The sequence below is a fragment of the Vigna unguiculata genome, chromosome 3 (assembly GCF_037176805.1).
Source record: "Vigna unguiculata cultivar grain cowpea cultivar isolate G323 ecotype 2 chromosome 3, ASM3717680v1, whole genome shotgun sequence".
In the NCBI taxonomy this organism is placed as follows: Eukaryota; Viridiplantae; Streptophyta; class Magnoliopsida; order Fabales; family Fabaceae; genus Vigna; species Vigna unguiculata.
The window spans coordinates 68259017-68321178 of record NC_140794.1 but is presented as its reverse complement, the minus strand read 5'-3'; the positions used below and the strand labels follow the sequence as shown (position 1 = coordinate 68321178).

General features: G+C 29.5%; 8 protein-coding genes and 1 pseudogene across 9 annotated transcripts; 5 read left to right on the top strand and 4 right to left on the bottom strand.

The window, feature by feature from the left end:
* Nucleotides 1-5969: 5969 nt before the first annotated feature.
* On the top strand, nucleotides 5970-8151 carry LOC114177161 (CASP-like protein 1E2). The gene is made up of 2 exons (XM_028062416.2): nucleotides 5970-6265; nucleotides 7630-8151. The coding sequence occupies exons 1-2, from the start codon at nucleotides 6012-6014 to the stop codon at nucleotides 7964-7966; spliced, it is 591 nt and encodes a 196-aa protein (XP_027918217.1). The 5' UTR covers nucleotides 5970-6011; the 3' UTR covers nucleotides 7967-8151.
* A 53-nt stretch (nucleotides 8152-8204) lies between these two features.
* Nucleotides 8205-9909, top strand: LOC114175048 (uncharacterized). Its single transcript, XM_028059801.2, has 2 exons — nucleotides 8205-8861; nucleotides 9055-9909. The coding sequence occupies exons 1-2, from the start codon at nucleotides 8205-8207 to the stop codon at nucleotides 9436-9438; spliced, it is 1041 nt and encodes a 346-aa protein (XP_027915602.2). The 3' UTR covers nucleotides 9439-9909.
* Nucleotides 9910-12154: 2245 nt separating this feature from the next.
* LOC114176213 (adenylyl cyclase) lies at nucleotides 12155-16346 on the bottom strand. The gene is made up of 11 exons (XM_028061170.2): nucleotides 16078-16346; nucleotides 15893-16000; nucleotides 15657-15811; nucleotides 15472-15565; nucleotides 15303-15373; nucleotides 15114-15220; nucleotides 14462-14583; nucleotides 13312-13400; nucleotides 13035-13094; nucleotides 12523-12627; nucleotides 12155-12428 (listed from the first exon to the last, which is right to left on the bottom strand). The coding sequence occupies exons 1-11, from the start codon at nucleotides 16178-16180 to the stop codon at nucleotides 12309-12311; spliced, it is 1134 nt and encodes a 377-aa protein (XP_027916971.1). The 5' UTR covers nucleotides 16181-16346; the 3' UTR covers nucleotides 12155-12308.
* Nucleotides 16347-17533: 1187 nt separating this feature from the next.
* LOC114179248 (E3 ubiquitin-protein ligase MIEL1-like) lies at nucleotides 17534-21410 on the bottom strand. Of its 2 annotated transcripts, none has more exons than XM_028065515.2 (13): nucleotides 21170-21410; nucleotides 20547-20611; nucleotides 20369-20456; nucleotides 20223-20279; nucleotides 20050-20082; nucleotides 19863-19940; nucleotides 19662-19705; nucleotides 19528-19568; nucleotides 18899-18981; nucleotides 18679-18770; nucleotides 18523-18592; nucleotides 18336-18377; nucleotides 17534-17985 (listed from the first exon to the last, which is right to left on the bottom strand). In XM_028065515.2, the coding sequence occupies exons 2-13, from the start codon at nucleotides 20594-20596 to the stop codon at nucleotides 17860-17862; spliced, it is 804 nt and encodes a 267-aa protein (XP_027921316.1). In that variant the 5' UTR covers nucleotides 20597-20611; nucleotides 21170-21410; the 3' UTR covers nucleotides 17534-17859. The 2 variants fall into 2 exon arrangements, with proteins under 2 accessions (XP_027921316.1, XP_027921314.1); XM_028065513.2 differs by having other exon boundaries at nucleotides 20547-21072; nucleotides 21170-21402.
* A 1997-nt stretch (nucleotides 21411-23407) lies between these two features.
* LOC114179247 (uncharacterized) lies at nucleotides 23408-24739 on the top strand. Its single transcript, XM_028065512.2, has 3 exons — nucleotides 23408-24019; nucleotides 24187-24381; nucleotides 24456-24739. Exons 1-2 carry the CDS (start codon nucleotides 23518-23520, stop codon nucleotides 24348-24350), a joined length of 666 nt encoding a protein of 221 aa, XP_027921313.1. The 5' UTR covers nucleotides 23408-23517; the 3' UTR covers nucleotides 24351-24381; nucleotides 24456-24739.
* A 1927-nt stretch (nucleotides 24740-26666) lies between these two features.
* On the top strand, nucleotides 26667-35739 carry LOC114179246 (putative chromatin-remodeling complex ATPase chain). The gene is made up of 25 exons (XM_028065511.2): nucleotides 26667-26942; nucleotides 27210-27338; nucleotides 27456-27559; nucleotides 27793-27896; nucleotides 28395-28492; nucleotides 28619-28798; nucleotides 28892-29113; nucleotides 30386-30520; nucleotides 30604-30886; nucleotides 30983-31056; nucleotides 31165-31385; nucleotides 31486-31573; nucleotides 31996-32089; nucleotides 32172-32360; nucleotides 32711-32742; nucleotides 32859-32935; nucleotides 33029-33118; nucleotides 33204-33273; nucleotides 33366-33420; nucleotides 34078-34136; nucleotides 34230-34395; nucleotides 34593-34771; nucleotides 34886-35104; nucleotides 35187-35282; nucleotides 35361-35739. The coding sequence occupies exons 1-25, from the start codon at nucleotides 26748-26750 to the stop codon at nucleotides 35376-35378; spliced, it is 3177 nt and encodes a 1058-aa protein (XP_027921312.1). The 5' UTR covers nucleotides 26667-26747; the 3' UTR covers nucleotides 35379-35739.
* A 1184-nt stretch (nucleotides 35740-36923) lies between these two features.
* Nucleotides 36924-38719, bottom strand: LOC114175570 (serine/threonine-protein kinase PBL27-like). The gene is made up of 5 exons (XM_028060323.2): nucleotides 38695-38719; nucleotides 38147-38310; nucleotides 37864-38053; nucleotides 37402-37784; nucleotides 36924-37304 (listed from the first exon to the last, which is right to left on the bottom strand). The coding sequence occupies exons 1-5, from the start codon at nucleotides 38717-38719 to the stop codon at nucleotides 36924-36926; spliced, it is 1143 nt and encodes a 380-aa protein (XP_027916124.2).
* Nucleotides 38720-45028: 6309 nt separating this feature from the next.
* LOC114179740 (monothiol glutaredoxin-S10 pseudogene) lies at nucleotides 45029-45596 on the bottom strand (annotated as a pseudogene).
* Nucleotides 45597-59953: 14357 nt separating this feature from the next.
* Nucleotides 59954-60671, top strand: LOC114177453 (monothiol glutaredoxin-S2-like). Its single transcript, XM_028062793.2, has one exon. It carries the CDS (start codon nucleotides 60049-60051, stop codon nucleotides 60355-60357), a length of 309 nt encoding a protein of 102 aa, XP_027918594.1. The 5' UTR covers nucleotides 59954-60048; the 3' UTR covers nucleotides 60358-60671.
* The last annotated feature ends 1491 nt before the right edge of the window (nucleotides 60672-62162 follow it).

Below are 62162 nucleotides of genomic sequence, written 5' to 3'. Positions count from 1 at the left end.
GATGAGTAACATGTTTTTTTGAAAGTGATACAAGATGATGGAAGGAGATGATTAGAGAACTCACTGAAAATTCAATCTCATTACCCATAGTGAGATTAGAGAGTGATACTTTCGGATTTACCAAATTACTCCTTCATTGATATTCATTTTCCTTATTATGAAAAAACAACATAATAAAAATTAATAACGCAAATAATAAAAATTGTATTACTTGTTCACAAAATTATGATTTATTTTTTTACCATTTTCTGTCTAATAATTTTTGTCATTTTTACCATGTTCGAAGAACTTTTGAAACTATCAAATGTACGTGTGTGTGTGTTTTTTTCTGTTGGCTTAATTAATTTATCTTTTAAGATGTTGCCTACAAAATATCTATTTAAAAGTGAAAAAAAAAAGAAAGAAAAGAGAGTGAAACCCAGAGGGATAATTGATATGCATGTTCTCATTAAACTTTAGATCAATCAAATAAAAAATTGAATGATGAAAAACATACAATTGAGGTTGGGAATGATAAATAATTTAATGATACAAATTTTGGCATTGATAAATGAAAAACGTTTCCCATTTAGATTGTTATTATTGTATTTGGGAATTATATATAGATAATAAAGCAAGAGAAACGTTTAGTTGAAAAGTGGTCTATAAGGGAAATAAAACTTGTTTTTCTTAAGAATAATGTTTATAGATTTTTTTTTTTTTTCATTTGCTTGTTATTATAGTATAAAGTTGAACAATGGTCAGAAAGATGATACACAATTGTCGGTTTATAGCAATTTTCAGTTAAATTAATCAGTTTTACCATTGACATAATTTAACATCTTTTTCATCTCATTCTGACAATAAATATATTATTATAAAAAATCACAACAATCAACTCAATCCACTTTTTCTTTTACTTAAAAAATCATTTCCGAGTCTTAATCTTTAATATATCCTTAAATTATTGTCATTATACTAATATGTAATTGTTAATTAAGCTCACCAAAACATTTAATTGTGTCTTTAAAATATAAAGGAAAAATAATAACAACATTAACAATAAGAAGATCAATACAAAAATATAGTTAGAAAACTTTTTGTTGACAAAGAAACTTTTGTTTTATGTGAAAATGTTAATACTATAAATGCAATAGAAAAGTAGTATGAAGAAAAGGTGTAGGAATAGGACGTTGTGGTTTTCCTTAAAACAAGAAAACCAAAGGCACATGTGAGAGATAAATCAAATACATCATTTAAATGAAGTGGTTGACAACTATATATATGTCCCAAAACTTAGGTAATACAATTATGATTTTTGTTATTCATTTTTTTTATACCAAGTTATATAAATCTTAAATTGAGTTTGAATTTTCAAAGATTTAAAAATCTATTAAATTTGTAAGTTTTTCTAAACCATACATTATTCTCTTTTTTATTTACTTTAGAAGATATATTTAGAACATGAAATCTACTATTCACAAATAGGTAGAGATGATTAACGAGGGAGTAACATATGTTCGTTTAAAAGGAGTAGAAGGTGATGGGAGAGATGATTAGTGAGATTAGAGGGGAACATAAATTACGAAATTACTCATATATTATTTAATGGTTAAATAATTCCAGATAGTTTCTATTTTTGTAACAAAATTTCAAGTACGTCACTATTAAAAAAATTCATATTTCCTTCCAATTTTGTTTTGAATTTTTTTTTGTAGGAAATACTTATGAATTTTGTTACGAAAAAAAATTGCAGAAAATTGCTGTTAATTTTTTTGCAAAATATTTTGTATAAAACACTTTTCGCAACAAATTTTTTAGGAAATACTTGCGAATTTTATAATTTTGTAGGAAATAATTACCCACGAAGGAATTACCTACCAATTAAAATTCTTAAAAAAAATAGCAGAAAAAGTCTTTTCTTACAAATTTGTTTAACAAATTTACAAGAAAATTCTCATGTAATATGAGAATTTTTCATAGTGAGTACCCTTGTAATTTTGAAAAATTCGTTGCAATTAGATCCTTTCAGTCCCCTTGTCAACACATGGCTTTTTTTTATTTTTAAATTTTTTTTATAATTTAAAAAAAAATAAAAAAAATTGTCACATGTCAATCTGACATTGTGCCACGTGACAAAGACATTGTGATGTGATAGTGGTAGTGTCACGTGTCACGATTGGATGTAAAAAGTCTCACTGCAGTCCCTGTATTTATTATTGTGTTTCAATTTGGTCACTTTTTTTTTTAAAGTGAATCAATTTCATCCTTATATAAAATTTAATTTTTGTATAAATTTTACAATGATATTTTTATTATAAGTGATATTTTTAACAGAATTAAGTTTATTTAAATGTATATTTTGCATTGACTTTTATTTAAATTTTGTTTCAAATATTTGTATATTTATAATTTATAGATAAATGTTAGAGTTGCTTTAAAAATAAAAACTTTATAAATTCAAATATAAAATTTTAAAACAATTTACTAACAATTTAAAATAAATATATTTAAATTGGATTGGAAATATAGAATAAGGAAAATAAATCTTCCTTATTCTATATTTTCCAAATGAATTGGAACTCGCAAGCTAACCCGTCCCACTACGGGTTCGGATCAGGTTGAAATTTTTTTACAAATTTTAATACGGGTATATTTTTGATCCGACTCACCTAGAACTTGGCTCACCCAGGTTAAACCTGTGATGAGCCGGTTAGCTCACCAACCTGCAAATAAAGAATCACATAAGTATGTTTTGTTAAGTTAGATTTTGCATTTGGGTCAGATTAGAATTATTATTTAGTTTTGACTGAAAGAAAAATAAAAAATTGTATTTTTTTTACTCGCTAATAGGTAAGTCAGGTTTGGTTAACTCACTAAATGATCAACCCGTGATGGGTCGAACTGGGCTGGACCGAGTTACCGATTTTGAGAGCTCTACTTTTTGATAGAGGATCATTACGCATATACAATACCAATGAAACATGAGCAATCCACACATAAGAAATTCATACTACTCTTAACCCAAAATCTTAAAATGATGAGTTTATAAATCTTTCCTGGTTAATTTTATTATTTTACTTAATGTATGACCTCACACTTATATTTCCAACATTATCGCATATGAAAATTGATTCTCATGCACCTCTCAAAAATTTATTCTCTGATACATTCAAATCATCCTCTCCATTCAATCAAATACAATAGTACAATATGAACACAACCACATAAATGAAGCCTATGAACGAATAAAAATACATCAAAAAATTTATATTATGTTGGATGTCTACAATTTTTGTTTCCTTGAGAAGTTTCGACAAGTGTCCTACTTAAGTGGTGTTGCATATTACACATAAAATATGTATAACTTTAAATTTTTACAATTAATGGAAAAAATTCAACTAAAATTATTTTGGAATGAACATTACGTATAGATTAAGGTAGAATTAAATATATATAAAAAATTGTATGTCTTATTTTTCTTTCTTGATTATCATATTATTTTTATTTAATAATATTAATATTATTTAAATGTTGTTGTTTAATTCAAAGAAAAGTCAAATTTGAAAAAAAATGCATATTAATTCTCTTATTTTAATAGGATACAACTACTACCTATACATCTATATCCATATATCGGTTTATATATATATATATATATATATATATATATATATATATATATATATATATATATATTTCTTTTTAAATAGCTTGAGTTAAATAAAGCACGAAAAATAATAAAATTTATATAATATAAATTAAAGTTCTACATTTTTCATATTTAAAATGTATTTTAGTTAATTGTTCTTAATATTTTTCTAAACTATGTAACATATACTTTTTGTAACTTCCATTTAAGATGTGTTAACATATTATTAACCAATATGAATACAAAATCTCATAAGAACAAATAGTCTTTTTTATTGCACCTTTACAGAACATTTATTGGTCGGTATTGGTAGAGAATATTTCAATTAATGTTGAATGAATGTGAAGGCTACCTAAACACAATTTTAATTATTGAAATAACTAAATCAAGCATTAGAATTTGATTATTGAAACACTAATTTTTCATAACAACATATTTTATTGTTTGATTGAACACGGAATTTAGGTGGAAGCATAACCAACTCATTGAAGTGAAGCTGTGATACACTATGTTGGGACCCCCAAAAGTTCCATGAATATAATATTGGAAGAAAAATAGTTCAAATTTTGTAAATTAATATCTCTCTAAATACCAACTCAGGTTAGGCTATAGTTTTAGGATTTTATTTATACATAAATTAATTAAAGTTTATATTGCATTATAAGATTTATAAATTAAAATAAAATAAAGAAATATTAGGACGTTAGGTGTAGATATTTTGGTGTGTTGTAGTTGGGAAATTGGAAATGTTTTGTAAAATTTTGGGTAGCTAGTATTTGTCGACAACGCAAGTTGTATCCTTTCTTTTCATATCTGTTTCTTCTTAAATGCTTTTCTTCATTAGGTCAAAATCTTCTCTTCTTGCATCTCCCATTCCATTTTTCTTGTCGGTTAAAATATAACTATCCAAAATTTTAATACAATTTAAAGACATCACATATAATTTATTTACAATATAAGCAAAAATTAATATGTGAACTCCATTTTTCAATTAAGAGATAATTCAACAATGAATCTAACAAGCAAATTACATACAAACCCTTCAAATATCAAAATTGTAGCTAAGAATATTGAAATGATTCACTTTATGTATAAAGGTATACCTACTAAATTAATTACAACATTTTTTTACACATCTAAACAATTTATTGATAATAAGATGATATCGTTAACTAACTTGTCATAAGGTAACATAATTACTAGAAAAAAAACATTTATTTTGTATTTTTAAAAATTCAAGAGAACTCTAAGCAATTCTTCAAATATCATATCGAATATTATAATAATTGTTTATAAGTGATATATTATTGGATATGGTAGAAACATAGGAACATAAGTCCTCAATCAAGGTCTAAGAAGAATAATTATTAGGTATTCTTTTCCGTCACGGTTTTTTTTTTAAAAGATGCCTCAACAAATGGTAGGAGGAATGAGTATTTAAACGGTCTTAAACATTAACTTCTAAACAATGTGAAACTATTAAATGTATTAAAAAAAATAACTTTGATCACCTAATTGGATTATCAACTTATTACCTCCTCAATTATATAATCTGAGAACACAACGAAATCTACACACTTAAAGAATAAACAAAACAAAAAAAAAATGTTTTGAGGAGATAATTATTTTTGTGATATAGAAAATTTTACGCTTATAAGTTTTTTACTGTTTATTCGTTTAAAAATTTATATCTGAATTAAATTAAGTTCTCACAACCATAATCTTTTTTATTGATTGAAGTATAAGAAGAATCGATAATTTTTGTATCTTACAAATCTTATTAAAGAACTTATTTTACATTTTTTAATAAAAAGAAATTAATAATAAAAATGAGTAAAGTCAAAACCCTATCCGACCCAAAATTAATGAGCTCACAAATATCCAAACTGTGAGCAGCCTAACTGTGAAAATAAAACATATTACTCTTTAGTACCTGAAATTGACTACTAAGTTTTATTTCCACACTTGCTTAGAGTTTAGTCACTTGAAAAATTGAAGTGTCTTTTTGTGTCAGGTACCTGTACTCACATCAGTATTTAATATGTTTAATTAGTCGGATTATACCCACTTTTTATTTTGACGTGTCAATTGAATCTCAACTTTTGAAAAGATGATTACTTATATTCATATTTAAAATGACTAACAAAATATTATTGATATTTATATCAAAATTTAGTAGTTAAAATCATGAATTAAGTTAACGACTTTGGAAATTGTTGTCTGAAAGGGACCTGATTAAGACACTTTTTCAAAAGTTAAGACTAAATTGACACTTTTAAAAACAGATACCAAACTGAGACATCTAATTAAACCTCCTATTTAATAATGCTTTTGTGAACACCAATTTGCTCTCTCAAATCAGAGAAACTAATAATAATAGATGGAGGGTAGTGATTATTATAAGAGAAGCAGTTATGAGGTGGAAGGTGCAGAGAGCAAAGAAATGGGAAAAGCAGTTTCTATGAGTGCTTATGATTTGGTTATGAGGGTTTTGGCCTTCGTTCTCACTCTTTCTGCAGCCATTGTTATTGCAGCAGATAAACAGACTAAGGTTATTCCCATTCAACTTTCAGATTCCTTACCACCTTTGTATGTTCCTCTCACTGCTAAGTGGAATCAAATGTCTGCTATTCTGTAAGCTCTCTGCTTCTCTTTATAAACCTTCTTTCTCTTCAACACTCTCTGCATCTTCAAAATAATTCTAAACCTATCATTTCATGTTCATGCTCTTCATATTTTTCTTCACTCCACTCATCACCTTCTCATCCATCAAACACTTAATAATGCTTCAATTGCTCAATCTATCTGATCAAAAGTGATTCTGCTGTTCAGAATACTCTTGCTGCTGAATTCTTGTCTAATCCAATATGAAGTCACTTTGTATCACTGTTATATTACCATTCAAGCACCAGTAATATATATAAATATTTCATTTTTAACTTCTTTATTTTACGGTTCACATATAACTACAACTTTTATTAGTAACCACCCAAAAATAATATTTCAAACGAATTCATAATTCATAAATAAGAGCAGAAATGAAAATGAAAGTATATATTCTAACCAGAGTTGCAACTACAATTTTTCTTGACAAAATTTTAACATACTTATATAAGCACCTCAATTTTTTAATAATTAAGTCAACTTTCTTTTCTATTTTAAGATGGTATTTTTAAATGACTTTTTTTTTTATTTTTTATATTTTAAAACCATCTTAAATTGTGAAATATTTTCAAAATTTAGTTATCAAAATATTATTTTTTTAAAATAAAAAACGTACTAAAGTGGGATAACAATTTTAACAGCAGTTTTTTACTATTATTTTTTCTTCGTATTATTCTATACGAAACATTTTCTTATTAGTCTATATGAAACTTTTGTGAATAGTTACGTAAATAATCAACGGTTTTGTGATCTTCACGGTCATTAGCAATATGGGAGCTTGAAGATAAGTTGGAAATGAAAGATTGGTAAAGTAAAAATACTATTTGTAAATAATAATATACATAGTCTGTTAAACTCATTAAATAATTATTATGCTTTTAAAAGTCTTGGCTAATAATATTTGCTTTAATTTATTGAATGATATACTTGGCAGATTTCCCATCTGCCACTTTAATGCTGCCATTTATGGTTGTAGTTGTAGTACTAACAGCGGTTGATATCAATGACTTTGTTTTTGACCTTTAACAACATCCAAATTGGTATCATATTATTCAGAAGATTGTATTTTGAAAAATGAATCATAGTGGGGCTACTTTTTCTTTAATGCCACCCATTGCAGGTGAAACCCCATTCAATTTAGTTCAACAAAATTATATTATTAAATTTTTTGACAACTTTTTTTATGATTTTAAGTGATAATTTTTAAGTAATTTCTTATTTTTTTTAATATTCTAAAATCATTTAAAAAATCACATCTTATAAAAAAAGGTTGTAAAAATTTGCACAAGGACTATATAAAACATGTCTACAACAATTTTTTTCATGTGTGGTAGGTATTTTCTGGTGACCAATGCAATAGCATGCACGTACGGAGCTTTGTCTCTAGTTGTTGCCCTAGTGAACAGAGGTAAAAGTAAAGGGTTGTGGACATTGATGACTGTTCTGGACGCAATCATGGTGGCTTTGCTCTTTTCCGGCAATGGCGCCGCCGCGGCGGTGGGTGTTCTTGGCTACAAAGGAAACTCTCATGTGAATTGGAAAAAAGTGTGCAATGTGTTTGATAAGTTCTGTGGTCAAATGGCTGTTTCAATTGGCGTGTCGTTGATTGGATCATTGGCATTCCTCTTGCTTGTGGTTATTCCTGTGGTCAGACTTCATCGAAGAGCTTGATCAATGAATAATTAAACCTTATTATTATCCTAATTCATGTTTATCAGAGCATATTAAGTTATTATTGTAATTTGTGTTTGAATAATAATAGAAGACACTAGAGTGTATCGAACAACAAATGTTTTGATTTGCTGCAAATTCAGGAGGAGGAATCAAATGAGTAATAAATCATGACTGTTTGTGAAGTTCATAATCTTATGGTACGAAAGTGGTAACACTGAAGAAGTAACAATGGCTGATGAAATATAACAAATCACCATTGTTTTTGTACTTATCTTCTCTGTTTTCTTGTTCATCACTTTGTGGGGTCCAATTTCTGCAGACGAATAAGTCTGTTATTTTAGTCTCTCTCTGCTACTTTTTCCCACTCATACGGTTACTCTGCATGATCATGATACAGAAGGTGTCACAATCACACATGCATGCCCACGGGAATCTAATCAATTACCACTACGTATTTTCCTACCAAATGTTTCAAATCAAACCAATCATTAATCTTAACCACCCCATTTTTTTTCTTTTTGTCAATTTCACTCGAGGAGTACAATACAATACAAAACAGAACAAAACTGGTTGGTATATAAACACCAGAGGAATGAGTGAGCGAGAAGGGAGAAAATTATTGACCAAGATGCAAGGTCGAATTACGAAAAAGGAAACTGAAACTCACTCTACCATGCCACCACTCTCTCAAATCCCACCTTCTTCTTCTTCTTCTTTTCCTCACCCTTCAAGCATTGCTGAAGCAACTGCTAACACCACCACCACCAGAAAGCGTGTTAAGAGAATGGTTCACTCCCATTGTGGGAGCATTAACATGGAACGTGAAAGAAGGTCCAAGATGACTCAAATGTTCACTCAGCTTCAAACCTCGGTCCCTGGTCTCTTACCTCAGGTTCATTCATCAATCATCGATCATCATCCAACATTTCATTTCTTGCCAATTTCATGGTTTTTGGGGGTTTTAGTAAAATGGGTTTTGTTTTGTACATTATGTGTCCACATTTGATTTTTTTTATTCCACCTGTTTATTTTAATGTCACCAAGTTCTGTGATTGACCCTTTTCTCTGTTATGGGGGAATCATAGGCTACGAGAGAAGTGATAGTAAACGAGACAATTGGGTACATAAAAGAGCTTGAGAAGAAGAAGCAGAGGTTGGAGGAGTTGAAGAAGTTGAAGGAGACTGTGAAAGGAGTGGAAGGATCCACGGTTGAATGTGGTAACAATAATAGAGATTGTTCAATCGTGGTTACTGTTTCTGCTAATGTTGCATTCTTTGGTATTCAATGGGTGCCTCGACCAGGTTTGGTGGCACAGATTTTCAAGGTGTTTTGCAATCACCAAGCAGAGATTTTGGCTGCAAATGTGACTGTTAATAATGGGAAATTGATATTGGCCATCACAGCTTCGGTGCAAAATAATGGAAACTGTGTGGTTGAAAAGATTAAGAGAGAAATTATGGGTTTGTAGGATCAAAACAAATGAGTTAGATTACATGGTGTTTGATTTTGGTACATGTCACAGAAGGAGATAACCTGATATAGATCATGATTAGTGTGATTGTGATGAACATCACCAGCAAGAAACAATTACTATGGTTCACTGTGCTCAAGTGGTTTTTTATTTTTGATTTTCTGATTCTTGGTGAAGAAATTGGAGAACAATTTAAGTTACTTTTGGCCTAAGAAGGAAGGTATATAAGGGTGTTAGATAAAGAAGAAAAGTGATTCATTGTCTCAAAGCATTGCAAACAATGTCATGGACTCACAGACATATAATATGCTTTGCTTTGTGTTGTCTTTCTTCCTTCTAAGGTGGAGCATTAGAAATTTGTAGCACAAAATGAGGCACTTACTGTTGAAGATTTTGTTTTGGGAAGTGAAACAGAAGCATGATTCTATACTATAGCAAGTTTTTCTATTTCAGGACAAGTTATAAGGTTTTTACATGGGAAATGACAAAATTGCTGTTAAATAAATCCATTTGAAAATGTTAAAATATGAATATTTTGTTATTATTTGAAAATATTTTTTTAAAAAGTCACTTTATTTGAGTAAAAAAAAGTTAAGTGGTTATTATTATTTTTAAATAATGTTTAAATCTATGCAGATATTTACAATGCTTATTTATTCAAAGGCTACAAAGTAATTTTGTTGATTTTCTTTTTATATTTTATAATATTCTTTTAAAGCTTCTATGCATAGTTCTTTGACACACGTGGACAAAAAAAATTACAACAGATTTTAAGCAAATATTCATGTGTCACAAGGATTATTAAGTTTTTTCTGAAGTATTAACAATTTTGTAACATAAATCGTATTCTCTGCAATTAGCCAGATCTTTTAATAGGTCAAGTATACACATATATATATAAAAATAATTAAAGAAGCATATGTTTATATCTTTTAAAAAGTCCAATAAAACTGACAGTAATATATAACACTATTCTTATAAGAATTAATAATGATGATGAGTTTTTGTGCGTAGTTTTTCTGCATATTTCTTTTATCTCTTTTACCATTTGTAAGTCTATCTTCATTAACTAAATTTTTAGTTTTCTTGATTTAGAAGAAATTATCTAATTGTAATGAAAAATTAAAAATATTTGTTATAGAAAATGTGTCTTCACTAATTATGTATAGTATAATTAATGAATAGTGAGGATTAGTTTGTTGACTGTTATTTGGTTTTTTTCATATACACGTAATGAAGTGAAAGATGAAAAGTTTGCATAGCTATAACATTTGTTACCTTCATAGGTATTTTGTGTGTGTATTTATATTTCATTAGTAGTTTATTTCTTATATTTCAGTGATTTTTTTGATTGCAATAATAGTTGTATTCATTATTCTTTAGTATTATAAAAAAAATGTGTAAATATACATGTGTTCCTAGGTTATGATAAAAAATAACGAACTTTCTAAGTTTTAAAAGTGTTGTACCTATCAATTCAATACTAAAATAAAGTGAAATAAAATACAAATTGAATATATATATACAATTTTACGTTATTATTTAATTATAAAATACTATAAAAATGATATAATCCATGTAAGCATTTTCTTTATAATTTATAAGAAAATCAATATTAGTTCATTGCTATTTTTTTTTTGTTTGTTGTTTCGTAAAATGTCTAGTAACTGTATTTTCTACCCATTGAATCTGGATTATGTTACAATCATGATCTAAGAAAAATATTTAAAAACTCGATGGGCCTAATTTAGGCCGCCTAAAAGTATTATCATGCAAAAAGTCAAATTAGAAAAAGGAGAATAAAAGACTAATAATAATAATTAGAAAACAGTAACTTAGAACAATAGAAAAAAAATTAAATAAATACAAAAAACATTAAAAGAGAACTTTATTATCACCGTTGTTATTAAGAAAAAGTAGAAATGAAAACAGCAGAGTTTCACATATTTAGATAAAATCATTTCATAAGAATATTTATATCATATATAAAATCCACATGAATTCAACCACCAAAATAATCCATAAAAGGTGGGGAGTTTGAAATAAAAATTAAATTTGTAGAGCTTTAAAATATGAATTAAATATTACCAGATTTCACTGTCTTCTAAAAAATTCTAAAAAGTTGGATTGAATATCATAAAATTTAGGAAAATGAGGTTTTGACAAAGTTGACAAACTTTATATAAATAGAATTAAAGTAGATTAATTTTTTATTTTTAATAAAAAATAATAATAAAAATAGTACTTTTTACTTTATTTAGTAGTTTGTCAAATTATGTCAAAAAAAACTTTGTTAATGAATCATTTTTCTAAAATTTAATGGAAGATCACAACTTTATTTACAAAAAATGTCTCCTAATTTCTTTTGAAGTTGCACACACCTATATAATTTTCTTTTCTTTCTCTTCAGGAATTATCAACCAAATGAAATGTGAATACAAACAAGTTCGTGGTCAACTCTATTGCCTACTCGATGGCATCAGTAAATTGTTTGATCACTTCATGTTCATACAGTATATTTTATTTAAAATGGGAGACTATCACTCAAAGTAAAAACAAAGTTCATGGAGTAGAGGACACATGCCACATTATTTTTGTTTCAACATAATCTTCTGATATCCAAATTTCTGTTATCAAACACTACCTAAGTCACACTAATAATATGCTACCAAAAATTTAAGTATTGGGGACGTAAAATAAAAAATGGTATCAATGGAAGCAAAGTAATAATTTTAATTTAGTAATCAACATTTGCTATGATTGCAGACTCCTTATCTATATCCCGGGATAGGAAGCATCCTCGGAAGAAGATACTCCGGAAATAAGCACATTCTGAAATACAATGTCATCAAATTCTGAACTAAATGTTATTGTGGAATACCTTCCTTCCTGTCTAGGTCTTCCAAACTTACATTTGCCTCAAGACCCATGCTCAGCAACTCACTAACCATGATAGGGATATCAGACTTCAAAGAAGCTGCTAATGCCTGTCAGAAAAGCCAACAAGAGCACAAAACAAATATAAGAATTAAAGCACCACAAATGAACCAAAATGTCAACAATAGCTTTTTGCTATAATACCTTTCTGTCCTCGTCTTTTTGGTGCTTAATAACTTCTAAAGGCCACTCGGATACAAGCTTCTGAAGTTCATCCTTGATGCCTGACTTTTTTTTATCAGACAAGGTCTAGCAATAGATGAGTCAAAAGAAGGGTGAGTTATTTATTTTAATGCAGAACAAAGCCAAAACAAATATGAAAGTCCACTCAGCATGCCAACAGTCATTCTAATCAATACATCCGTCATCAAAACAAACACAACGTAGGTGAACTGTGAAGAATTAACATCATAAAAAGTTATCTAATGCCTCACATCCAGGTCATACCGACTCAATTCAATCATGAAGTTCATCGTCAACAATATTGAAGTGTTATGAATGTCACACAAAAATCAAGCAACAAAAAACATTTAACCAAATATAATTGGATATAGTTTCTTCACTGCCGTGTTATTGGAACTAATTTGATTCTGAAGTCCCGTTCTGAAAAGCTATAATTTTAGCAACAATTTATGTTAATAACATACAGTCCATACCTGATTTAGAACTTGAATGACAGCAACTGCATCACTGGGTTTACGTTCCAACAGAAGACCCTGTAGAAGTATAAATAAACAGACTTACACTAATAAATCAAAAACACACCAAAAATATAAAATAGCCTTTGAGCAATATGGTATGGCTTTTGAAGAGCACAATATCTAGCGATCAAAATCATTGTGTGATAACTCGTGCATAGCAAATAAACTCGGTAACAGTGATACAATCAAAATTAATTGTCAAATAAGACAATGGTGTAGATAGGTTGGCTACCTTGGCACAAGAAAACCCAGTCGCCAAAGTGTGCTGCTTCATTGTTTCAGATCTCAACTTTTCTATTGTCCACAATGACTTGGTGTCCCCTTCAATGTAAATGAAATAAATAAATGACTGAATTGGTACGAGCAGAAATGATTTTAGAAAGCTCAATATATATTGAAATATCATAATACTACTGTACATACATGAAGAGTTTATTAATACAAATGAACCTAGGAGTTTTGAAAAAGATATAGACACAGTCGGGACAAAATAATTTTCCCTCGCATAACTTTATTTTGGACTAGTTTTCCTTAGCATGATTGCTAAATCGGTCAAGATGATACCCTATTTGAACCATTCTAAAAGTCCTAGTGTCTCCAAGAATACCCAAGCATATAAACACAATCAGTTGATTATATCGGTCAAAGCTCAAATATAGAAGAGTTTATCAAGTGGACCAAATCTGATATGGATATTCTATATGGTGCTTATGCATTGGTCTTATTATATTGGTACTGTAAACAATCACAATAACAGAACATCATTATACTGAAATACTACCTTGGTTATTACTAAACTATCTAGCACATTTACATATCTAAAACTAACTTTCAACTACAGAAAACAATATTATTAGATCAAAATGCAAGCTATCAAATAAATAAAGTGGAAGAATTAAAATTCATTTGTCTAAAACTATGGTGTATCCCAGGCCTTTAAACAAATCACCTGCCTTCTATTTCACCAAATAAAAGCAAACAAACAGTTTTTATTTTCTAATACCACAATCCCATTTGGCCACCAGTGCTAACCACAGAAGGCGCCTTATGCGCAATACCAGTTCAAGTGCAACAACCTCCCGTAAATAAAAAAGTGCCAATGGTAGAGCCAGCTTGTAATATTGATTTTCTCATTTGATGAAATTACATTCACAACCCAGTCTATGCAGTCTATATCTTTTGGGCTTCTTTCAATTTTTTTGAGACTGAGAAACAACAGTTTTTTCACCGTAAGAGAATATGAAAGCTAAGAAAGAAAATTTTCAAAACAGTAGAAACTAGCCAATTTATAAATCTATAAAGAAATCCACATTGACAAACTGCTATTGAATTAAAGCTAACAAAAATGTGAAAAAAAAAAAGAAAATTCAAAATATTCATACCTCTTTTGGCAGCAAATTGCATCCATGTCTCAAATGAGGTTTGTCTTAGTTTTACACCAGCCTTGACAAACCTTTGTGCATACTTACTAATCAACACCCAGTCATCTGTATTGTAACAAATGCTGCAAATGATCAACCAAGGTAACTGGTTAGAGGCATATGTGCAAGAGAATGAAAGCATCATATCAAGAGGGCTTAACTCAAATGAGGGTAATACAAGTTTTTTTAATTATATGCTTTAATCTCATATCAAAATACTAAAGACAACGTTTATAGTTGTGAAAAGAGGCTATGTTCTCCCTTCTTGTCCTAATTTGCTTCACTTTTGGCTTCAAAGAAAAGTTTGGGGTACCCAATACTAGTTATAATGCACCCTTCATTTGTTTTCTCAGAAATTTATACAAAACTGTATTTTCAGACTTGTTGTCTCACACATAAACAGGGATTAGTTGACTTCATACAACCAATATACTGGTTTGCCGGACTAACAACAAGATTGGATTTGAAAGAAGTATGCCAGCAACTAAGAGAATAATTATATTCTTATTAAATGTGTAGTTACTAGTTTTGGAGGTAAAGTCCAAATTCAAATTTAAAAGACTACTCCACACAAAAACGAAAGTGAGAATTTTTTTTAAGAATTTCAATATACCTGAAAACTATATCTGCTGTCCCTGGTTGCAATGGTAAATCGTTCTTCTTCACAAGTTTCATTACTTCCACCAACAGTTTAGTATCATTGTGGTCCTTGGCATACAGCTGAAGCAAATTGAAACTGACTTATCAACTGCGACCCGAAAACATAATCGAAGAAATTCGAACATTAACATGCCAACAATACCAGTAAAGAGTGAGCAGATGCAATATTCGGGGTCAATCCATAGACATTATGCTTCCACAGAGCCTTCTTTCCTGTACATACATTTTAGCCATGTTGCCTCAATATCTCATAACTTCAAAGTTCCATAAACGATAAAACACAAGTTGAGGCACCAGTAAATTGCACATACCAAAATCAAGAGCTCCTGCAAGAACACACGCCTTGGTAACTTCACGACAGAGGTTGCAATTAAAATTGTCATGAATTCGAAGATTCGACAACCTCTGTTTACAAGTTAGATTAAGAATCATCACCATAAATAATAATTATAATTATAATAACTTGCGACAGAAAAGAAAATTAATAGAAGCTCACAAATATGCGGAGGTTCTGCAGAATGTCGAACAGAAGTCTAATATCGTGCTGGTGTTTGCAATTTGCAATCATTGACCACAACCAAGCATTTGGAGGCATTGATCGTTTAACTTTTACAGAGTCAAGCATTTTATCGTATAATTCCTTCACATCCCCTGCATTCAAGATTCAATAATGTAAACAATACAACAGAAAAAGAAATCTGAAGAGCAACCTATTCGAAACAAACGAAGAACCTGATGGAGCTCCTTCAACGGTATCCACTCCTGAAGAGAAAAATGCCTTCGACAAGAAGCAGTGTATCGGATCAGTTGTCACTCGCCGGTAATCGTGTTGCACGAGCCCTGTCTAATTCAACAACTACGTATCGTTAAATCGTTCGATTCAAACACCGATTTGAAGAAACATTTCCGTTAATGACCTGAGAAAGGAGAAAGCGCGGAGGAGTGAGGAGCTTCAGAGGTTCGAAGATGAGGCGAAAGGAAGAACCGAGAGACTCGGCGGGCGCTGGAGACGACTTGCATAGCTCAATGTGAAACAACTGAGTCACGACCTAGTTGCCGGTTCCGTGTGGCGAACTCAGTAGGTTTAGGGAGGAAGATGCTGCAACGAACCCTTTGGGTTCAGGGTTTACGAGACAAGGAGAGAGAGCGATTTGGTGGAACGGTCTACACCTTTGTTAACATGGACTCGCAGATCAATTACATGTTCCGTTCATTTGTTCCTTTTAACCAGCTTACTTGCACCTCATCCAAAAATAAATAAAATAAAACTTATTTCTTCCTTTTACTTTCAACTTCTTTTTGTGCTGAGACACCAAAAGCATTTATAACAACTAATATGAATATATATTTTTTTACATTGTATCTTTTGTATTTTGTATTTTTATTATTATTTTTAGTTTGTTATGCTCTAAAAGGCACGTAATGAATAGTTAATAAGGAACTTTTTATTATAACTATTGAAAAAGAGAAAAATGTAAGTTTTAAACCAAACACATTCTGATAAAAAAATAATCTGTATACAACTCTCTCCATATATGCATGGTAAGTACATCACCTAAAATATTATTTACAGTTTCAATTGTATTGTGTATAGAAACAAGATGTTAATAAAACAAATTAAATATTTAAGATATCACCTAAAATGTAGTAAATTTTAGTTTTTTTTTCTTCAAAACGAACTGTTATTGTAAATTTTGAAAATTGCTTTAATTATTCTTTTCCTTTATGCATCATACATCCTTCTTTTATAAATATATAAACTGATTTTTCACATAAATTAACTATCTTGAAATAATTTGTTTCAAATTTACCTGACCAAAACTAATTCCGACAACAATCGATGATATCAATCGATCATTAAAATTATCTAACTTTTCGAAGTGTTTCTAACACTCTTGACGTGATAATTCTAAATGAAAATATAAAATCAAATAAACCAATCGAATCTAGATAAAAAAAATGGGATCAAAATTGATTTAAAATTTATCCAATTAAACTGCATTTTACTTTCATTCAATCATAAAATCAGCTCAATTTTAACCAATTAATCTAAGCCGCACTTTGAACGTGTTAAGGCAATAAATTGCTTGTCTGCAAACTTCATATAATCTTAATAGTAAAATGTTAAACATAATGTTTTCTTCTATGAAATTGATGTACAAATTAGCAACAATCAAAATAAGAGGAATGCATCTGAAAAAAATTGTAATACCATTTCACAATGTAGAAATGGGACGGTGGATTCAACCGCAAAAAGACGACTATTTCTGCCTTTATGAAATCATAGCTGGGAATAGAGTAATCAAAACTAACAATCACTGTCTATACCAATCTGCGAGACAGACCTAAAATGATCAAATAACATCAACCAAATTATAAAAACCACTATGGCAGACAATGCAATCAATCATCAAGAATCAATACATCATCACTACTATTACCTGCAATTTAGAGGGAGAAAAAAGTTCCCCCCCTATTACAGTATAGCATAAAGATGTTTATATCTGTCCAAAAACCAAGAGACAACCAATACCACTCCACATGTTGGAGGTCGAAAAATAACCTGAAGAAACTATCTAGGACACAATACAACAATTATTGTTGATGCTGAATTTAATCCAATCCTCTGTAATAAACCAATGTGCTAACTTTAATTTGTTCCCCTTGTAGTGTTCTCTTTTTGAATCGCAAGAATCCGATCATTGAGGAAGAACTGGAGGCGCAATTGCGCGAGTATTATATGAATTGCAATGGCCGCATTTATGGCCAAGAATGTGGAAATTCACTTCTGTTGTGTCATTGCAGTCGTTACATAGTATCCAGACCTGCAGGGGAGCCTTCTTAGCCTTTTGGAAGGTAGATGCTTAGTTATTTCGAGATATACACGTATAATTGATTTGCATATGAGGATTTTGTATTATCATTTCAACACACGACATAATTACGAGTTAAAATGTCATATCATGAATATCATACGGGTAAGTTTTCTCATAAACATCAACTTCATTCTTTTTTTTCAATAGTTTTGCTAAGAGATTTCGCTTCATAGGCATAAAGGACAAAAAATGCACATTCATACTCAAAAACACCCTCACGGCCAATCAGTACATTAAGGGAAAGGTTAAATCAAGTAGACCTATTATTAATAGAAGCAATTCAGAGGATGAAACCATACCTTCCTGTATCGATAATCTTCAGGCATGATAGATGCTTCAATCTAATATCACATGACGATGAAAGCATCAGAAAGATATCTTAAATGAACGGAAGCATAATAAGTTTCTTGACTAGACAAGTGCACGATCTAAAATCTATAAATCATTTAAAGAGAAACATCCATGTGCTTTGATTTAATTAGCTACCTCTTCATCAATTCTCCTCCACGTCCTAGACATGTCCACCACCGACTTGGAGCATATGGGACAGCAATACCTAAGCCATGTATCAAAGCAAGTTGTTTGTTAAGCATATGTCATGCTCATAGACTAAAGAATTTTTCAAAGATTTAATGAACTCACCTATCACGTTTTACCATCTCGTGGTAACATTCTTGGTGCATTGTGTGACCACATTTCATAACTACGGTGTCTTTCAATGAATCAAATAGGTACTACACAAACATAATAAAGTCCCATCACTAACAAAGTAATCTAAGGTTTCCAATGGCAAAAAAGAAATCATCCTCTGTTTGGCAGATACACCAAATCCAGGTAAAAAGGAGGGAAATAAAGCAAGCACCTCATAACAAATGGGGCAGTGATGCCTCATTGAGTTCTCCACACATAAATGATTATCACGCAGACCAATTGAATAACAAGACCCTGTACAGCATATAGTTCATTACTACAGAAGTCATTACACAACAAAAAGAGCATTGAGCAATTTATTTCCTTTAGCTAAAAAAGAAGAAGAAAAAGATAATTCCATTCAATAACTAATGGAACATGTTATAGGATCAGCTGCCAAATTGATACATTTAGAATAATCCACGGTTGAAGAATGCAGGACAAGTCTTTATAAGAGAGGGCGCTCTGTTCAAACTCTACTCTAGTATGAACCAACAAGATGTAAGAACAAGCACACCATACCAAGACAAAATTTAGTTCTACAGAACGTTTAAAACTGACTAATCACATTTTTAAAATACTTTGATATTGATACACTTTACTAATTACTATTACTTAGATGAGTTAAATCTGATCCAGTATCATCAACTTATACACATTACATAAAAGAGTGACAGGCTCAGAAATGAAATGAGACTGGTATTAATATATCCACTTTAAAAATCACCAAACTCGGGTGGGGGAGGAATGCAAAAGCAAAGTAAATGAGGTACAAGGGCAGACTTGGTGACAGATGCATACCACACTTCTTGCAGTGGAAAAAATTTTCCTGACCACCAACCCTGTTTCAAATTTTCACCACTTAGTTCATAAGGCACAATTTTGGAAAACTTAATTGTGAATATGACTTGACAGAAGGATATACTCAAACACACCTGCAGATCCCGCAATCATCACAATGAAACTGCTGTTTCTCTGTCTGCAAATGCAAATTGATTAAACACTTATTATCATCATCAGAATCCAAATCCAGGACCGTACAGCAAGATCAGTCCAATACAGAAGTACATCAATCACATTCAAAAAGTAAAAAACAATCCAATACTGCCATTTTATTGAGTTCGGAAAAGCATTACATCATCATCGAAGAATTTACATATGTTGCAGAAATATTCTCCCATTTTGATGCCACAGTTAGTGCAAACTTGAGCAACCTTCAGAAGAGGTTAAAAAAGTGTGAAAAGGGGGAAAATAAAGTCAGGAGCTTATCACAAGAAAATAAGCAATTAAAGTTTTAAACCGAATTTTAATTTAAATACGTACAGATTGCTCAGTGTCACAAACTGAACAAACAACCTGAAACAACAACAAAAGGTGTAAAAAGCGCATTAGTTTCATCGTCCCGTATTCATCCCTCAGAAATAAATAAATATAAATCTATTAGTAAAAAGAAAAGACGAAAATACAGTGCAAAATGAAATGTAGTATCATCGTACTTGTTTAACATCTTGGCGAACGAGTTCGTGGCGATCAAATGAATTCTTCGACAAACTCTGATTGGGAAAAAAAGCAAACCCAGATGAAATAAGAGCATAAAGGAAAAACCTTAGAGCTTAAGTACGAGAAAACGAAGGCAAAATACCGCTTCCTCGTTGTGACAGTGACGGCATGAATAGATCTCGTTGCAGCAGGGGGCACGAATCCTGCATCTTCTCCTGTAATGCTTGCACCTGTTATCACCACGGTTGAAACAAAAAAAGTTATGAATATGTTCAAAATATGGAAAATAAAAGAGACTCGATAGGCATTAGGAATAATACCCGTATTCCATCTTCCCAAAATCAAAACGTTCGTTGACAGGGCCTTCCATGAGTTGATGTTTCCTCTGCGCGAGACAGAGAAAGGGAAGATGAGAGTTTCTTGATTGGGAACTTATGAGATTATCCCGTGCCGTGATCCCCAAAAGAGAAAGGGTTAAAAATGAAGCAGTCTCTTTCACAAACACGGCCCTTTTCTGATTTTTTAAATGCAATATAATAATATGAAACAAATATTTTCTCTGCTTCGGTTTGGAGCAGGAATAGGGTGTGGCCACCTGGGATGAGAGAGAGGGAGAGGGATAATAAGGTGGATGAATGGCAATGGCAGACAACAAGGGTTGCTTCAACAAGAGAGCATTCCAGAAAACCAATCAATCGTCACAGATTCTAGGGTTTAGATTTATTCTTTCCTAGTCAAAGATCAAGGCTTTTTTTCTTATTCCCTATTTACCCTCTACCCCTCATCTTCGTTTCTCACCACAATCATCACATGACGTGCTAGGGTTAATCATGTTCTTCGTGTTATCTTGCCCAGCATTCCCAGCCAACACCGAAATTCCATTAGAATTAGAATGAATTAAATTGATTTCAACTACGAATGGTTGTTTGATTTTGAAAAATACCTAGGCGGTGGTTTTCGTTTCTGATGAACTTTTTCTGATTCCGGAAGTGGCTTGTGGTGGTTACAGCGGAGGCATCACAGTGTTGTGGTGGTTACAGATCTGGTCGGGCTGTCTTAGGCAGCGACGCTGTCGACGTGGCGGCGATAGCGTAAAATACGCACATCGAGGAGAGAGAAAATTCGGAAAGATAAAAGAGAAACAAATCTGGACCGTCTATTTAAAATTCTACATATTAAACGGTGAAAACCTTATCTTCCCAATTAATCTAACTATAACTTAATGCAAAGTATTCCCACTTATGAGTTCTGGGGGAATTCCAAATCATTGAAATTCATATTCATAAAATAGGTTATTATTCCCTCCCTTTTTTTCAGTGTACAATTTTTTTATGACTTTTTATTTGTTATTAGAATTCAAAATTATTACTTATTCTTCTAAATAATTTATATATTTTTATTAGTTATTCCTTTAAATAATATATGTAGTGTATATGGTTAGATAACGAGAAAATTAGATGAAGTTGCACAACAATTTTATTACAATACAAAATTATTTTTTATAGCATTTGAAAAATAGATAAAAAAGCAACCTTGGAAATACATGGTTAGAGATTCAGTAATGAGCCTTTCATTTCATTCATGGATATTTTTAAGTAAACTTTCTATAAATTATACTTTCTCATAAAACAATCAAAGTCCTTAAGAAAAAATAAAGTAAAAAATAAGAGTTTGATGCTATACTAATAAATTCAAAAGTAGTTGTTTTTCACTTTGATTTGTTGGCAAGTTCGTGAGATATTGTTTATGCGAAATTAGGTAAAAGAAGGAGAAAAAAATATATAATTGTTAAATCAATTAATTGAGTAAATGTGTTAACAAGATTGTTGATAACAAATGTATGTCCTTTTGGTAAGCATTTTTAAATAAGCATAAGATGAATTTTGTTCAAATACATATGTTTAATTCATCACATTTCTATAATAAGTGTTTCCTTTATATTGTCATAAAAAATATACAAATGTCAAAATAATTATACATTACATTAAATTCGGAAGAAAAATGAAAGAAAGTTAATGACTAAAATGAAATAAAAATTAGTTGAAGAGGACAATTTACAATACTTAGTTTCTTTAGACTAACTGAAGCCTAACCTGATAAATAATAATAATAATAATAAATATTTAAAAAATTCTGAAATAGAACAGTCACAAATAATGAAAAAAATAAAGAAAATTTAAAACTGGAGAATTTGGGAAGAGACTAAAGAATATATATATATATATATATATATATATATATATATATATATATATATATATATGCCCTTTCAAATATAATATTATTGTAATTTTTTAAATTCAGCTAATTATTCATAAAACATAAATAAATGATAAAAATCTTTTAAAAATTAAATAATTAATACAATTATTTGAAAAAAAAAATCTATATTTTTTGAGTTACAAAATAAAGATCATAAAAATAAATAATATGAATTAAAGTTTAAAATTAGAAAAAATAACTAAATTATAAAATATATAAAATATAAATAGTTTTAACCAACAAATTTAATCTAAATTTAAAAGTATAACAAACTAATACCAAATAAAATATAAATAATTTTTAATAACATTTGTAATTAAATATATTTTATATAAAATATTCGTTAATACGAGTATCTTTTATATATATATATATATATATATATATATATATATATATATATATATTAACTTGTTTGTGGTCATTACTGAACACACAAATTTAACTTTAAATTTAAAAAGAAGTTGAATATTGGATGTGTTGGTAAATTAAAATAAAATAAACTTATCACTTAACAAAATTGTTAGGTAGTCATGATTTTTTGTTCATGAATGAAGATAATATGTTATTGGGCCTAAATAAATATTTTGATTGAATTTAAGAAATAATTACTATTAGTTGTGAAATATTGAAATCCATGCATGCATCCATTTAGGGAAGTGGAATGGAATGAAGAAACAAAGAACATTGGAAATGTTGTAGGGTTGCATGTTCCCTAGTTATTATCATTATATTAATAATTAAAAGCATCAATGGCATTGGTCCAAAACAATTGTCATTCTCAGCTTTCTTCGATGATAACAACTAAAGTTGTCTATAGATGACAGCGAGAAAAACGGTTTATCTCCTATTTTCATCTATTCATCCATGCAGGCCATTCCTCCACCGCTAAATCATAACCAACACAAACACCTTCTCCCTATAATAATCGCTCCCAACACAGATTCATCTCCACATCAATCTTCTCTATTTTCCTCTCTCTCTGTTCTTGTTCTTTTTTCCACAACCAAATTAATCGCCAAAAAAAAAATGGGTTGTGGAAAATCTAAGCTCAATGTTGTTGCCACCTCCACCCTCCTCAGCAAGAAATCAAGCGTTAGTTCCAAGGAAGCCGATGCAAAATCAGTGGACAAAAACAACGATGTGAAAGTTGAAAATGTAAATTTGGAAGTCGAAGAAAAGAACGACGAAAATGTCAAAGATAAGGATGTTGGTGAGTCCAACAAAGATTCTGAGGTAGCGAAGGTAGAAGAAGATAAGGCATTGGAGAAGAGCCATGAAGCTGAAGAGAACAAGACAGAGGAAACTGTCGTTGCCGTTGCCGTTGCCGTTGTCGAAGAACCAAAAGAGCCTTTGAAGGAGGAGGAAGAACACAAAGTGAAGGATGTTGCTGTTGCTGCTGCTGCAGAAGAACAACCAAAGGAACAAAAACCAGAGGAACAACCAAAGGATCCAGAACACCAACAACCAGAAGAACAACAACCAGAGGAACAACAACCAAAGGAACAGAAGGGAGATGAAAATGAGAAAGGTTAAAGGATGAATCTCACGAAATATTTGTTTTTTATCTGGATTAATTTTTTAATTAATTTATCTGTTCTGTTTATTCATAAGTTTGTTGGTTGTGACGATGCATGACCCCTTGGATGATTCTGATCATTCTGAAATTTATTTTGTTGACAATATTGTACCTGACAGAGGATGTCAAGGGAGAGGATTTGGTGAAGGAAGAGCAAAGCAAAGACACAAAAGAAGAAACCTTGGTTAAGGAAGAGGAAGTTAAAGAAACAAAAGACGAGGAGAAGAATCTGGTGAAGGAGAAAGAGCCTGAAGTTGCAAATGTTGCAACCACAACCTCTTAAAGTGAACAGAAAGATCTGAATTTTTGAGCAGGTAGTTAACTAGAGTTCGAATGTTAATTAGTGAAGTGACAACGTGAATTTGATCGAAACATGTTTGTGTTGCAGGCACGAATGAACAAGCAGAAAAGGATGAAATGGGATGAGAGTTACATCACCTGAATTAATTATTGTGGTTGCATTGCAAGTGCAGGGTGTTTCCTGTTCATATTAGTCATTTTCTAACGATGATTAAGTTGGAAATAGCTTGAACACAGTGCCCATTGTTCATGTCTATGGTGATTAGCTTTTGTTCATTTTGTGTTCGTCTTGCATATGATTTTCCTTTCCTCTGTCCTCTCCCAACATTATACTATTATTATATTATACACTCCACAACAATTACTATTTGCCACATTCTTCTATTCATCTTCCATTCACTTTATACCTTCAAAAATAGTTATTTCATAAAATAATTTGCTTACAACTATTGTCGATTCATAAGAAAACAAATGCTTTGTATAATGTGATTCCCAGAAATTAAACTCAATAGAAAACCTATAGTTAGTTGTTGGTTTAATCAATGTTTTCAAAACTCAACCAACAGTTGAATTGCTCAAAGCGTTAATCACTTATTTTAATTAAATACTAATACTGACATAGCATATAATTTTAACCAAATATAATATAGTAATTTTATGGCACCAAAAGTTAAATTAAAGTCTTAACGATCAAAATAAATATAAATATATAGTTATAATTATATTAAATTAGTAAAATATATTAGTGACCATTACGATACATATACAAAATAAATCAATATAGTATAACATTACACGATTACACGAAAATAAGATAAAAAAAATATTGTTTAATATAAATAACTGAGTTACATGCTTTATTACAAAGTAATAGTTGATGTCAACTTATAAATTCCATTAAGCATAGTTTTCACTTTAAAACTATTTTAGATTAAATTGAAAAATAAAAAGCTAAAATTTTGGTATCACCAGGTTAAACCGATTTTGTGCATGATTTTTAATCGGTTCGTTAGTCAATTTATTCTCATAAATTTTGAAGCTATCCAGATTTCATTACCAAACAAAAAATTGTATATACTCTTGTAAAAGCAGTGTTTTTCTTTTATTTGTCCCAATAATAAATAAAAGTTTAGCAAAAATAAATGACTTCTTAAGTAAACAAACCTAAGAATATTGAGAGTGTGAGCAACATTTGGAAGTAAAATATTCAAGTAATATAGAAGTAAAGTAAGGAAGTAAAATATTATAAGATGATTTGTTTTCATCAGTTCAGAGTGAATTCACTTCGTGTATTACTTATTGATTACCATTGCCCATTTTTACGAGAAACAAAATCTAGTAGTTATATTGTAAAAATTATAAAACTTTTATGATTTTTCTGCATTACATATATTACCTATAACAATTATAACAATATATAAAGAAAATTTCCTCTGTCAATTTTTCATTTTTCAATTTGACTCTTAATTATTATTTTATAATTAGTTTATTTTTAACATTTCTTTTAAATCTATTTTATTTTGACCATTATTTAAAAAATTATTTTTTTAACCATTATTTTATTTAACAATTATTTTAAAACTTATTATATAAAACTATATTTTTAACAATTATTCTATCTAACAACAGTTTTTTTAAATATATTTTATTTTGACCGTTATTTTAAACAATTATTTTGTAACAATTATTTTTCTTTAACAACTATTTTAAAATTTATTATAAAAACTCCTTTTTTAACAATTATATTATTTAATAACTATTTTAAAATTTATTATAAATATTTTAAAAGAAAATATCATTAATCTTAATGTTTATAAAAATTAAAATTAAAAATGCGAACAAACATACACACGTATGTGTTTTTGCTAATTACTGTAAAAGAATTAATTAACTAAAATATAAAAAGGCAAGCATTTTTAAAATTAAAATTTGAATGAAATTATTGGCTTTTAGAAGTAGGAGCAATAATCTCAGGGGAAAAGTAAAAAAAAAAATACAGAAAAGTAAAATACAAAATTATAATTTAATGTGTAATTTGTAATTCAGTATGAACAGCAGAAGAACCACAATATATTTTTGAAGTTGGGCCGAGAAAAGCCCAGAAAGAAAAGGCATGGCCCAAACCTGCCCAACTCCATGTGTGCAAGCGGGAAAATTACGTTTCCCGAATCCCATTATTGGCGCGAAATATTCGGTTCGCTTCCACTTTCTTGGAGCCGCAGATCACACTATTGAAATCTTACGGTCACAAGGGCCTTTGATCACCTAACCTACATATTTTTTTTTTTCTCAACACGCTTTAAAATAAGTATTGGCTCGCTTTCTCTCTCTACTCACAACACTCTCCTTGAAAAAACCCTTGATCTCAAAAAAGGTACCAATGGGGAGGCCCTCCAAGACGCAGGTTTCCAACGACTCAACCTCCGATGAAGAGGAGGAGGAGGAAGTCGCCGCCGACAACCACCAGATCGAAGACGACGACGAGGAACTTGAAGCGGTGGCGCAATCTGCAAGCTCCGACGACGACGATAACTCTCCGGACGAAGCCGCCGATGACGACGATGATAACAAACAGGTGATTTCTAATCCTAATCTCTGTATTTTCATCTGCGGGCGTTCTCCGATTTTGTCTTGTGTACTGCATTTTCGTGTTTACTTTTGCGCTAAATTTATTCACTGCCTTTACATCTTTTCCGTTTGCTACTCCTTTGGATTTCGCTTTCTGAGCTGCATATTCTTGTTTTTGTTTGCCACCTGGGTTTTGTCTTTTTCACTGTGTCTGTTCCTTGAAGTGTGGTTTTCATTTTGTGTTGTGTTTTTCTTAACTGTTTGGTGGTTGTAGGATGAGAGTAATGTTGATTCTGAAGTTAGCAAGCGCGAGAAGGCCAGATTGAAAAAAATGCAACAGTTGAAGAAACAGAAGGTTCAGGAGATATTGGATGCTCAAAACGCGACCATTGATGCTGACATGGTGTGTATTGCTTATTCACTTTAAATTACAGAGATGCTATTTAATTTAATTTTATATTATGTAGTTAGTTTGCCTTTTTAACTGAACTATCGTCATATACTGTTATGTCTGATGTAGAATAATAGAGGAAAGGGCCGATTGAAGTATCTCCTCCAGCAAACTGAACTGTTTGCCCATTTTGCTAAGGGTGATCAATCTTCTCAAAAGAAGACAAAAGGAAGGTACTTTCTGAAATGTCCTGAATATCCTATACTTTGAAAGAGGAGTTGTATTTTATGCCTTACCATGTTATCTAAATAGTTGAAAAATGTTACCAAGTGAGAGTAAGTAATCACAATAATAGATGAATGATGGCTTTTGCGTCTCAATTTCTAGTGGTAGTTGATAAGGTGGAAAACAATAAGTGGTTGTGTATTTAAAACAACTCACTGCATTGAATCACTGTCTATTTAAGGGGTCGCCATGCATCAAAGGTCACCGAAGAAGAGGAAGATGAAGAATACCTGAAAGGGGAAGAAGATGGTTTAGCAAACACCCGGCTGGTGTCTCAACCTTCATGTAAGCATTCTTTACTTGACGTGCATACTTGCATGGGCACATCATTCTATTATAATAGTTTTTCGCATTTGCTGTTATGCTTGTGCTTCCTTCCCTTCTTTCCTCTTTCTGTCTACATATATCATTTGATTGCGTGGAAGAACATTGGGATGCAGCTTTCTGTGATAAATAGTACTTGTTAAGGATGCATTGGTTTACAAAATAATTTATGCGAGTTCTATTTTTTCCAGTGGTTGAAGACATAATTTCTGGTTAGCTGGTTTTTATGCACATGGATGCTTGAGTTCTAAATTGAACACAGCCAACAAACTAATTTTTTTTTTAAACTTTGTGTATTTTCTTCCATTTAATTGGATTCTTGAGTGTGGCTGTCTAGTACTGCCCATGGTTTTTATATTTTGGGTTTGGTTTGTCTTGTGTGTTGATTCTGTGTATTCACATCGAATGTTCTAGAAGCTTTTCGTCGCTCTAATTTGACATGGCTTGTTTGTTCAACAGGTATCCAAGGGAAGATGAGGGATTACCAACTTGCTGGTCTAAACTGGCTAATACGATTGTATGAGAATGGTATAAATGGAATTCTAGCAGATGAAATGGTAGGTAGAAGACTCTTGTCTCGGATGAATCTCATTTAAATAACTGCCTTGTGATGTGTATTTTGATAAGATGACAAGGTTTAATAAAAGCTATGATGTAATATGAATAAATATATTGTTTTGCAGGGGCTTGGAAAAACCTTGCAAACTATATCTTTGTTGGGCTACTTACACGAGTTCAGAGGAATAACAGGGCCTCATATGGTGGTTGCTCCAAAATCTACTCTTGGAAATTGGATGAATGAAATTCGTCGCTTCTGCCCTGTTTTACGTGCTATAAAGTTCCTTGGCAATCCTGATGAAAGGGTGAGACCAGCTTTGCTGGACCAAATTATTTGCTTAAAATTACAATCAATGTTTTCTTCCGACACTTCTGTTTGATGGTTTAAATAATTGCAGAAGCACATAAGAGAAGAGTTACTCGTTGCTGGTAAGTTTGATGTGTGTGTTACAAGTTTTGAAATGGTAATCAAGGAGAAGTCTGCCCTACGGCGATTTAGTTGGCGCTACATTATTATTGATGAGGCACATCGAATCAAGAACGAGAATTCTCTCCTGTCAAAAACAATGAGATTATACAACACAAACTATCGTCTTCTCATTACTGGCACACCACTACAGGTATAGTTTGCTGTGATTATAATTCTAACGTGTTTTGGAAAAGATGAAAATTGTGTTGGGTGAGTTGATATGCCAGTTTAAATAGGATTAGGAATGAATACTTCAGAGATAACAGCTGGAACAGCAACCCTTTGTAGAAAAGATAGTTCAAAATTGCCTTGGGTGGTGTCACCATGTTGGATAAGATCTGCAGTAGCCCCCAATAAGGAAAGTGGACCAGATGGAGGATAGCCTAATCACTGAAGGCAGAGAGAGACTGGGGAAAACGGAGAAGTGAAGCCATTAAGAACAGTCTATACATAATTTATGACAATATAGTGACCTCATTTGAACCATGTGTCTAATGCTAAAAGAATGAAATACACTCTTTTGTTATCTTTATTATTATTATTATAACACTTTGTATTTAATTTATTGATTTCTTGGAATAGAAATGTCACCATGCCAATTCTTTCATATAATTGAAGTACTATCAATAGGTATGAGGCTAACAAATCCTCAATTGAAAGAGATCGTCCTATCTGTTTTCTAATAGATGGTGGGCTGAGTTGTTTAGTTTCTGATTTGTCATTCTTTTATTTTCTTCGATTTTTTTGGTTTGATGGAAAGAGCTGAATTTTCCCCCATTACATATTTGTTATTTCTTCCTTTTTTTTTGTAGATTTCAGACCCTTTGTTGTGAAACAATGCTTTTGTTAGAATTAACAACAATTGTCTGTACTGCTTAGTATTTGGTCTATTGGCAAATTTTGTATCTCACGTGCATCGGTAGTTTTTTATCTATGTTCGTAATATGGTTGTGTAAATTAAAGCGTTGAGTAAATTATAACTTTAGTTAAACTGGTAGTCTTTTAATTGCTAGTTTGTTTTATTTTAAGGCTTTATGTTTCAAGCCATACATTGGCCTTCTTTGGATTAACTTTTCCAAAAGGATTTATTGTAGAAAAAAAATTAGAAAAGAAGTAAGCTTATTCATTAGCTAAAATTAGCTTATGCGGAAGTTAATTTTGTAGAAGCTCTTTCATATATCCTCTAAAAACTTATTTTAGTTTGTGCATAAGTAAATTTTAGTTATGAGAATTCATTTCATTTTTTTCTTCTGGAAGTCCTTTTAAAGAAGTTTCACCAAACAGATCCTTTATATGTTATAAATATTGGTTTTGAGGTCTGGCTTGTTTTAAATCTGAATCTTAATTTTCTTTCATTGTTTACAGTTAATGATGTAAATTCACTTGAGAAAGTAATGTCATTCATTTCTTTTTTATGTTCCAGAATAATCTTCATGAACTCTGGGCTCTTCTCAACTTTCTTTTACCTGAAATATTTAGTTCTGCTGAAACTTTTGATGAATGGTTTCAAATCTCTGGTGAAAATGATGAACAAGAAGTTGTTCAACAACTGCACAAGGTAAGCCTTTAACCTTCTATTTTTAAGGGGCTATTATGATAACATGACAATAATACTGATGTTTTTTGTTGTGTATGATTAAGGTCCTCCGTCCATTTCTCCTTCGAAGGTTGAAATCAGATGTTGAGAAAGGGTTACCACCAAAAAAGGAAACCATTCTCAAGGTAGGCATGTCACAAATGCAAAAACAGTATTATAAGGCATTACTTCAGAAGGATCTGGAGGTGGTCAATGCAGGTGGAGAACGGAAACGTCTCCTAAATATAGCGATGCAACTACGAAAATGTTGTAATCACCCGTATCTCTTTCAAGGTGCTGAACCTGGTCCTCCCTTTACAACAGGAGACCATCTCATCACAAATGCTGGTAAACTTTGTTTTCTTTAAGAGTACTTTAAAGTCTCTCTTTGGCTGATCAATTAGATGAGATAATGTCACTTTACAAATTATATTTCACTTGCAGGCAAGATGGTTCTTCTGGATAAGTTACTTCCAAAACTAAAAGAGCGTGATTCTAGGGTCCTTATATTTTCACAGGTCAGTTCCTTGCAAGAAAGAGATTCTTATGATTACTTGCTATGACTACTACTTTATTCAACCTGGTGTATTTGTTTCATTTTTGCTTAATACCGGGCTCTTCTCCAGATGACTAGGCTGCTAGACATACTTGAAGATTATCTTATGTTTCGTGGATACCAATATTGTCGCATAGATGGTAATACTGGTGGAGAGGATCGGGATGCTTCCATTGAGAATTTCAACAAACCAGGAAGTGAAAAATTTGTCTTCCTGTTATCTACTCGGGCAGGAGGACTTGGCATTAATCTTGCTACTGCTGATGTTGTCATTCTTTATGACAGCGACTGGTGAGTATTCTAATTGATTGTGCCAGCAGCCTTTTGATTTGCAATAGTACCCTTTAGATCAAGACTAAATGTTTGTTGATAATTGTTGGGTTTATAACAGGAACCCTCAAGTTGATCTGCAAGCTCAGGATCGTGCTCATAGAATTGGCCAAAAAAAAGAAGTTCAAGTTTTTCGATTTTGCACTGAGGTTTTGAATTTTTTACTTTATTATTCTGTTCATTAGTTAACTTTTTGTCTTGAAATCACTGATACTAGCACTAGACACAGAAATGGGATTTCACTTGGCTGTGGGTACAAAATAATTTTGAAAGTTGTTAGTTTCTTGCTCTTAAGTTGCTACTTCAAGGGATAAAATTAATGTCTCTTTTCAACATAAATTAGAAATGCTAAATTAGATTAAAGACACCAAGCTTCATAACTAAGCAATTGTAGATACAATAAAATACTACCAATCATCGTATAATATTGTATTGGCAAAAAAAGTGTGAAAGATGTTGAAAAATATGTAACCTAGAAATTATGAAGATATTCAAGATGTGTTTGATTTGGCTTCATGGATTTTACTATCTATCTGTCGATGCCTCCTTATATCATGTTAATTGCATTCAGTATACGATTGAGGAAAAAGTCATTGAAAGAGCTTACAAAAAGCTTGCACTTGATGCTCTGGTGATTCAGCAAGGCCGATTAGCTGAACAGAAGAGTAAGGCTTCTCAGGAATGTTTTATTTTTTGTTCCAAGATTTACGGATTATATAAAGTGGTACATTCTGTTTATGTGTGCAGCTGTAAATAAAGACGAGTTGCTTCAAATGGTTAGATTTGGTGCTGAAATGGTGTTTAGTTCCAAGGACAGTACTATTACAGACGAAGATATTGACAGAATTATAGCTAAAGGAGAGGAAGCAACAGCTGAGCTTGATGCTAAGATGAAAAAATTTACGGAAGATGCTATCAAATTTAAGATGGATGACAGTATGTAACCTTTCTACCTATCATATTTAAGTTTTCTTTTTTGAATTCCTGTTAACCCATAGGTTTTGTGCTTTGTTCTGCACTTTTGTAGACATCATTTAAGCGAAAAAATAAGTGCTTTTCACCATTTTTATTGTGTGGTTGATCCCTTTGAAATCTTATCCTTGTGATTGAATAATGAAGTAGTTAATTTCATGTTCCTTGTTTTGTATGTTAGTTTCTGTTGTAGAAACATAAAAGCTACAACAGTTAGAATGTGCATACACGCAGTTTTTTTATTCCTGTTTAGCTAGTTAATATTGCTTTTATGAAATTTGAAATTACTGATGTTTTATATTTTCATTTTGTAGCTGCTGAGTTGTATGATTTTGATGATGAGAAGGTAAGTCGACATTTTATCTTTGCTCAATATGAACCATGTTTTTTGCATCAACCATGTTGCCTTTATCATGTTTTTTTTAACCAACCTCTGGATGTACTATTTTTCCTTAATTGCAGGATGAAAACAAATTTGATTTTAAAAAAATTGTGAGTGAAAACTGGGTTGAGCCACCAAGAAGAGAACGGAAGCGCAAGTAAATATTACCTTTCATTCTGTATATTGAGTCAATGATTTTTTGTTGTCACTCTGATTGATAAATTTATTTATTTTGGGGGTATGGCTTTAGTTATTCAGAGTCTGATTATTTCAAGCAAACAATGCGCCAAGGTGCTCCAACTAAACCTAAAGAGCCACGCATACCTAGGATGCCTCAATTGTAAGCTTCTCACAAAAAGCCTTTCCTATATTTTTTAGGTATAGTGCTTTTATTTGAACTGAGTTCTCAATTCTGTTTCCTGCAGGCATGATTTCCAGTTTTTCAACACACAAAGGCTGAGTGAGCTGTATGAAAAGGAAGTTCGTTACCTCATGGTGCGTAACCTAACCTTACTGATTAGACAAGTCTAAGTTTAGCTCTTTCAGCGTGTGTATAACTAGTGCTTACATTACTTCAAAAATTTCAGCAAACACATCAGAAGAATCAGTTGAAAGACTCCATAGATGTTGATGAACCAGAAGGTATGTAATTACTCAACAGAATGTTGTCTCCTCCCATATTATGATCTGTGTATAATTAACTAGGTAGCTACATTACAGTCTGTCTCAGGACAGAGGGTAAAAAGAGTATTTTTACTTATAAGAAAACAGGATTATGAAATTAGGTAAGAATGGTTTTTTGGGAAAGGGGCATTCAAATTTGTAGCATTTGTGAACTGAACTTATTTGTAGATAGAATTGTATTGTTTCTTTGCTGTCATTAGACATGACAGAAGCATTAGGTTACCAGCACTCTGATTCATAGGTCTTATCAATAGGAACAAACGTTGAACTTTTGGATACCAAGTTTGGAGAATCCAATAGACTAAAGGTTAATGCTTTTTTTATTTTTTTATTTCTAGGACACGTTTTTGTCTTTTAAAATCTCAAAATTGATAAATGGTGTGCAAAATTAGTTTACAATAGTATCAGAAAGTTAATAGATGAAATACGGGTAATTGTTTATCACTCTAAAATGAAGTGGCCGTTTTACATAAATTTGTATGGCATGGCATCCATTGGAAAAATGTATTGTAATTTTTAAATCTAGAAGGTAGAGTATAATATTAAGCATCCCTAGGATGGAAACGTAATTTAACCTTATCACTTCAATGATGCCATGCGTGTTGGCTTTTTTAGAGGTTGGAGATCCATTAACTGCTGAAGAGTTAGAAGAGAAGGAGCAGTTGCTTGAAGAGGTGAGCAAATTTGCTTTATTATTCATAAACTAGGATTTGTTACATTTCTGTTTATTGCTAAACATTTTTGATTTCGGTATTTGATGATCAAAGGGATTTTCGTCATGGAGCCGGAAGGATTTTAATGCTTTCATTAGGGCCTGTGAGAAGTATGGCCGAAATGATATAAAAAGTATTGCTTCTGAGATGGAAGGAAAAACGCAAGAGGAGGTTGAAAGATATGCAAAAGTTTTCAGAGAAAGATACAGGGAATTAAATGGTAAGTTTATCCAATGCGACAGTTACATTCAAGTTTCTCACTAAATGACTACGGGTTTGTTATATGGGCCCGCGTATGGTTTCCCACTAAAATATGAAGTGTCTATTGCGTGTTAGATTGCCAAGTGAAGCTTGAATTTAGTTTCCCATTAAAATGTCAGGGGTTTGTCTGATTTGTTATTTACCCATTGTATGTAGATTATGATAGAATTATTAAAAACATTGAAAGAGGTGAGGCGAGAATAACCCGGAAAGATGAAATCATGAAAGCCATTGGGAAGAAGTTAGACCGCTATAAGAATCCTTGGCTAGAATTGAAGATACAATATGGACAAAACAAAGGGAAGTTATACAACGAAGAATGTGATCGATTCATGGTACCATGTTTTTGCTTTCTCCCCCAAATTTTTTTCTTTCGTTTCTGTTTATATCCTTATCTGGTGTTCACCTAACATAATATCGCGTTATCTGTGACACTATAAAAATTGCAGATATGCATGATTCACAAACTTGGCTATGGTAATTGGGATGAGTTGAAGGCAGCTTTTCGTATGTCTCCCTTATTTCGTTTTGATTGGTTTGTGAAGTCTCGCACAACACAAGAACTTACAAGGAGGTGTGACACTCTCATTCGACTGGTGGAGAAGGAAAATCAAGAATATGATGAGAGGGAGAGGCAAGCTCGTAAAGAGAAGAAACTGGCGGCTAAGGTTTGTATTTTAAACTTATTGGAGTTACTTCAATCACGTTTATGTCAAGTGTTGTTGTAACCAAGTTTGACGAACATTGCAGAGCATGACCCCGTCGAAGCGTTCCATGTCTAGACAGAACGAGAGTCCCTCTTTGAAGAAGAGGAAACAGTTAACGATGGATGACTATTTAAGCTCGGTATATTCCTATTTCTTTCCTTTTATATTTCATCATCATTGCAATTTTCTAGTTGCTCACTGTATGGTATTGTGGCAGGGGAAGAAGAAAAAATAAATGGGCGTATTGGGTGAAGGGACTGATATATGATGACATTTTAGGTGATTGCCTGGTGAGACTTCCCAACACCAGTGCTACTTTGTAAATTTACTAACACCAACCGATAGATTTAGATGCCCGTTTTATTTACGAGTCCTGAACTTGAAATTACTTTAGCTCTACTTTTGCTTGTGTTCCAGTGACTAGTCTACTAGATTTGGAAATCTAATGGAGCATCCATCATTTGATCGCTTTAGTTATAGTCCACTTCAGTTTGCTTTCATCTTCACCATTTGTATTAGAAAATATCAATAGCTCATACATTTGTAATTATTTCAGAATCCTAGTTATTCAATTCAGTTTCTATCTCGTCGTTTAATTTGGGAATCTTTCTTGGGTATAATAAATCAGTCAGTACCGAGCAAATTAAAGATCGATATTTTAATATATTTGTAATCATATGCTTATATTTCAAATTTTTGTACTGATTAACATATCTATCCTTTCTATTAATTATTAAATTATTTATTTTTCTCATAAATAAAGTATTTTAATTATTACTGAATGAAAAAATTATTTAAATACAATTGTTACTAATTTTAAAAAATGTTGGTTGTTTTTTTCAGTTAATTTTGCTGAGTTTTTTTTCTTTGCTTTCCTATTCATGTTGACTCATTTTCTTTTCCAGTTGACATACAAAAAAAATAATTATATTAATATTGTTTGAAAGATTTCTCCTTGAACATTGATGTTGATAATAAAAAATAATCATTATATACATTAACAAAAAAGAATAGTTGAAATATAATTCCGTATCTCATTCTTTTTTGTGTATGATTGAGGTTGGATTGCATCAAAGTATTTCTTTTTCAAATATATTTTATTTTTTTGCAGAAGTCATACTACATATTAAAGACTACTTCTAACTTTTCTGCTTTCGTCTTTTTTTTTCGTGTTTTAATATATTTTTATTGACATTTTTTTGATATTGAATTAAAAATGCTATTTTAAATTTCTTTTACTCTATGAAATTTATGGTTTTGTAATTCTATATACAAGTATTTTTATTTTAAACTTTTTGGATAATTTTATTTTTATAATTATATATGTAAAATTTTAAGATGTCGATATTTTTTTTTATTTTGAGATACTTAGTAGTTTGATTAATAAATTAAAATTAAAAATTTCTAATAATATTTTTAAAAATATAGGGTGATATTTGAATATTTAGATTTTAATTTATTAATCGAGCATTTAAAGTAACTTTTGAAATAAAAAAAATGTTTATCTGTAAAAAATTAATATAAAAAACATAAAAAAGTTAAATCATGTCTATTTGATGCGACTTTGTTAAGAAATTAATAATAGAACACCAAAAAAAAAATCGTGTTGAAAAATTCTCGATTTTGATAGATTTGACTAAAAAAGGGAGCAATTTACTAAAACTCCACTCTAACATACACCAGAGATTGTACAAATTCAGTGTCACAAGAATGATATTCAGGCAAAAATTAGAAGCTGGTGTACAATTTTATTAAATTGAGATTCTCTAGGATGTTTGCATTAAAACGGCCTCATTCTGTTGTGGATCCTAACAATTCGCTTTCCAGTATCTGCAGCATAACGACAAATGCCTCCCTGAAATTCCTGTTTCTTCTGTTCTTTTTCCAATCCACTTTCTTTTATGCGAAGAGATGAGTAGAAGAATGTGGGTGGCTTTGAACCCCTTCTGTTGCACTGCTTTTCTGGGTCATTATACTCTGATTCCAGGTACGTTAAAGCGGAAACCACTTCCCGTATCACAGGCCTTCTATCAGCATCTTCATGCAAACACATATCTGCAACACCAATCACCCCATGAAGCCATGCCACTGGATAAGACCCGTCAAGTAGAGGGTCCACCAATCTATACAACTCACTGCTGTCCTTGAAAATAGGTTGTGCCTTCCAAAACACCGCCAACACAGAGTTAGATCAAATATCATAATCAAAAAAAAAAAAACAAAATCAAGTTTTTACAAGGTGGTGATCAAGAACTCACCCACTTATGGTAGGGTTCAGGGGAACGACTCTTATCAATGGCCTTGACCCCCGAAATGAGCTCCAGAAGGACCATTCCGAAAGCGTAGACATTACATTCCGGAGTTAGGTGGCCGGTGACCACATATTCTGGAGCACAGTAACCATATGTTCCCACAGATGTTGAAGCATCACTGCTATTACAAAGGCGACCAAAATTTGCCATCCTAATATCAGACAACTTGGGATGATAACCCTCGCCCAGGAGGATGTTCGATGATTTGAAGTCTCCAAATATCGCAGGACGGTCTCCCAAAATATGCAAATACTCTAATCCCTTTGCCACACCACTTGCTATCTTCATCCTTGTGTTCCAGTCAAGGGGTTCCCTGCTAGGATGAAGATCTGCACAAAAACGCAATCATCAATAACCAAACCTTAGGGAAAACTAAAATGAATATGCGTAGAATATACAATCTCTAACCGAATAAATGATTCTCCAAGGACCCCAATGGCATATACTCGTAAACAAGTAGCCAATGATCAGGTTCGCAACAGTAACCAATCAGTGTCACAAGATTTTGGTGATGCAAGGGAGACAGCATCTCAACCTCGGCGACAAAGTCTTCGTCTCGTTGTTGGGTATTTTTGTCAAGCACTCTCACAGCAACATCCTGAAATGCAATGCATGGAGGGATTAGAGATGGGAACACACACAGCATCACTCGAAGCTGAAACTGATAAATCAAGATCTTTATTATTATTACTTGGCCGTTCTTGAGTTGACCTTTGTAGACACTCCCAAAGCCCCCTCTACCTAAAAGAAGTTTTGACCTGAAATCCTTTGTAGCAGTTGCAAGATCTTTGAATGAAAATACTTTTGCACGTTTGATGCCATTTGGACTCCAACTCTCTGGTCTTGTTCTTGTATCTGATTAAATAATAAGGCATAAGCAGAGAAAAATATAGATATGCTGAAGAAATTATACAATTGAAAAGTTGTAGACAAGTTGATGCTGCAAAAGTGCATTAAGAGGGTGTGCATATTGAACCACAATCAGTTAATGTGCGATTTCATCTCAGCAAACTTAGCATTTAACTTGTACTTGAGATAAAGATTATCAGAAAGAAAGAGAGTGAGGAAAACATTCAACTTGTGTCATTCTTGTTTCTTGTGCCTCAAGATCGAAATTCATCAAAAAGATTTGAGTTCTGAAGCACAGGAAGAAACACATATCTGACGAATAATACATAAGATGAAAGAAAGCAATAGTTTCCGAGAAAAAGAAAGAAAAGATAGAAAAATAGTTATGACCTGTGTTGTCCTGAGATTCCCACATGGTTGTTAATCCATGAAGGCAAGAGAGAACACAACCCATATCCAAATGCAAGAAAACCAATCACACTCTGTCTTCACCTTCTTCCTTTCACTCTCTATCAAGAAAATCTTTAACGCACTTTCAAGACAACGGAACGATTGAAAACAGTGAAGGAGTGTGTAAGTGGAAGTATGGTGGATTATGATTATGTGCGAGTTAATACTATTAGTACCTTTTTAAATTGCACAATTTCAGTCTTGTAGGTTTTTTATTTTAATATAATTATATTTATCATTTATCATTAGTATTATAGAATAAACTTAAAGCTATTTCATTTTTTTTTATAGAAATATAGAATTATAGAAATTAACATATGTACGACTTCTGCAAAATGTAAGTAAAATTAACATTATTAAAGTTAAAAACATAAAAGATATCAAATAATAATTACATCAAGAATACTAAATGTATATACATTTGTACATTGCCAATGTTTTTACTTACGTTAAAGAAAACAGCTTTTCAAATTACTTATATTTTATTATTTTGAAGGCTTGATTTTAAAACTTTGTTATCATCTATTCATATTTTGCAATATTTTAATAATACTTTTATTTGCCTCTAAATTTTAACTTGCAGTATTTTTCACTATAAGTTACAAAAAAAATGGGTGTTACTTATTCACTTGAAAATTTATTTCAATAGAAAAATTAAAAAAAAAACATTTTCGTTTTTAAAAATAAATTTAATATAGGAGCTTAAATGGGTCGACTTAACAAAACCAAATTGCACTCTGTGGACTTCGGTCAAACTATTAAGCTGGTTTTAATTTTATTTGTTTGGCCCAATTAGAATTTGGTGGCTAATACATTCATGAATTTTGAGTCAATGGTTTTAGAATAAAAAACTATTCTAATAATTTTATTATATACTTTTTTATATTTTACATGTGAGTATTTACATATATGTATTAATATTGTAATTTATTCTTTATAATTACCTTGTAATAGTTAAGTACCCGAGTAACTATTTATTTTGATGTAATTTTTTCTTAATTAAAAATTATCCTTTAAAATTACTAAGCTCATAATTTAATCTATCCCTATTAAACTTTGTTGGGTTCATTTACAAATAAAAATTGGTAAAACTCGATCCAATATAATGTAAGTAAATTTAATTAAGTTGTACTGAGTTACTAAGTAACAAAAAAAAATACGATTAACCCCACTCAATTAAATTTAATTAGATTAAATTAAAAATTGTTGAACCCACCCCAATATTAAAAAATTATTATTATGATACATCAATAATGTGTACAAAAAGTAATATTTATTTACTTTTAGCTTTCTTATTTATAATTGTTATTTTAATTAGTATATTTTCTTCAATTTTTCAAAATCGTGTGTGTTCAAAATTTTATTTTTGTTTTTCTTATTTCTATAAATGACGTAGTGACATGTCAATGTAAATATTCTGAAATTTTATTGTTTTTAATTTACTTTTGGCTTTTTGTCATCATGATATACTATTATTGTTCAACTTCAATTATTCTTTGCCTTTTAAATACAAGGTAATTTCTTTCTCTTTTATTTTATCCTAGTATACTATGTTTTTGTTATTGTCTTTCTAGTTTTTAATGAACTTTGAAATTTGCTTATGTTGCATACTTTGTAATTTTTTATCAAGAGTTTCATGTGCTCTTTATATATTTTTTTATTCTTTTAATAAATTTTTCGTGATGCTTATAAAAATTCATTGGAAAGTATTACAAATGAAGACGTTAACATCATTTTTATACAAAATCATTTATGTTCCATAATTTTCAAAATTTAAGAAATTAATAGTATTTCAAAAATAATTAAATAAAGGTAAATTTTATAATTCATAATTATAACTTAGAAAATAATTAATTATTAATTTTTTTTATATCACACACTCCTAAAACATATACAACATGTCTGAATACATCAACTTAGAGATAAAAAATAATAATATTCTAATGAATATTAATGAATATTGTATGAAATATATTCGTTTTAACATAAAATTTCCATAAGTATAGATATGAATATAAATAATATATAATATTTTTTATTTGGTATAGAAACGAAATAAAATATTTGTATATTTTTCTTCTTGTTCGCATAATAGTTATTTTGCCCATCGCATAATATCTATAATGTATTACGTAATATATATATATATATATATATATATATATATATATATATATATATATATATATATATATATAAAGTTTTTAAATATTTGTTGATAATAAAAATTTTAAATTATTAATAGATTTTTGGTACACCTTATCAATGAATATATTATAAAAAATATTTTTGTCAATAATTAAAATTCTATAACACGTCTATAAACTCTATTGTGCTGATGATTTTTTTTGTTTATAAAATTTTATCGATAGAATGAAAATTTCTTATGGTAAGTTACAAAAACTATTACTATTATAAGAATGAATTCCCTTTATTAATAGTTATAAATAAAAAAATTATGTTTTTAGTGTATATAAATTTTCACCGTTTTTACACTACAAGAAAACTTTTTAATATTGATCAATAATGATCAATAATTAATTTAGAAACTAATTTATAAAATTATAAATTATTGGTTACTGAAATATTTATTATTTTAAAAATTATAATTGATTACTAAATTGTTCTTTAAAATTAACTACCACGGTTTTAGTTATCAGAAGAAATTGGTCACTAAAAAATAAATACTTAGATTTTGACTACCAAAATGACTTAAATTTTAAATTGATCTCTAATTAATTAGTGACAAATTATAATTTTTTATTTATAATAGTGACTATTTTAATAACTAATAAATTTTAATTTTATAAATTGATATATAAATTTGTCATTGTACTGATTAACTATTTTTTATCATTAAAATTGGTCTCTAATCAATGATGTTCTTGTAGTGTTACCTTTAAGTTAGTATTTATTTAAACTTAAACCATTTTTTATCCTAAAATAAACTACCTTACCATTTTACTTCATTATAGCAAAAAAGATATTATTGTAATAATTATAAAAAATGTTATTAAATTGTTTTTTATAAAAAAATAATAAAAATAATTATTTTAATAATTTTATTGTAAGTAATTTGTCTATTGTATATGTTTTTTTTTATGAGTAGCTACTTAAGTTTTAAAAAATAGTTATCAAAAGAGAGAATTCCCTTTTTAGTAATTTTTTTTTCTTTGTTGAGAAAAAAAAATGTTATGCTCAACGATGTTATTTGTTATAATTATGGTCCAATATAAAAGGAGTAAGAGTAACATTTGGAACATAAATCAGTGAATATGCTATTATTATTATTAGATAAATTGGAATTTATTCCAAAACTCCACGTGAATATTGGCCAATGTTATTAGCTTTTGTAACACAAAACTTCTCTTTATTCTCTTTATCCCATCACCTTTAGTTTGACACTGCAAAAATAAAATATCTCACCAAACAAACTCTATATCACATGTGTACTAATAATTAATATGACAAAATTTTCAATTATCTTACAAAAGCTTTTATATATATATATATATATATATATATATTATGATCGTATATCTCACCAATCATGTCAAATGGTTTTATAATACAATGGTTTTATAATACAATCACAGGCAATCAAATATCATCATAACACAACTCAAGAAAAATATCATGACACTATTTTATATAAAAAAACATAAAATTATTATACTTCTAAATTTGTTAAAAATTTCACCTTGACTAGAGATAAAACAATTTTATAACATATAAATAGATGTAAATCTCATCTTATAATTTGGTTTGTACGATTGAGTTAGATATAAAGTTCACTTCTTCATAAAATCTGAGAGGCCTTGATTGAACTATTTATTATTACGACAAAAAAGCATGAATTGAAAAAATAATACATTTTTTATATGTATATTTATTGTTTAAAATTTTAATCAAGTGAATTTCTAATGTAACTTTTTAGTTACTAAATGTATTTAGTTGATTAAATTTTATTAAAATTACTTTAATAATTATGGCAAAGATAACTTTTATTATGCCTCGGTTAAATAGAAATTATTATGCCTCGGTTAAATAGAAAATCGAGGCATAAATCACATTTTGTCTCAGTTTGGTGACACCCGAGACTATATAGTGCAGAGAAATTATTAAAAATGTTTCAATTTTTTAAATTAAATAAACTTATTTATCTTAGGTACATACAAAACCGAAGTAAAAAATCTATTTTATTTTAGAAAACTGAAATAGAATTTTCTTCGTTCAAATCGAAAAATTTAAAATAGTGAAAATTTTGAAAATTTTAACAAGTATTAGGTTTTGAATCCTCTAGAACCAATTCATAAAACATTTTCAACTTCGGTTATTAGGACAAAGTATAAAAATTTGTCTAAATTTAAAAATTGTCAGCGTATTTTGATATGTTTCGTTTCTGTAAAAATAGATAAATAATGGTCGATTTAAAAAACAAAAAATGCACAGTGGTAGCACTAAAAAAGTAGAGTTAGTTCTGTGTAGTAAATTATGCGAAATTATTCTGAAATGCTGCACAAATCAAAGTAGAACTTAAATTTGACCAACACATCAGCAAAAGTGAAACTAGAGAAAGAAAAGAGTAAAGAAACCAGTGGTGACGTATTGACATTGTTAAATGACTTAGGAAGTCGAATACAATGACGTATTGCCAAAACTTTAATTTGGTAAATGCATCTTTGTAATAAGCTATGAAACTCTACTTTTCCAGTTGAATAAGTAAGTTGTCAAAACCACTATATATATTATTCTTTTATATATATATATATATATATATATATATATATATATATATATAAATTTTTTAGGTTACCTAATAAATTATGAATACTTTAAAAATTTAAAATGAGATGACATGAGTATTGAGATATGTATGAGAGAGGGACCGACCCATATTCAAATGTCTCTTTACTTTCTTTTTCTAAATTCTAATGATTTTTTTATACACTAATACACAACTTGAATAAAATCACCCAAAAACTAAAACATTAAACTAATATTGAATTTAAACATAAATATTTCATCTTTTAAACTTTCAATATAGTAAATGAAACGACTTTGAATAATTAAAGTGATACTATGAGTACGAGTTAGAAAATAAAAATAATTATATAAAAAACAATATTCTACACGATAACAATAAACAACAATAAAAAATATTAAAAAGAAGTAAATTTATAAAATGTGTAACTTACAAATGATTTGATACGCCATTGAATCCATAAAATTGATGAACAAATATATAATTAAAAGTATGATAAGATAAAAAGTATTTTGAAAATTTGAAAAACTTTACAAATATTACACTAGTCAAGCCATTGAAAGATAATGATATTTTTGTTATCGAAACAAAAAATTTTCAAATAAAATAAAAATTAAAGATTAGAAAGAATAAAGAAGATAAAAATAAAAAATATATTAGAGTTGTAGAAATAACCGAATGTGAGACCTAAAACCTATTTGATTCACCAAAATTGATAACACACCCTATGAACAAGCTAAAGAATTAGAAAAGAGGAGAGGAAACAATATTTAACCAAATAGAAAAAAAGTTTTGAATCTAAAGATTAATAAATATATATAACTTTTTAGGTTACCTAATAAATTATGAATACTTTAATAATTTAAAGTGAGATGAGATGAGTATTGAGATATGTATGAGAGAGGACTCAACTAATCCATATTCAGTTAGAAAAATCAAATATTACCTATATCCATATTTATACTCAGTTATTGTAAAAATTCTTATTGGAATATGAATGAGTTTAAACAATGTCACTAGAAGGAATTTATTTTGTTATTATTACATATATTACCTGGATGAACTTTTAAAAAGAAAAAGGTATATTAATATTTACAAGTACCAACTCCATAATCTTTACAACAACCAACTTTCTTTCTATGTATTTGAACCTGTGTTAATAAAACATGCACCTGTGTCAGTCATCCCTAACTAAAGTTCATAATATTTGTCACTTTTTTTTCGACTTTTAAAATTAATTATTTATTGCCTTTATTGAGAACACAAAGTACAAATCGAACTTCCCACATGGTTAATCAAAAACATTTATTTTACTTCATAATATATATATATATATAGAGAGAGAGAGATTTAAAATTGCATATAAATAGTTTTGCAGTTACCTTTATCTAAAAGAAGAGTAAGATTGGCATGGACTTTGCAAGTTTAGGAGACAGTATTTGATTTTACTTCCCTCAAAATTTCACCCTGATAGAGGAAATGACATGACTGAGATAATGAGTATTAGAATTATCCGGTTAAGTAGGTATATTCTAAAAAGAAAGTGATTTATGCAGAATGTTTAGCACTTAATAACTTTATCTTTTTCTCAAAGATAAAAAAAGAAGGACATGCAAATATCTTTGGCACCCCCAAAAAGCTACCACGATATGGTATATTATAATACATTGCTATTTGCTTTGCATGCATGCATGCATGTAACAGTTAGTTTTTCTAGAGCCACAATGCTCCAGCATCTCTCAGCATTTTCTTTAGTGAGCCATTGAGGTGAAGGGTCATGACTGTGTTAGCAGCACCCACGAACTTGCCTCCGATGAAGACTGCAGGAACAGAAGGGTTACAACCTAGTTTCATCAGACACCACTCTATTTCCTTCCCTCTTGAAACCTCGTCCACCTCGTATATTGCCGGAGCCACCCCAAGCTCGTAGAAAAGTCGTTTTATTGCGTGGCACATCCCGCACGAGCTCTTGCTGAAGATCACCACTGCCTTCTGTGATGCCAATTTTGCAACACGATCCATTTGTAGTGTAAAGAAGAAGTGTGATGTGATTTAGTGATTTAGGGTTGAAGAAGGGGTTGAGTAGTATTTATATATGGGTGTTGTGCAGTGTTTGGCATTGATTTGATAGGGACTTTTGTGGTGTGTTAGTTGCTGTATATACGCAGCATATAGGGCTAGTTGTGTGAGAATAAATTAGGGCATAAAGATAAGCCAAACGCTGCCGAAAGATAGAGACCAAAAGAGAATGTCAACTATGGATGGGAACACACAACGTGGCGGATACCAATACTCGCATCCCATACCAATAATTATTCTTTCTAAATTATTATTTACAATCATTTTCATTATATATCTAAAATAATTAAGTTATTAATTAATTTCAGAAAACTAATTCTGTTTAATATATTTTGACCTTATCTATGATGGGTTTATCGTATCAATGCATTTATGCCTTTTTCAGGTGGGATGGCCGCATATGACATCAAATACCAATCTTCATAAACAATATTTATCTAAATAATTTAAGTGTCTACATGGAGCACAATTACTATCTGTATACAATTGATGATGATGATGATGACAGCCCTACATTTCTATGAATATTTTAAGTATTAAATTAATAGGAAATTTCTTTTTTTTTTTTTACTTTTTGTCAATTATAAAATTGTTTATTTAATAAGTTTATAATTAATCAAGTATTTTTATCAAGTCAATTTTAATATATAAAATGACAAATTCATTCTATGTATGTTTCTGTATATAGGTAATTGTAGACAAAATTTGAGTCATTTTAGTTTAAAAAATGACATAAAAAATATAAATGACAAAAGTAATTTTAATGTATTTTAAAAAATATAATGTTTAATATAGTGTAATATTTTCAGTCAAATATTTTTTTTTTGTATATACACGTAATATCTTTATTTTTAAAAGTAAATCAAGATTAATATCTCATCCATTTCTTCTCTTTTTTTTTTCAATTTTCAAATCGACTATCAAACCAATCCAATAATATATATACAAAATTAGTTAAAAAAATTATCTTTATATATATATATATATAATTATATTATGAGTTGGTTTTATTTTTTAGTTGGGACAATAGATATCAAACTCCTAAGTTATTTAAAAAAAAATTTGAGAGAATACACTTACTAAGCAAATTAGTTTTTTTCTCGGTGCGTACATATTCCAAAAAAAAATTATAATATAAAGAAGTATAGTAATACACTCTTTAACAAACTTTTTTGTAACATGTACCCATCGTTACTTAAAATTTATTGAAAATTACAAACTCATGATTAAGATCATTGAAAATTACAAAGTTAGGATTAAGATCCTATTGTATGAGAGATTGATGGTGTTTTGAGGAATGATTACTTGGAAATAGTGATGGACCTACATGTACATCGGGTTGTACAAGTGCACCTTTTGGTTGTTAAAATTATTAGTAAATATTTGAAAAAAGGTTTATTTTGCCCCTTCAATTTTATATATTTGAATTTACTGACCACTGTTCTATGATAGATTATGTGTAATTGAGAGGACAATGATACTACCACTCTTATTTTTTTGACTCTCATCCTTGACTCCTTGAGGTGACTTAGTGTTGACCATTGATTAATATACCACTATTTTTTCTTTTGAAAGAATCAATGATTCACACTAAGTCATGTAAGAGAGTAAAGGATGAGAATCAAAAAAATGAGAGTTTGTTCATTATTATAAGATACATTTACCTTATCTTTCGTAAGGAAGCCCAGTTTGGCCACCAGGAATATATATATATATATATATATATATATATATATATATATATATATATATATATATTATATGGGGTTGTAGTCATTGAAAGATTGTGGTTCTATGTATATGACAATGATTTTACACATAAGACATTTTGACATTACTTCTAACTTAAAACCTTAAAGCAATGAGGTTATGTGCCTTTTATCTTATATAGTATTTAACTTTGTCTATTATATCCAATGTGAGACTTTGACTCACACTTAGACTATTTCCAACAGATAATTATAAATTTATAGTTTACAAAGATTAAAATGATCTACATGGAAATGTTTCTAGTGTTTTGTATTTTAATGAATTGTCACTCTGGTAATTTCCAACTAAATAGTATTTCAATCTTAAATGGAGTAAAAAAAAAATATTGTAATCCCACAAATTAATTAGTTGATGTTTATCTTCTTAAAAGTTAACTTTGAGAAATTTATATAACCAAATCTCCTACTCAAATTTCCACACCTAAAATTATTCAAAACAAACATTTTATTTGCTTGAATTGAATCTCTAAATAAAAAGGTTATATCTTTTTAAACTTGGTGTGTATTATAACATGCTTGGAGTGTTCAACCATATGATAGTTATACAATGGAGATATTTTGTAGGTTTCTACTGATAGTTTTTATGTTTTTATACATATACTATACAAGAAAATCCTAAAATAAGAACAAAAAAAATTAGTTATTAATTAATTATATATCAATTTATAAATTAAAAATCATTAGTATCTAAAGACTACAAGAAAATTCTTAAATACTAATCCATTTTAGTGATTAATTTAAATACCAATTTACAAAACTAAAAATTATTGGTTGCTAAAATAGATATTATTATGAATAAAATATTATAATTGGTCACTAAATTGATATTTAAAATTAGCTATCAAGATTTTGGCTAACAAAGAAAATTGGTCACTAAAAAAATAACTATTATGATTTTAGTTACCAAATGAATTAGCTTCTAAATTATTCTATAATTAATTAATAACAAATTTAGTAATCAATTATAATTTTTTATTCATAATATTGACTATTTTAATAAATAATAATTTTTTGTTTTATAAATTGATATCTAAATTGATCATTGTAGTAATTAACTATTTTTTATTTTTAAAATTGATTTTTAATCAAGAATTTTCTTGTAGTGAAAATAATCTCTATTATAAATAAAAAATTATAATTATTTTATAAATTAATTCTAAATTAATCAATAACATTAACTATTAAAATTTTGACTAAAAAAAATATTTAAATTGATCCCTAATCAGTTACAAAATATTTTTTTATCTTGGATTAGGATTGGACGAAGGTTCCCCTGTCCTTTAACTATATATTACTTTTTCTATTTGCCACCCACGTAGGAATTTTTATGAAAAATAATAGTTTAACAAAGTTAATTTTAATAAATTTTAACAAACTATCTATTTAGATAAAAAAAATATTATTTTATTACTTTATTTTGGTTAAAAAATAAAGAATTAATCTATTTTAATTTTATTTATAAAAACTTTGTCAAATTTGTAAAAGAAAAAATTGTCAAAACATGATTTTTAAATTTTTATACCCATAATAAATAAATAAAAACCCATATTTTAAGTAATTTTTAATATGATATTTTTCTTAAAATACTGGTTTGTAAATGAGTAATGTAAAATATTTTTAGTTGTTTGAAAAGCTATGGTTTTATTAAGTGTTAATTATTATTGTTAATTAAAAAATAGTAATTTAGTCGGTTAAAAAAAATCAGATAATTAGTGAGTGAGCAGCTCCAACGAGACTTCCGATCGATGATTAGCTTAGCAGAGCATGTCCACTCTCAAAAAACATCAGGATCCTTCTCTGCTGCATCATCTTGTGTGGAATTCGCGTTTTTAACACCACAAATGTCACTGTTACCAAATTTATTACTCTACAATAGTTTAAGCCATTTCTTCATCTCTGAATTGCAATCCTAATCTTAGGTTCAAAGGTTGAATTAATACATGTATATTGATTCTATTGTACTAGTTAAAATGTTAGTTTTATTTGTTGGAAGTCATTGACTATAGATAAAACCATTTTACAATGTATAAGTGGATGCAATAATCCTCACTTTACAAATCGATTTTGTGGGATTTAGTTAAACTTAAAACTCACTTCTAACATGATATCAGAGCTAGGTTAGAGTCTATCTTAACGAGATTTTTGGACATTCTGTTTCACCTGCTATTGGACTGCTAGCGGACCACTCACTAATTTCTAGTCCCACGCATGAGAAAGTACAATCCTCACCTTATAAGTCGATTTTGTGGGATTGAATTAAACTTAAAACTCACTTCTAACATTATTATCTAAAAAAAAAATATTAATGTGTTAGGAATTATAAATTTACATCTCACGTTAAATTAAAATGAATAAAATAAATTAATAGATTTATTATCTCAAGATTTTAGGTTAATTGTAGATTAAAATAAAAAGAAATCATAAGATAATTTTGCATGTGGTAAAACAATGCAATTGCATGGTTGTTGATTAAGATAGATGCTCTGCCGCAATCAAAGACAAATCATAATGCTGGTGGGAATCATAGTCAGGCAATCTTGTTAAAATCTCCGAATATTTTTTCTCATAACTATGGAATAAATAAGTGATATAAATTGCAAAAGTTCATCATCCATATGAGTATTTGTGTGTGTAAATATAAATATACTCTTGGGTATATTTTATTCGGCATGGGAAGAAAAAGAGAGAAACAAGAGAATTTTGCTTGTGGCTAAGCTATTCAATTCTCTGTGTCTCGTATCTTAAAAAGCAACAGTGAAGGCAAAAGGTATATATATTATATCATTTTTTATTTATTTTTTGTAACATGGCTCTTGATTTGATCTTTCAAGTCTCAAAATCACAATTTTGCATGTCCATGCAGAAGATCATGAATATTATGTAAAAAAGTATTTATTTTCCATTAACACCACTTCTCTATCCCTTTCTGGAATTGGATGCGAATCTAAAATATCACAAAAAGAGGTCCCAATTGGATAAACGGAGCAGATGCCTCAAAGATCGAGATAAGGCGGAAACTTCACCATTAGCAACACAAATTTAAATGTAAGTACTCCAAATATATATATATATATATATATATATATATATATATGTTTACCATCACTAGGAAATTATTAATTTAATCATTCAAATAACTTAATTAACTAATTAGCTAATCTAGTGGCTCCAAATTAACAATTCGTATTCCATGTTGATGGTTATATAGAGGGAATTTCATCGTGAAAATATAATATTAATGAGAGTTGAGTTCAACCACATAAGACATTGACACCATTCTCAACCTATAATTTTAAGACAATGAATTCATAAGTCTTTGTATTTATATAATACTCTACTTTCTCATTTCTAACTAATGTGAGACTTAGACTCACACTTAAATTCTTAATATATGTATACTTGCAATCATGCAAAAACAAAACACGAAATCTTGGTTATGTGTGCATTAAACATACAAATACAATTGTGAATGAAGTGATATAAGCATAACTTTTTAATCTTTCTTTCGAAGCCATACGAAGAAACCGACCCAAATATCTGATGGATGATTCCCCACTTTTCTCCATTACCACTATATAAGGATGCTAGATTTGGCTCAAAACCACATCTTTGTTGCTTGTTCTGTTTAAGAGGTAGCTCATTCACGAACTTTCTTTTACTTCCCCATTTCTGCATTGTTGCAGAAGAAGCAATGGGTTCTTGGGAAATCAGAAGAAGGGATAGGATACAAAGATGATTTTAGAGAGTCCAACGGTGATGTTCAGCAGCAAGAGCTTGTTCTTTAACCTTGGGGCCAAGACACAGACATTGACCAAGTTTTTTCAACTCTACAATATTCTTTTTCTGTTCTCTTCATTGCTCGTTAGTATTATGCAGGAGCTGTTTCAGTTTCATAAAATATTATGCAATTGATCTTCAGTAAACACGAACGTTAGTAATACTTGTCTAATGTAATAAAATAAAAATGTGTGAAAAATGTATAAGATTTTCATTTTTTGGTTGGGTTACACACTGCGGTATAATCCCTCAAAAACGGTTAGTTCAATACTTTCCGTAATTAAAAGAATACACAATCATTCAAATTAATTATTAATTCAATGTATGAAATTAGATAAATATTTGTCTAAAAGTCACACTCATCATATTTGTAAATATTATTGAATAAGGACTTTTGTATTTCAGAACTCTACAAGGATTGGTCAATAAATCTTATATTTTGAATCTAAACTCAGTTTCTCCATGTACTCAACACAATAAATTAGAAGTTAAATGAATTTGGTAAATATACAACATATATAATACGACTTATATAACTCATAACTTAAGGACTAAAATATTTAACATGAAAGTTCTTCAACAACCACCGATGCATAAGGTAAGAAAATGTACAATAAAATATCAGTACTATCGACTCCAAATACTTTAAATTCCAATCATAAATACATGGATTTTCTTCTTGATCTGAGTAATATGGTCAAAAAGCTTTGATATGAGATTATCATATGCTTTTGCCATGCCATCACCATCATCAATAGGTTTTACTAAAACTAGCTTATTACGATAAACAAAATCCTAAATAAAGACAAAGTGTTAATTTAACATATATATTATAATCATAAAAAAAAAATGTAATACATGTTTTTGTTAAGACTCGTATGACCAGATGTTTAAGTCAACCTAAAAATGTGCCTTAAGCCTCCGAGAGTATGATAGAGAATTATTCATAGATTCCATAAATAAAGAACTTGAATGAACCTTTACAATTCAAGGACCTATGACAAGGGTAAGGAGCAAGAGATTGGAAAATCAAATCTATTCAAAGGCTCTTGATACTACAAGTAATTCTTAAATTCAAAAGATATGAAGATCATGGCTTGAATCAGATTTGAAGGATACTTTTTTAGGAAAATTAGTTTATGTTTTTAGGCTTTGGACTTTCTTTTACACATTAGTTTATGTTTTTGAGCTCGGGCCTTCTTGTAGGGTTCCTAGGTTTTCTTAAACTTATATGCTTATATATAGAGGTACCAAAAACTGATGTAGACACTTTTAGTCATATATTGAATTTGATTTCATTAAAGAGTTCATTCTCTTTTTTCTTGGCTTAGGCATTTGGTTCTTATCAAAGATTACATCTTTGTGACGAATCTTCATTTGACTTATCAATCAGTTAGATTATGGCGTCCTCCATCTTTGTCTTATTCTGTATTCTTCTCTGATTTATTTTCATTGTACCTTTATTCAATTTTAAAAACAATCATACTTTTTCCTGGATAGGATCATATCATCTTGTATCTAAAGCAAGGTAGAGCAAGATTCTGGTTTGAATGTCCTCTTCTATCTTATTTTTCTATCATATAAAAAAAACTAAAATTTTTGAATGTTTGTGTGTTCTATGTTTTTTTTTTGAAATTTTGTTTGTCTCATTATTCTTATAATTTTGTAAGGATTTTTCCAATTTGGTTGAAATTCTAATTTGTCGTATTTTTTTTCCCGTTTTCTGTTTAAATTGTGTATTTCTACATTTTATTTGTGGAAATCATTTATTTTTTGTGTTTTGGGATTTACAAGTGCATTTACATTGATTTTCATGAGTCTAGGGGTTTAAAGGATAATTTGTTTAGTTTGTTTGTATGTTGAACTGTAAAATCTAAAATAAAAAATTGTGAATCAAAGTCAAAAAGAAACAAAAATATATATATATATATATATATATATATATATATATAAAAGAAAAGTAAGGATAAAAAAAATTAAAAAAGGAGTTCATCACAATTTTTTGTTACAATTTTATGTATGATTTATTGATTTATTGAATTGAAGTTATTCTTTTCTTAGAGTTTTTACGGGAAATAATATTAACCAATTTGGTATAAATAGATTAATTATGAAATTAACTAATATGGTGTTCACATACTTGAATAGCTACTAAACTTAGTAACATTTAAGTCTCACATCTTATCCAAAAAATATGTTCAACCCACGTCCTCTCCTTAGTAATTTGTCTCGTAGACGTAGTTACTTGAAGCAACTTAGTGACACAAATCTACCTCATCTCCTCTTGCTACTTCCAAATATTGAGTCTACCATACATAAAAAATAAAAATCTCAACTATAATTTTTCTTATACTTATTTAAAAATATATTGTACTAATTACCTAAAATTTAATCTATAAAATTATAAACAATGACTTAATTATTAAGTCTCTCCTACGTACTAAAATAATCAATACTCCCTATAAATTTTAAATTTTACTGTTCTTATATATTTAAACTTTAGTTTCAAACATTCAATAATTAAATTTAAACATCTAAATAAAATGATAGAATATAAAGGATAAACAACAACAATTAAATGGATACATTCATAAATTATCGTGATTAATAGATCCCAAAAAATCATGTTATCAATTTCAAAAGCATAATGGAGGTAGTTAGATCACTAACCTCAATGAAGAACTCTAAATCATAATTTAATCAAACAGAAAGCTCTCAAACATTGCATCACTCACAGACAAAAGAACAAGGCTCTTGGATCACTAATGCAGTGACAAACGAGGTCGTCACAACCACTATCAAAGAAGAAACAAAAAGAAGAAAAAAACCATAAATAACAGAAGAAAAGCAAGAAAGAAGAAACTACACGAAAAAAAAACCTTCAAAAATTACATTAAAAGCCTTAGTGTACGATATACATGTCAAAATTTATGCTAACTTGTGGTATACTCCAACATAAATTTTGACATTTACCTAAACCCTTAGACGTCTAACATAAATATTTTTACTTTTATTTACAAAAATGTCATGCACATCAAATATTTTTTGGAAAAAATTTAAGTAAGTAACTTAAGAGTCTTTATTTTCACTAGTGTATTTAATGCATATATTTATCATGTATGTTTTATTCTTTAATTAATATTCATATATAAATATAACAAGTGTATTATACGTGATTGAGACCGTTTCAGATAGATCAAAATGGGTTACAACCCGTGAGTCAATCCGGCTCATCACGGATTTGGGTCGGGTTGGGTTAAAATTTTTTTACAAATTTCAATACGGGTTGATTTTTGACCCGACTCACCCGGGTTGAACCCGTGGTGAGTCGAGTTGACTCCTCGACTCACCAACCCGCAAATAAAGGGTCATACAAGTATTTTTTGTTAAGTTGGGCTTTGTATTTGGGTCATGTTAGGTTGTTTTTTTTAGCAAACACATAGATAATTTGTATTTTCGTGATTTTGGTTTGTATTTAAATTGTATTAAAGTTTATTTAGATTTTAATTAGAATTATAATCTAGTTTTGACTGAAAAAAATAAAAAAAATATATTTTTTTAATTAAGTGAGCCCGTATGCCAACCTGTTTAACATGACTTATATTATAAAATATATTACAAATTAATGATGATTAAATCAAATATTTTATTTCTTTTATAAACATAATAATTAATGTTAATAAATAATAAAATATAAAATTAAACATAATAAAAAATAAAAAATTTATCAATATATTTTTGTTATTTGTTTCCATTATGGCTTGAGTTTTTTACAAATTGGTCTAGTCTCTCATTCTCACATGTTTTGTTTTGTTCTTGAAGAGAAAAAAAATCTATTATTTTTGCTCTTATTTCTTCTTTGTTCTCTTCCATTCTCGAGGAAGAAAAGAAGAAGATAATTCTTTCGTCTCAATTGATAATGAAATATTAGTTTAATAATTTATTTAATGAGCCTCTTTTATATTAATTTTTTATTTCATGAACATAGAAGAAAAAGTATTGTACTGTGTGTTTTTAATAACCGGATTTTAATTGTGGTTCCATTATATGTCTTGAGTTTCTCACAAATTGTTCTCATCTTCCATTCTCACCTATTTTCTTTTGTTTTTGAAGAGAAAAAGATCTATTAATTTTGCTCTCATCGCTCTCTTCCATTCTCGAAGAAATAAAGAAAAAGTTAATTTTCTGTTGTCTCATTTGATAGTGAAATATTAGTTTAATAATTTATTTAATGAGTCTCTTGTATTTGAATTTTTTATTTTATGAACATAGAAAAAAATTATTGTACTGTATGTTTTTTATCATTGGATTTTAAGTATGGTTTAATTATCATCGAATTTTCTTTCAGCAATATTTTATATATGTGTAATTTTGTTTTTAGTTATCATTATACTAAATTATATATTCATTGTATTAGTGACAATAATTAAATGTATAAATTTTGGATGTATTATTTTGACTCTCCAACACTATCAAAATCCGCCAGTAGGCACTCTAATCTTTGAAGTTAACTACGTCGATTCTCAATACATCAAATATATAAGAACAAAAAAGTATCACATATTTTTTGAAATTAAGCACATACTTTATTTTATCTACTTTTATCGGAGTTCTCTCCATGCATTCTATTAATTAAAAGTTTAGACAAGTTAGAATTCAATACTGAAGGTTTGAAGAGTATTTTGTAGAAACATTTAAATCACAACCTGGGAATTTTATGTGGTTAGAAGAGAATGAAATGAAATTATAGCACACACGTTTCTGTGAAGAAAAACATGAAGGAAAAAGAAAAGAAAAAGGTAATAAGATGTGTGAAATTGAAATCCTATACAATATATCAGTATCATATCATATCATATCACATCCCATTTAAAAGATTAGCTTCAATTGGTCTAAGAGTCTGCAATCAAAACCCTATCTTATCAGTTAGCATAGCACAGCATGTCCACGCTCACAAAATCAGAATATATTACTTGCTTCGGTCCTTCTCCACTGCATCATCTTGTGTGGACTCCGTGTTCTTAACACCAAATTTCATTTCATTATTCTGCATTGCATGTGTTAAAACATTGCAATTGCATGCTTGTGGATTAAGAAAGATGCTCTGCCACAATCCAAGACAAACCATAATGCTGGTGGGAATCATAGTCAGACAATCTTGTTAAAATCTCCGAATATTTTTTCTTATAACTATGGAATAAATAAGTGTTATAAATTGCAAAAGTTCATCACCCATATGAGTATTTCTGTGTGTAAATATATATATATATATACTCTTCGATTATTTTATTCGGCATGCGAAAAAAAAGAGAGAAAACAAGAGAATTTTCCTTTTGGATTGTGCTTTTTGGAGGGGTTTTCGATGCTTCGCGAGAGGCTAAGCTATTCAATTCTCTTTGTCTCGTATCTTAAAAAGCAATAGCCAAGCCAAAAAGGTATATATATATATTATATCACTTAAACATGGCTCTTTCATTTTTTATTTATTTTTTGTAACATGGCTCTTGATTTGATCCTTCTCTTTTTCTTCTCTACAGAATGTATATCTCATATATACGATTATGTTAATAAAATAACAATATGTACAGTTGTGTACTTCAAACTCTCAAAATCACAATTTTGTGTCACTGCCTTCTCTCTATCAATCTTTTTCCAACTATAAAGTCAACATTCTTTCTTCTTTTTTTCTGTTCGATATCTTTTGTCGTATATGTCCATCTCTATTTAATTATATATACGTATATTAACATATTTATATAATCTTTCTTAAGTTATATGAAGTTTTTTAAAGATAAAATGAAATAGAATAATTGTTTGAAATAAAACTTAAAATTGATGCGAAATTTAACTCTTGGGTAGTGTATGTTATATAAGTACATGAAAATGCACGTGACGTACTTTGAAATGAACGAACAAGAAGAAATGGCCTTTGGGTTCTTAGTAGAGCCAAAAGTACCTTAAATCGTAGGGAGGAACCCTAAACCATGCCCCAAGATGTAATATATTATTTTGTTTTTTAGTGTCGGTATCGAAAGAAAACGTGGCGCCATGTTAGAATAGAGAAGCAGAGAAGGGTATATGTAAAAGAGAGAAAGACAGTAACACAGCAAGATTCCTTTAGTGAGAACCAAGCATGTTGCATGCATGCATTATCTAGAAATTTTTTCAGAATATTTTTCGTCCTTATTATGTACCACCTACAACTTCAAAAATAGTTCTCTATCGAATTGCTGCAAAAAGAATTTCTTTAATATTTATTGCAACTTTCTTTCCCATACTGTAAGGTCGTTGTAAATCTACGTCACTGCCACCAATAATTGTGATTCACAATCATCTCAAATCTTTGTGGTTCTAACATAACCATGCATGTATGTAATTATTCATTTTTTTTAATGCATGTAATTGAAATGCTATTGTATGCTAGCTGCTATACGAAAAAAAATTGTTAAAAGTTGCTAAAAGATGTATATAAAGTAAGAGAAATTATACATGAAAAAAAAAAGTATATGACTATCAGTTTTCTTGATCTTGATTACGAGAAGTGTTGGGAATAGTCCAAGTGTGAGTCAAAGTCCCACATTGGATAAAAAAGACAAAATTAAACACTATATAAGAATAAAGACCCATAACAATATTGTCTTAAGGTTTTGGGTTAAAGTGGTGTATAAGCTCTTATATGTGTAAGACTAATAAAATATAACCATATCAAATCACAATCTCTCACCATAATATATCAAACATAACCCAACAGGACATGCACATTCCTTTTTAACTACAATCTCTCACCATAATATATCAAACATAACCCAACAGGACATGCACATTCCTTTTTAACTGTCGATATTGAAGTTGCAAGTGATATTTAATTTGTTTCGGGGAAGAAAAGAAATCGTCCCATAATGTTTCAAATCAAAAATTTTGGGATAAGAAAGTTTTAAAATATTAAAAACAATAAAGGAATTCAAACCTTGAAAGACACATTTAGAAAAACTAGAAAGTTTTTATAATTAACTAGCAGAAACATACGGTGATCTTTCTGTATTTTTTTTTTTTGAAGTTTAGAGAAAATAGAGTTTGGAAATAATAGTAAAATGTACATGAATATGAATATTAGTGTAAAAATTATAAATATGATGGAAAAAAAACACATGACAGCTTTTTTAAAAATAATTCAATATAACGATTATTATTAAGAAGTTAATATATAATATTATAAAGGGTAAAATTATAATTATGAAATTTATACAAAAAAAAAAATCCTCTTTATAAATAGGTATATATTTTAAATTATCTTTTAAGAATAATTATTTTCATTTTTTATTTTGAAAATCTGCAACCCGGTTTTTAAACATGATTTAATAAAAAATTTACAATAAAACATATTTAAACAAATATAAGTTAAGTCTTTTTATTCAAAGAGTTTACTCATCAAAATCTCATAATATATTGGCCTTCATAACATGGGACTGAAGGTGCTAGAAAGACCAAGAAAAGTTTCATTTGATTTATGTTTTGATAATTCATTTTGGAGATTTTATCTAAGATATTTAATGGTTTAAAAACTATATATATGTCTGTCAGTTTATTATATATATGATAATAAATTGGATTCAAATGGTAAAGTATATAAAAAATGAAAATATTTTATATAATAGGTACATTTAAAATTAATTTCACTAGTTAAAAAATTTAAATTGCAAGTTCACTTACCAAAGAACTAGTTTTAAGGATTGAAAATTATAGCTGACAAAACCAAATAAATCACTATGAAAATCCCATATTTATTGAAGCAAATGTAATTTTGAAGCTATCTAATTAATATAAATAAATGACCCAGAACCTCAATCCTTGAATGATCTCTCTGTCTCCATAACCTTCTAGTTGAATTATAAATATTCGATTCGATTAAAACATTTATTATTATTATTATTATTTTCTATATCTAGTTCTCACGACAAAGTTGAATATTATTTATAGTTTTACAATTGCCCCAAAAATTTTGCATATTAATCCCGAAAAGATTAGAGGCTTGACAATCACAGTATAAAGAAAGAGTTTTAAAATAATGGTTCATGGCAACAAAAAACATGTATAAATATAATCATAAAAATTATGTTGAAAACAAATAAAATGACATAAAGAAAAGAACAGCAGAAGGTGATGAATAATATTATGTCAGAAATATTTATTTTCCAATAACTCCAATACAGCCTCAATGATCTTTCCCTTTCTAGAATTGGATGCGAATCTAAATAGCACAAAAAGAGGTCCCAATTGGATAAATTCAACTTTTCTTCCAACGCAGCAGATGCCTCAAAGATAGATAAGGCAGAAACTTCACCATTAGCAACACAACTTAAATCATAAGTACTTAAAAATAAATAAATAAATAAATTCTTCATTTCCCAAACAGGAGTCGTACGTATATATGCAATCGTGAAAAAACAAAACACGAAAACTGTTGATTATGTCCCAAGAATCAAATAAGTGTGTGCATGAAACATAGAAATAGAATTGCGAATGAAGTGATATATGATATAAGCATAATTTTAATTTTCTTACTTTTGAAAGCATGCGAAGGACTCGTCCTTGTTTTTCCGTATGCATGCATGGATAGAGAGATTCGTTTGTAGTAAAAGGAAGAGTTGGATCAATCACTTTCAACAAATGATCAAAGAAAATTTCGAAACCGACCCAAATATCTCATCGATGATTCTCCACTTTTCTCCATTGCCACCCTATCTTTTTCTTTGCTTAGCGATGCCAATCCAAAACCTTTCAAACCACTATATAAGAATGCCACACTTGGCTCAATCTCACATCAAAAACCTCATCAGTAATACAACATCTTTGGTTTCTTTTCCCTTTCTGCATTGAACCCATTTGGCATTACAAGGATCTAATATGGATCGGGTGAACAAGATGGTTTCAGAGAGACCAGTGGTGATCTTCAGCAAGAGCTCTTGCTGCATGAGCCACACCATCAAGACCCTGTTCTGTGACTTTGGCGTGAATCCATTGGTTCATGAGCTTGATGAGATACCAAGAGGCAGAGACATTGAGCAAGCTCTTTCAAGGCTTGGTTGCAGTCCCTCTGTTCCTGCTGTGTTCATCGGTGGTGAGCTTGTTGGTGGAGCCAATGAAGTCATGAGTCTTCACCTTGATCGCTCCTTGATTCCAATGCTCAAAAAAGCTGGAGCTCTTTGGGTTTGATCAACACTATTATACCATTGATCTTCACCCTAATCTTCATCACGCACACTCTAATAAACATCTTTTCGCTATATATATATATATGATCATGCCATTACATATAGGTAGGGAGAGGATATATATGTGTAATGAAGAAACTATATATCCATGCATATGCATATGCTGTTATTATATAGTAGTATAGAGTTATGTATGTAATAATAAGGCTAACTTAACTCATGCAGGTCTAGTTTAGCCTTTTTTTGATGGCTTAGAGATGATGTAATGTTATCTTTTTGATATATTTATATATATATATATGGTTGTAATAATAATTAGATGGAGTTGCAGAATATATAACTATGTTTAGTCTAACGTGAGAAAGATAATGAATTTCTCTTATGATAGAATGTATTTTGAACCATTAAGGTGGCTGGTTTTTCGGTGTTGAAGAAGGAAATATCACTGTATTTGTTGAAAGAACAATAGTTGCATAAAAGATTAAACCAGAACAGAATCTTATACTAGTAAAAAGTGGAGTATTTGTGACGTGTGATTCGGCTACAAGCTGCGTCTTCTTCCAGCACTTAATTGCTTGAAAGAGTACGTAATGTTCAAGTTATTATTAAAAGATGAAATAACTTTTTATAGATATTTTTAACCATTGTTTTCTAAATTCTAAAGTTTGAAAAGGTGTATAACCATAAACTTTCTATTGCTGATAGTTCTTATACTACTACAATTAAACATAAATATTCAATTCATTAAACTTAATTGTTACAACTTTTTGTAAAGTTGGGAACTGAATTATTTTCTGTGATAATAATTAAAAGTTTAAATTATTATGACAACATGTGTATAAATAATAAATTAAACCAGTCAAATATTTTTCAATTATTTTTCTGTAATTGATTTTATCTTTTTCTTTGTTGAGTGATTAAAAATATATACAGTAATTTGATTTATTGATTAATTTTCCCATCTAATTTTTTTTTATCCAAATCCAAATTTATGTTGTGATTTTATTTTAATAATTTAATTTAACTGTTGTCGTTGATTAGATTAAGACAATAATGTTGCATTTAAAAATAAGATAGGAGGATGATAAATAAACGGAAATAGTTAATCTTAGTTTTGAAAAACAATTACAATGGTAAAATTTGCAAATTTGTTAATACTTAGCACAACAAAAGATATTAGAATAAATTCTTGTATTTTGGTATATGAATTAAAAAATAAAGTATCTTCACTGTAACAATTGAAAAAGGGGTCTCGTGGTACATACCCATCTAGGACAAATCAATCTGTTTCGGTAGATATTTTTTGAACTCGTTCTCGTTTTGACTAGAATCCTCACATTGGTTGAGTATAGGTATGAAGATTTTCTGACTTTTTCAACTGAGTATGACGATGGGTATGGAGATGTACAAATCCGTCATGTTCCCCCGTGTCATAATACCCTTCCCCCTTATATTCCTGTCCCTAGTAGCGGAACTTGGACTAAAATTGTAGGGGGGCCAAATTAGATTTGTTATATATAATTTTTCTTTAAAAAAAAACTATTCATTTTTTTCTCTTCATTTCCTCTCCTTAAAACAAACACACGTAATAGTAGAATTCAAAACAATATTACTATCATTCTCTATTATATCATGATACCAATTCATGAATACCATTTTAGATAAGTCATTCGTATCTCATCAATTTGATTTGGTGGTATTGTCAAATTTGATGTCGTTTTTCCCAATGAATTTTTAAATTCATTATATGTAACTCTGAGAACTTTAGAGATTTGTTTTATATTGTCTTAAATTCTTGGTTTTTAT

Excerpts from the sequence above, each read along its gene's own strand:
- LOC114179246 (XM_028065511.2), top strand. The coding sequence starts at position 26,748 with ATGGGGAGGCCCTCCAAGACGCAGGTTTCCAACGACTCAACCTCCGAT. Across the intron at positions 31,386-31,485 it reads ATTCTTTATGACAGCGACTG|GAACCCTCAAGTTGATCTGC; the intron begins GTGAGTATTCTA and ends GGTTTATAACAG. Across the intron at positions 32,936-33,028 it reads AGAAGAGAACGGAAGCGCAA|TTATTCAGAGTCTGATTATT; the intron begins GTAAATATTACC and ends GTATGGCTTTAG.
- LOC114179247 (XM_028065512.2), top strand. The coding sequence starts at position 23,518 with ATGGGTTGTGGAAAATCTAAGCTCAATGTTGTTGCCACCTCCACCCTC. Across the intron at positions 24,020-24,186 it reads GGGAGATGAAAATGAGAAAG|AGGATGTCAAGGGAGAGGAT; the intron begins GTTAAAGGATGA and ends TGTACCTGACAG.
- LOC114179248 (XM_028065515.2), bottom strand. The coding sequence starts at position 20,596 with ATGGAAGGCCCTGTCAACGAACGTTTTGATTTTGGGAAGATGGAATAC. Across the intron at positions 20,457-20,546 it reads TTTGGGAAGATGGAATACGG|GTGCAAGCATTACAGGAGAA; the intron begins GTATTATTCCTA and ends TGGTGATAACAG. Across the intron at positions 19,941-20,049 it reads TTTGTGACACTGAGCAATCT|GTTGCTCAAGTTTGCACTAA; the intron begins GTACGTATTTAA and ends CCTCTTCTGAAG.
- LOC114177161 (XM_028062416.2), top strand. The coding sequence starts at position 6,012 with ATGGAGGGTAGTGATTATTATAAGAGAAGCAGTTATGAGGTGGAAGGT. Across the intron at positions 6,266-7,629 it reads AATCAAATGTCTGCTATTCT|GTATTTTCTGGTGACCAATG; the intron begins GTAAGCTCTCTG and ends CATGTGTGGTAG.
- LOC114176213 (XM_028061170.2), bottom strand. The coding sequence starts at position 16,180 with ATGCAAGTCGTCTCCAGCGCCCGCCGAGTCTCTCGGTTCTTCCTTTCG. Across the intron at positions 14,584-15,113 it reads ACAGCAGATATAGTTTTCAG|CATTTGTTACAATACAGATG; the intron begins GTATATTGAAAT and ends GATCATTTGCAG. Across the intron at positions 12,628-13,034 it reads TCATTCAAGTTCTAAATCAG|ACCTTGTCTGATAAAAAAAA; the intron begins GTATGGACTGTA and ends ATCTATTGCTAG.
- LOC114175570 (XM_028060323.2), bottom strand. The coding sequence starts at position 38,719 with ATGTGGGAATCTCAGGACAACACAG. Across the intron at positions 38,054-38,146 it reads GTCAACTCAAGAACGGCCAA|GATGTTGCTGTGAGAGTGCT; the intron begins GTAATAATAATA and ends ATTGCATTTCAG. Across the intron at positions 37,305-37,401 it reads CTGAACCCTACCATAAGTGG|GCACAACCTATTTTCAAGGA; the intron begins GTGAGTTCTTGA and ends GTGTTTTGGAAG.
- LOC114175048 (XM_028059801.2), top strand. The coding sequence starts at position 8,205 with ATGAAATATAACAAATCACCATTGTTTTTGTACTTATCTTCTCTGTTT. Across the intron at positions 8,862-9,054 it reads TCCCTGGTCTCTTACCTCAG|GCTACGAGAGAAGTGATAGT; the intron begins GTTCATTCATCA and ends GGGGAATCATAG.
- LOC114177453 (XM_028062793.2), top strand. The coding sequence starts at position 60,049 with ATGGATCGGGTGAACAAGATGGTTTCAGAGAGACCAGTGGTGATCTTC.